The sequence below is a fragment of the Pseudorca crassidens genome, chromosome 11 (assembly GCF_039906515.1).
Source record: "Pseudorca crassidens isolate mPseCra1 chromosome 11, mPseCra1.hap1, whole genome shotgun sequence".
NCBI classification, from domain to species: domain Eukaryota; kingdom Metazoa; phylum Chordata; class Mammalia; order Artiodactyla; family Delphinidae; genus Pseudorca; species Pseudorca crassidens.
In genome coordinates this window covers 77,808,214-77,860,255 of record NC_090306.1, presented here as the reverse complement: position 1 = coordinate 77,860,255, position 52,042 = coordinate 77,808,214, and the positions used below count along the sequence as shown (strand labels likewise).

General features: G+C 36.7%; 1 long non-coding RNA gene across 1 annotated transcript; it reads left to right on the top strand.

Moving 5' to 3' along the window:
• The first annotated feature begins 1,049 nt into the window (after nucleotides 1-1,049).
• Nucleotides 1,050-28,484, top strand: LOC137202982 (uncharacterized). Its single transcript, XR_010932826.1, has 6 exons — nucleotides 1,050-1,081; nucleotides 3,771-4,028; nucleotides 6,179-6,285; nucleotides 8,574-8,724; nucleotides 26,939-27,057; nucleotides 28,125-28,484. It is a non-coding gene; the product is annotated as an uncharacterized lncRNA (long non-coding RNA).
• The last annotated feature ends 23,558 nt before the right edge of the window (nucleotides 28,485-52,042 follow it).

The window sequence follows — 52,042 nt, the reverse complement described above, 5'->3', positions numbered from 1 at the left end:
ATGTTTGATTGATAAATAAATTAATAAATGATTTCAGATCACTAAGTAATTAGATGGCTTTTAAGTGCCCAAATGACAGGCATTAAAAATGAACAAATAAATATAATACCAATACTGATTTCCTCTATGAAGAAAACAAAACAGAGTAAAGTATTAGTATTAGAGAGACAAGAAGGTTTTTACTCTCTATGTGGGATGGATAGGGAAGATCTTCTTGAGAGAGGAAGACTTGAATAATGAGAAAAAGTTCATTTAATGGTAGAAGAGTGTACAAGGGAGAGGTGTGCAAAGGCCCTGAGATGGGGATGAATTTGAAGCTCCGGTGGGAACAGAGAATAAGCCCCCATAGAGCAATAATAGGAGAGGTTAGAGAGGTAGGCAAAGGGAAGATTCTACTGACTTTTCTAGACCACAACCAGGAGTATGATGTATATTCTAAGTGGAATGGAAGCCACTGGAGGAGGTTCCCAAGGGAGGAGCCTGATCTAGCCTCCCCATCCAGGTTCTGGGGAAACTGAACCTCTTCAGAGAAGCATTCTAGACATTTAAGCTAACCTAGTCCTTCTTTTTACAGTTGTAAAACAGACATAGTCATTCTCTGATGATTGTCTTTTGTATTAGGGTTCTCCAGAGAAACAGAACCAACAGGATGTGTGTGTGTGAGGAGAGAGAGAGATTTATTTTCAGGAATTGGCTCAGGTTATTATGGAGGCTCACAAGTCTAAAATTTGCAGGGTGGGCTGTTAGTCTGGAGACCCACAGAGTAGCCTAACCTACAGTTCAAGACCAAAGGCCATCTGCTGCAGAAATCCCTCTTACTTGGGGGAGGTCAGTATTTTGTTCTATTCAGGTTTTCAACTGATTGAGTGAAGTCCACCCACATTCTGGAGGGCAGTCTGTTTTATTCAAAATCCTCTAGTTTAAATGTTAATCTCATTCAAGAGATCCTCACAGAAACAGCCAGAATAACATTTGGCTACATATCTGGGCACTATGGCCCAGTCAGATTGGTACATAAAATTAACCATCATGCTTTTCTTATAGGACAAGACAAAGGAAGAAACATTTTCCATTTTAAGAAGTAAGTCTGTATTTCATCACAGGTGGATTTGCATGTATACAATTTTGATGTTGCAGTAAATCAGCAACCATAGAATTAACAATCTCCTTCCAATAATTGTTATATTTATTAAAGTTTTTTCTGAAATAAATGTTAAAAGTATAGTAATCAGACTGGAAGAGTGAAATAAAGAACAACAGAACATAGACCAGGTCAGGATAAGAAGAACAGAAAGGAAAAGATTCATAGGAATTTACTGATGAGATTCCTTAGTAAAAGAGAGTAGAGACAGCTAGTAGGAACCTAAGTTTTGTTGATGCAGAATGGGATGATGAATATTTTTTTTTTCCAAGAGAAGCACTTCATGCAAATGAATAATGGAGGTGAGGCTTATCAGCATGCTGGAAGCTTACAATTATTCAAATTATGCAAAGCCACCAAATATGTGAAAATCAAAACAGAAAGAACCATTAATTCCCATTCTGTCCCCTAGCATTCTAGGGTTTTACCCACATTTGTGAAAGAAAGATACTTCAACCTTGAAATTAAACAGAGAACACAGTGTGGTGATTTAGTTACACATTCACTATTTAATTGTTTTAAAGGTGATCTAGGCAAATGTACAACATTGAAGTATGCATGTTTTTAGTGTGCAGTCCAATTCAATTCATGTCTTGCATGATGGATTTGGAGTTTCAGAGCATTCTAGTTAATAGAAAATGTGTTAATTAAGATCAGTTTAATAATGGTGTTTTTGGAGAATTAAAAACATGTTTGATTCAAGCACCACATTTCCATACTGGAAAGCTACAGTGCTTTGAAAATGAATATATTGGACATGACATATGTCCTTAACAAATCGTCCTTCAAAAATTGGATTTCTGTATTTTCTAAGTTTGAATCCATCTGTCAATCCACAAAGGACCCCTCCCTTTCCTCTCTCCCAGCCGTCCCCTTCCTCTCCATACACCTGTGACATCAATAGCTTAAGACAGTGGCTGCCAACTAGAGTCCTGGAGACCCACTGGGGAGAGAGGCCCCAGAAAATGTTGGCTTTTTGTTGAACTGGAGAAGAAATTCACAGCATAAGCGTCCCTCTGTTAGTTCCCATTGAGCTGAGTCCCAATTATAATGTGGCCACAGGGACCCCTTCCTGTGTGTCCTAACAATGTCTCTTTTAAAGATGTCAGGAAAATGGCCTAATGGTAAGTTCCATCAGAAAAGAAATATCAGACTGAGGGGATCTGATAGTCTGGAAAATCCACTGCCACTAGCAAGCATTTATGTTCTGGGGCGAGGTACCAATCTTGTTGTGCTGATATTCTTTCATCTGTAAAATGGATACAACTATTGTTTATTGAGGTTGTACTATGTGCTATGTACTTTCATGCTTAATCTCTCTTAATCTTCATGATAACATTATGAAGTAGGCATGATTATACACTTACTTATCCCTTTGTAGAAGAGAAAACTGATGATTAGAGATGTCAGGTATTGACCAAGATTGCACAAGCATGGAGAAAAGATTTGAAAGCAAGCCCTCCTCAGTGCTTGATCTTAATTATTGCACTGATTTCCAGTATGCTACTTAGCACCTACCTCATAGCGTTGTTTCTGGGATGAATTTATTTAATGCATGTAAAACACATAGCACAAATACCTGAAAATAAAAGCTAGCTTCAGCATCTGGATACAACAGCAGCAACAACAAAGTCTTCTTAGGTAAACTTTTTACTAATCCCCTTCCACCATTCCCCTCACCTTTCTTCAGTGCTAATGAATTCAGAGACAGTACCATCTAATGGGTATCTGTTCATGTAAGCAAGACCTTTTCATTATTCCCTAATTATTTTATGAAGAATATGTTCCTCTACAGTTCTGTTGTTTTATGTAGGGAGAGTCAAGGAGCAACAGGTTTTTGGTTAGAAGATCAGCATGGATTCTTAGCTCTTCCACTGGACTTTGAGGAAAAAAATCTAAGTTCAGTTTTCTTATTTCTGAAAAGGGAATAATGATACCTGTTCTTTGCTCCTGTCAGCTCTAGAATAAAATTCAAATTAAAGCAAGCATATGAAAGGCTTTATAAACGTCAATGTGCCATAGAAATATAAAGGTGGTGTTAGCAAGGGTTATGACATCTTCTGCTTCCCTTTCATTCATCCATTTTTGTGTGTCTATCAACATAAAAAGCAAGAATTTTTGACTTGCAAATTTTACTGTTAGACTGAACTGTTTTATGATACAATCAAAGGAGGATGCATTCACATTTTATTTTTATGTGAATAAATTAAGGACAATTGTTTTTCCCTTTTACTTTTTTTTCCCCCTTGTGGCAAATGAGCTCATCTGTTGATATTTAGACCAAAGATTCAAATTTCCTTCTGGAAAGTATTTAGGCTATAAAAGCTCATGTGAGCTAATCAACCTGTGTGAGGTTGTTTGGTTTGTTTCAGATGGTGTTAGAGGTTGGCCCCCCTGAAGAAGACTTTGACACAGAGATTTGAATATAAGAAGGCTATTAGGAAACACTCTTGGGTTCAAAACCTGGGGTGAAAGAGAAGTAAATAGGATTGGGCAAAGGGAAAAGGTTACTTTAATCAAACTCAGAAAAGGTCTCAGCTGACCCCGTGGGTAACTCTAACATGGGATGATCCTTCAGAGTTGCCCTGAACTGGGGAGGAGGGACTGAATCTTTGTACTCTCACAACAGCCAATCTTGGATGCAAAGCTTCCCCATGGAAGATGACATGGCTTAAGGTGAGTTGGCTTTCTTCAGACAAAAGCAATTCCCAGAAGAGACTGACAGCCAGGAGCACTTGCAGCTGCTGGGAGATCATGCCCTTTAGTTCTGAATGGGACCCTGTGTAGCATATTACAATATCTACTACAGATAGCAATGTACCTGCTTTACCAGATCTACTTAAGATTCTCATCAACACCTTCCTGGTGAATTATCATGCAGACTCAGGTAAGTCATTACCTTACGAGTATTTCTATCTAAGTTTAGACAGAAAATAATTCTTATTACATTATGCTGAACCTTATATTAAGCGGAAATCTGACACCAGATTCTTTAATCCTTGAAAAGAGAAGATTCTGAGGGAACTGTACTGAAGAGCTCGACTTAGCATTGGAACCAAGTGAGAATAGTACAATATTTGGAGCTCATAAATGTTTGCTGGAGGAAGAAAATGTTGGGTGAAATGGAGAATTTATGTAGCTAATGGCTATAACACCAATCTTTACTCACAGTCACAGTTTTCAGCCCCTGAGTAAGAATAATGCCTAATACTTCTTGAATATTCACTACATACTGGATACTGTTGTAAGTTCATTACATAAGTTAACTATATTAATATCACAATAACCCTATGGGATGGGCATTATAACCACATTTTACAAGTGAGAAAATAGGCTCAGAGAGATTAAAATGTATATCTAAAGTCACATGACTAGTAAGTAAGGAAAACCAGAACACTTACATCACATAAAGGGAATGGTAGTAAAGGAAATTTGCATCTCACATTTTAATCCTTACTCATTTTCCTAACCTTTTCTTCTTCTCTTTGCCATATGCATTAGTTTCCTAGGGCTTCCCTAACAATGTAGCACAACTTGTGTGATTTAAAACAACAGAAATTTATTCTCTCACTCTTCTGGAGGCCAGAAGTCTAAATTCAAGGTATTGGCAAAGTTGTTTTTTTTTCTAGAGAGCTCTGAGGGAAAGTCTGTTCCATGCCCTTAGCTTCTGATGTTACTAACAATCCTTTGCGTGAAGACATACCACTCCAGTCTCTATCTCCATCATCACATGGTATTCTACCTTCGTGTCTGTCTCTAATCGAATTAAGGCCACCTTAATAAAGAATGATCTAATCTTAATTACATCAGAAAAGGCATTGCTTCCAAATAAGATCACATTCACAGGTACCAGGGGTTGGGAATTCAACATATCTTTTTGGGGAATACAATTCAACCCATAATATCACATAATTGTCAAGAAGATTAATTCTCAGAGAACACAATAATTCAACCAATGAATATTTCTTATGTGCCTAGAATGTGTCTGGTATCATGTTAGCCACTGAAGGGAGAGTGATTAACAAGCAAACTCTCTACCATTCAGTCAAAATATTTATTAAGCATCTATTATTTATCAGGCACAGGTCCAAGAAGAGAGAATACAGTAATTAACAGGATAAAGTCTCTATTCATAAGGAGTTTATCTTCAAGTGAGACGAGATAGACAATAAACATATTAACAAATATGATAATTTATACCAACATGTGTTATGAAAAAATTAAAGTAGGAAAATATGAGGAAGAGTGACTGGGGAAGGGTGGGTAACTGTATCTAAAGAGTCAAGGAAGATCTCCCTGGGAGGGTAATGTTTGAGTTGAGAGCTGAGTGACTAGAAGAAAGTGCCCATGCAAAAATGTTGGAGCAGAGATTCCAAGCAGAGGAGCAGCCAAGGGTAAAGACGCTGGTTGGGAACAATGTAGAATGTTTAAGAAAGAAAAGGAAAGCCATTTCTCTAAAGTGTATGAACTAGGGAAACATGAAAAGAAACATGTTAGAGAAGTAAGTGGTTAAGGGGTTTGGCTTTTATCATCCTTTTCATAGGAAGTTACCTAGGGGCTTATTAAGGACAATATCTTAAATACAAGTTTTAGAAACAAAGCTCTGGCTGCATTCTGTAGGGTAGACTATAGAGGGATAAGAACAGAATCAGGAAGACCACTTAGGTGGCTACTAGATGAATCCAAACAAAAGATGGGAGGACCGTGGAGTAGGGTTGTAGCAGTGAAGTTGGTGAGAAAGAGTTTGAACAGAGATATATTTTACAATTAGAGAGGATGGACCCTTCTCATGAATTAGATGCAGGGTTTGAATAAAAACATAAATCAAGGATGATACCTCTTCATCAAAAAGCTTATGATATAATCGGTGGCATCACAGAAAGGGATAATTTTAATTCGTTGTGATAATTGCAAGAATAAGCCCAGATGGAATTCCCAAAATCATCTGGGAAAACTTGAAGGGAAGCTAGAGTTCCCTCAAGAGTTGTGGGGATGTATCTTTCATAGCTGATGTTTTGTCCTATTCTCATTTCAAAGGCTAGCTTGCCTTTGAGAAACAGGTTACAGATGGTTTTCTGCACAGAGAGAACCCATATCAGAACACAATGTTTTGATGAAGACTCCCATTTCATGTCTCCTGAAATGTAAGTGAGTGTGTTTTACAGTATTGGGGAGCCATTTGATGAGTTGAGGGAGGGCTGGAACCAGAACATGAGATTGACCCTAGCTGTCTCTCTCTGACTCTAGGGGAACAAGACTTGAGGCAATGGGGTGTTGTTCTTGAAAAGAACCTCATGTGAGAACATAATGGGCAGACATAATTTATTTAAGGCCAGTCTCTTAAGATACTGTGGGTCTTTAGCCAGCACAATTCCTCTCAAAATGTATAATGGGCTCCCTCAGAGAGCACAAGAACTCAGGGTGGAATTTGAATGACTTCATAAGCTCCCAAATCCCATTTCCTTAGACAGCATCATCTGTATCAGTATATAATAAAACTATCAGTAGCATAACCTTAATAATTACAATTGCTGTGTATTAATCACATTAAGAGAGAGATATACTATTGCCAAACGGGTACAGAACTTCCTATAATACCTAAGCAGGTTGTAACTTTACACATACACTGCTTTGTGCTTACCTCACTTTATCTTTCCAATATTAAAGTTTAGTTTGACATTGCCCCAGGCTGTTAGCTTATCTTGCTGCTCTTCTAGGCTTCTGACCACTAATTTATGGGTTGTTTCTCTTGAGGATCTATCCCTTTACTGTATCTTCCCCACCATTGACCATCCTGTTGATTTGCTTCTGGGGTTCTATTTATTTCACCCCATCTGCATGGTAAGCTATTCCAACGTACATTTTGCTAGTCTCTGATTTAGTGGGTGGCTTCTGTGATATATTTGTCTGAGAATATGTTAAGTCTTTCAAACAAGCCATGATCTCTTAGAACTCTGCTTGAAATACCAATCATTACCACCATTTGGAATAGTAAGTTAACCTCACTATTGTGTGCTTTTCTATAAACATAAAACTTCTAAATAAAATACTCAGTGTAAATACTGACTAAAGTAAACTGTAAAGGAAATGTCTAAGAAAAAAAGATAAACTGGAACAAGATTTAAGCAATTACAACTGGGTAAGCACCGATTAAAGTATTTACTTGACTCTCAACCATGTATATGTATTTGCATATATATCCACATATATGCATGTATATAAAATCAAACTTCTGATATTCTCTCAGAATTAATTTCTATATCCTAATTTTTACTCTTTAGGTTCATAAATCTTTCAGTGTTGTGATAGAAGTTACTAGTATTTGAAAGCTTAATGCATATCTACTTTGGGCAGTCTTTTGTATAGATACTCAATCCTTAATTGAGTAAAAAGTAGTTAGCATTTTCACTATCTTAGTTCTTTCATTAAGCTTCTAAACTGACTACCTAAGGCCATCCTATTTTCATTTGATAAGGGAAACAAAAACAAATCTTTTTGTATCATTTTCTTCTAAGGCATACTGAGAAAAGGAAATTAATATGTATTGATTCTCCTTTCTTTTCTTAGGACTGATTTAAGAAAACTCTGTGAATTCTCACATTTGCCCATTTTGCTAATTTCTGCTTTTACACTCTACTTCTGAAAAATGGTCATTGACTTTTCTATAACATGTTTAAACTGCTGCCACTTAATTTTAAAGATGCTGAACTCTGCTGCCATGAAAGTTTTAACACATCCTGAGCAAATCACACTGCAACTATTTTAAGTGAAACCAGAGAATGGCTTACCCCAAAACAGTAACTAGTTTTCCCGGTGGAGATAATTATTCCTTTCAGTATAGTTCAGAATAAAAATCAAGACCATCAGTTTAGAGTATAAATAGAAATCTACTCTAGGTTCTCTAGGTTGTCCTAAGCCTTGGTGAGTGCAAGAATGAAAAAACAATCAAAATTAAGTGAAAAGAAATTCTAGGCAATATATTTTTTTAAGATGTGATAAGAAAAAACCTGAAAGCCCACTCTCAGACCTTACAATTTCTAAGAGTGAAAGGAATGTCAAAACAGCATGTATAGGAATTTTTTAAAAATCTGAATACTCAGGACTTACCTCTGTGAAACAGCTACTGACTTGTAGAATCTTGGAGGTGATGGTAGCCAATCAGAATAAGCAGATTTTTGTCAAATATCAGATTCCAACATTAAATACACAATCAAAATCAAAGTCAGGCATCAGCCCGCATGCCCCACATCTTTCCTGAAAAGCAACAGATATGAACAGAAAGGATGACAACATGTTACCATGGGGAGGTCATCCAAAGAAATCATAACTAATTAAGCAAACACCATTAAAAATAAATTATTGTACTGTCACTGTGAACTTTCCTGTTATATTAGCTCCTAGGTATTTTATTATTTCTAATCTCTTTCTGCAGGTACTGATGCTTTTTGATAGTAAGTGAGAGCAAACCAAGAAAAAATGCACATTGTTCATTAAGTCATCTCGTAAGTCTTTCAAGAACGCTATTTGAGAAATGTTGATTTCCACATTGCTATACCCTTTGGCACACTGAGATGTATTAACTGGTGAGTAGTACATAAAATAAAACATCAACATACTAAGTTTCATATTCATGACAGCTAATGAGGATTAACATAGTGGTCTTTTTTATAGATACATGTTTTGCAAAATGTCTCTCTATATATCATTAGTGTATAATGGCATCATTTAGAAATTTAGAGAAAAACATAGCAATTTTATCTTACTTAAAATATTCTTCTGAAGGGATTCACTTTCAAGTAATTCAATGTTCCTGAGTGCTGGTGACATTATCTTTTCAATAATGATTAGACAAAAATGAAATCATTGTATCATGGAAAAATTTATTGCAAGTTGTATATAAAATCATTTCCCTCTGTTGCAGATTTTATCTTTCCTTTGGAATTACTCTGAGGTGAACCATTACAAATGATTATTGAGGGATATAATTAAAGTTGTGCTGCCTTCTGATGTTTGGGGGCATTAAATACCCCTGGTTCTTTTGATGTTTTTTGTAACTTATATTTCTTTCAAAGCTTAGGTAGCTTAATTTATATGACTAGGTGACAGTGTACTTCTTCTTATATGTCATAGAAAACTGATGAAAAGATGAGAATATATGGCTCATCATGATGATACTCAGGTATAAAGAAGTATTAGATAAAATGTAGAGTAATTGGGGAAAAGATTTATGTCTTGTGCCAGTCATAGGAATGTTAAAAATAGCTTTACTTTCTAACATTGAAAAAGAGAATGTTTAGTATCTATTTTCTTTCTTATATTTACCTGTACCATACATCAGTACATGCGCGCATTCATTAAACTAAATGTGGGCTTTTATTTTGTAAATCAAGAAAATAGAAGCAGTTTCTATAGAGGAATAGAGAGGAAAATGAATGGAGGGGACCAGCATAGCTTTTGTTCCTTCAAACTCTCTGCTTTTATTATTGTTTTTGATTACTTAGTGTTAGAGAAGCTATTTTGATGAGAGATTTTGGAAATTCATGTATAGCATATTTTGTTTTGGGATCCAGATGACAAAAGCTAGCAAAAAATTTTGGAGAAGGCAATTCTTACCACATATACCAAACATTCTACAATGTTGTGGCTTCGATAACATTGACAGGTAGCCTTCTTTGTGCCAATGTTCTTGTAAGGGGTAGCAGCAATGAAAAGGCTCTTCAAATGACTTGTGTATCACTCTTCAAAAGGAAGATCCAGAGCAGAAGCAGAATGTGATGGGTATCACGTATGCACTGTAGCTGATAGTTTGGGTTGCAAACACACTTATATGTTGGGGGAATGTCCTAGAAAACATGTGGGAATCATAAAGAGCCTGGTGGTTCTGCGTGAATAAGTGAGGGCATTTTATAGGAATATTGGTTTATTGATTTTATTGTAGGTTTATTTGTACTCATCAGATAAAGTGGCTTAATATTTGGCGGTTGTACATTTTATCCTATCTTAGTTTTAATCTCTGGATTAAAGTCAGAATAAAGTGTAGATCCCAAAATATTGTGTTAGGATACTTTGTGTTAGCTGTCTCAGTGATGTGTGATATAAAGGTTTGTTTCTCGCTTAGGGGAAATCTCATGCAGGTCAGATGTCTTCCATTTTGAGTTATGCTCCGTGGGGGCCATGATTACCATGTTCATTGCAACAGAGGGAGGGAGGGAGGGATAGAAGAGGCACCCCACTCCTGGTACCAAAATCTGTATTAGTCAGCCTTCTCTAGAGAAACAGAATCAGTAGGACATAGATAGATTGATGGATTGATACATGTCTATCTATCTATCTATCTATCTATCTATCTATCTATCTATGTGCCTATCTATCTATCATCTATCATCAAGAGATTTATCATAAGGAATGGCTCACATGATTATGGAGGTGAGCAGATCCAAAGATTTGTATGATAAATTAGCAAGCTGGGACCAGGAGAGCCAATAGTTTAGTTCCAGTCCAAAGGCAGGAAAAAAAATGATGTCACAGTTTGAAGGCAGTTAGGCAGGAAGAATTCTCTCTCACTTGGGGGAGGGCAGCCTTTTTGTTCTATTCAAGCTTTCAATTGATTAAATGAGGCCCACTCACATTAGGGAGAGCAATCTGCTTTACTCAGTCTATCTACCAATTTAAATGTTAATATCATCCAAAACATCCTCACAGAAACACCCAGAACAATGTTTGACCAAATATCTGGGCACCTTGTGGCCTAGTCAAGTTGTCACATAAAGTTAACCTCAAGTTTACACCTTGCAATTGGGCACCCATACAAATCTCCTTAAGCCATACTTAACCTTCAAATAAAGATAATACCAAGGTCATCACTCTACCTAAAATGATACAACTATCCTGTGTAATAGAAAACTCACTAACTACTTTCCCAGAAGAGGAAGTGAAGCTCTTGAGTAATGTTTACTCTTTTTGATATCCTGCATTTAAATATGATGTACAGTTAACAGTACTTAAATACTATGATATAAAATCAAACAATCAACATATTATTTTACGTTATAAGGGAATAAGAAAGGGAAGAAAACAGACATTTGCTTAAAATTATACACACACACAAACTATCTGTTATAGTCTTAACAAAATAAGGAGGAAATACTTATGACAATTATAGTCCTTGGTGAGCCCTAAACACGTCCAGTATGATAGCTGAAGTTTGAAAAGTGAAAAGCACATATACAAGTCAAGTTTTGTACCAAAGCTTCAAAGTCAAACAGACGTTTGTACTTTTGGACCATATGAAGCAGTTTTATTTGAGTATCAATTCTATGTTCTTTGCCTAAGTGAAAAAAAAAAAAGATTTTTATGCCTCAGTTCTGGATGACTCGTCTATTGATTTTTTGCTTCCCACACTGATGATATAGCCACATTGGCTACTTCCTTAGGGAATCTCAGACATTTTCACTATAGAGTCTGCATTAATCAAATATGAAGTTATCCAGGTTATTCAGTAAGAAACGAAAGTCTACAGTAGATTCTATCATCCTGTAGTCATTTTTGAGGTGTAGACAAGCCTCTTCACCAACTACTCCTCTTCTCGTAAAAGTACATTTTTGGGATTCAAAAAACAAAAAAATTGTACCACATGGACTTATTCCTCTGTTTACCCACAAAGTATGGTGCTGCTATGTCATCTTCCCATCTAAAGCATCCATCACACAGAAATAAAATTGTAAGAAACAGGTCTACTTCTACCCTTAAAGACTCTTCCTTCCATGAGTCTTGCTCTCTATCCAAGACTAAGCTAAATACCAGGTATGCTTAAAGGTTTCTTGTTTATCCTCCTCTCAAACAAAACACAACTATATAAAAAATTATTATTATAAGTATAGTAATAATAATTCTTATTTTACTGAAAAGCCACAGTTGAGAAAAAAATGGATGAAAACCCAGAAGAAAGGAGAAAGGAAGGAGAACAATCAGAAGCATGCTGCCAAAGGAACACAAATTAACGAGATGATTTTACTACCAATTACTCAAGTGATTTCCTAGATCTTTATTTACTTTTTTATTCTCCAGTAGTTTGATTGCAGCAGTTACCTTCTAGTTCGGCTCTCTTTATATGATACTTAAAAATTTGATAGATTTAGTCAACTAATGAGAATACTAAATTTACGTTTGTCATCATGTGACTAAAACAACAAATATTCTCTGGATTAATATTTTTCTACTAAGTTCTCTTGGAATCAAGGACACATGGCTTGACCCAATTAATATACAAAACAAAGTTCTCTCTATCACAACTTATTCCAATAGATGTGTTCAGTGGGGGGTATTAAGCAAGTCACCTGGTTCTTATTTAAATAATATTCTTCAGTTAAGCAAACCCAGGGTTATACACTTTATTATAAAGATTTCTTCAGCATGTAGAAGGGTGTACAGAGTATGTATACATCTGTGTGTTGGCATATGTATTTGTGTGTATGGATTCTGATGCAAAACAAGATTTAAAATTAATTCGAGATGGGACACAATCAAATCTCCAATTCAGTTTTGTAGTGTTCCTGATCAGCTTTTTTCTTTTTTTTTGACTCAGCGCCTTACCTTTAGACTTTGTTCTGAAAGAATATGGTCACTATCACTACTTTGTGACAATACAGATTTTCAGTCAACATGTTTGCAGTATGAACATTTCTTCTCATACTGTACTTATCTGCTTTGATGTTTCTGACTCTTTCCTTAGATAGGATTTCTTGTGTTATTTTCTTCTCCCAGATCAAAGAAATGTCACAAAGCCCAGGGATTTCATATCTTAGTGTACAGAAAATTCAAGGGTATGAAGTTTAGGAAGATTTAAAAGAAACATCTGAGTAATGCAACTCTGATAGCCAGGTGTTACTTGCAGCTTTATATTATCATATAGGGATGATAGAATTAAGATGAGGTCTGGGAATCACAATACATTTTTTTTTGGTATAAAATACAGTTTACAAAGAACATTCATATATATCATATATATTCATATATATTTATATATATACATATAAAATATATAAATATATTCATATATATTTACAGCAACTCTAAAGAAAGGTGGAGCAGATATTATTTTAATTTCACCAACCATAAAATCAGGAGCCAAAGAATTTTTGAAAACTAATATTTTAACAGTGGGACAATGATTAGAAACTATCTAACCTAGTGTATGTCAAACAATGCTAGTCCAAGTTTATACAGCTCGTAAGGCGTAAAACTAGGACTCTGGTATTCCCAGCCAAAGTTCTTGAGTAAGAATTGAGATTCAAAAGCTGGAGAAACCAGATATATAGATGAGATCCAAAAGACTAGAGTGAGACCATAGGCAGGCAATGGAGCCAGCGGTCAGAGTGATTGAGTAATAAGACTAGAGTAGTTTGAACAGGCAGAAGACTCCTAGGTCATTATTGGAAAGTGATGGGGGGCTATGAATTGGAAGTGTGCTATGTCAATCATCATGTTGGTATAAAAGCACAGAATCAGAAGAGACAATGTCTCCATAGAATTTCTGGACTGTGAAAGAAAGAACTTGGTCATCAGATTCACTAGTCAAATCAATGTTTGATCCAGACTGACTCTGAAACTCAAAGATAAAAATTAGTATATTTAGCATTTGTATAGAAAGAGTCACAGGCACTGCTGAATCATAGACAAGATTTAATACCAACGTGGCAACAGGCATTGACAGAGTGCTGGAACACTGGTCACTCAGGTGTGGCCTTAGGGAGTTGGCTTGCACAGAGTGATTCTCAGATAAAGTGAGAATGTTGGACTAGGGAGGGAGGGCATTAATAAAATATTTTGAGCTGTGAAGCCCTTTCTTCAAAGGATATCATGCACGATTACCTAGTCTGTAAGAGAAGCACACGTTGTTGAAGGTTGGTGGGGGACCCAGACTCCTGCTCTCTCCCACTCACCCCATAGTTAGCCCCTAAGGTACACTTCGGAATCCCTCATGATCTACAGAGCATTGTTTAAAAATCACTAGATTAGATGCTTTATAATAATACTTTCACTGCTAAAAATACTAGATGACTGTGGTTCTAGATGCGGCTTTTACATTTGTTAATGAAGGTAGAAGGGGTGTGTCATTGCTCTAATTTATGATGTTTGTCTATGACTTCTTGGATAAGTCTTGCAGGGAAGAAGATCCTAGCCGCCACCTGACTTTTACAGGACTCTTAAGTTTGGGGATATGATAGAGAATGAGAATTAAAGAAGCAAAAATATATGTCAAGATTATAATTCCCACTTCCCAGGGTCAGGGGATTCATTGCCTTCTTGGGCAGTCGGGGGTGGGGATCAGTCCTTCCAGACAGCCTGAGGGATTGGACATTGACAGCGTAAGTAGCATCTGCTGTCACATCAGGTATGGTTTTCTGAACACGGAGAAGCTGAGTCTGAGTAGATTGGACAGTACTGCTTCATTTTATTCCATTTTGGCTATTTCCTGACTTCAGGATTTTGGATGTATATCACCTGACATAGCAGCAAGCATGGTATTTAGCACGCCGTTTGGAGAGTTAAGAGACTAGAATCTGTAGCCCTGGTTTGCTAATCCTTAGTTTTTTGACCTTGGGCACGTTAGGGTGTTTGGAGGAATAAATGAGCTAAGTGGCAGTACTAACCATATAGCCAAGCAATATAAATAGTATCTATAAATGATAGGTACAACTAGTCCATCAGCAATTATAGTGGTATTATAATTTCTTCTCTGTGACTAGTCTTTTCAGCAGCAAAACTACAATAACAAAATACCTAATAAACCCTTTTCTGGGGGTTTCCCTAGTGGTGCGGTGGTTAAGAATCCATCTGCCAACGCAGGGGACATGGGTTCGATCCCTGGTCTGGGAAGATCCCATATGCCATGGAGCAACTAAGGCCATGCGCCACAACTACTGAGACTGTGAGCCACAACTGCTGAAGCCCGCAGCCTAGAACCCATGCTCTACAGCAAGAGAAGCCACCGCAATGAGAAGCCCGCACTACAATGAAGAGTAGCACCCGCTCGCCGCAACTAGAGAAAGCCTGTGCGCAGCAACGAAGACCCAACGCAGCCAAAAATAAAATGAATAAAATCAATCAACCAATCAATCCTTTCTGGGGGCGGGGAGCGTCTTTTATTTCTATCCAGGCAGCTTTGTGATCTTTCTAGAGGTGGAGTCACATTTTAGGGGGGATTTAGCAGCAGAGTCTCATGTGTCCTCTTAGGCCTGATCTCAAAGGGTTCTGCAGGAGTCACTTTGTCACCTATTTTTGTGTAAGTGGAGTAAAGGGAACAGAGGTATGATTACTTGGTACATGCTTTAGGGGCAGGTATGGGACAGCACCCTAACATTCTTAAAGACAAAATACTCTTACCTGAGGTGACAACATTTATTATCAAGGAAGTGTAGAGATCCTTTGTTGCTGGTATAATAAGCAGGTGACATCAGGCCACAGAGGACATACATTTTCATAGTGCATCAATATTTCCTTGATTTTGCTGTTACTGATAGGAGACATATAATTGGCCTTTGCTCATTCAGGAATCCTTATCATTTGCATGATTTCAGATTTTAATAAGATAGTTGATTGACAGAGGAAAACTAGACTTTGAGGGAACTACATAATAGACTATCCATAGTGTGGAATCTTAGAATATTTTCTAGCAAACTTTGATGGAATCCTTCTGAATAAGTTCAAACCAGGAAGAAACAATATTAAATAATCCTAAACATTGCAGTGGAGTTTGGGACACTAAGGTTGATTAGGCTATTTGTTTTGTGATGTTCCCCAGGGTTATTTTGTTGAGAGTTTGCCATTAAGTGGTCTAATTGTGTCAGTGGATGGGGGCCTTTTCAATGTGCATAATTTCCTCAGGGGACCGTAGCTGCTAATTTGGTGATTAATTATCCATATTACACATTGTTTATTTGACCATGCCTAGATTAATTTCTTTTTCCCAGCAAATCACATTTAGATATAAATTTGCATATCTTGATTACATTTTAATGCCTTGGCTATCATTGTCTCTTCCCTGGACACCTCATCAGATTATAGAAGAGTGCTCAAGCAGAGAATGATGGAATGTCTTAAATGACATTGCACATCAGTGGACAGATAATGCACATGACTTATTTTTAATGAAGAATGTGTTCTTCCATAATCAAGTGAGTTATGACATCTAATGTACAATACATTTTGTGTTTTTACCATTTCCATTTTACCATTATCAATCAATTAAAAAAAGTCTTAATTTACATTTTGAATATTGCTATATATTTGTTTATCTCTTTTTATGTCAAAATATTTTATTTCTATTCACTTGTAATCTTGTATTTTGCTGTCAATTACTTGCAAGCTGTGTTAATATTTAAGTTCTTTAATTAGTTAATCTTCTACCCAATTTTTTCCAACATTTAAAACCACCAGGATTCTGGTGGCACTAAACCATAGGTTTCTTGTAATCAAGGACTATGTCTCAATTTTTCTTTTATTTAATTTATCTCATAGAGTGTCTTTACTGCTATCATTATTGCAAAAATATATAATAATTAATATTTATAGCTACACATTTTTGAGCACTATCTGGGTTCCATATAGTGTTAAGAGCTTTACTTGCATCATCTCCTTTAGTTGTCAAACCATCTTATAAGAAAAGTATTATTTTCCTTGCTTTACAGTGAGACAATGAGTTTTAGAGACAGACAGAAAGGAATTTGTTCAAGGTCAGATAACTAGGAAATCATGTAGCTAAAATTAGAAACTGTTTTCCTTCCTCCCTCCCTCCCTCCTTCCCTTTCTTTCTTTGCACCATCTCTTCACAAGTCATGACCATGTATCACAACCAATCTCTTACTATCAATAGTCTCTTATTTAACATTTGTCTACCATTTTTACTCCACATCTTTAAAAAATGTTGGTTTATTTCTCAATATCTTTTAACCATTCTCAGGCTGCAACCTGTTAGTCTCCCAAATATTCTTACCATTTATATTGGCTTCTACTCACCCTACAGGCATCCTAAGGCTCAGTTTCCCTACATCAACTCTGTGAATCCTTACCTTCCAGCACCCAGAGCTAACCAGCAGAGCTGAGGGTGTCACAGAACTCTGGTATATCCTGTATGATTATCTTAGTTTGTAACTTTACCTAAGCTTCATCGCTACTTAGAAATTTTTGTATACTCCTTGCTGCAAGAGTCACATGGCTGTTTTAATTATCTTACAACTTCTTTATGCCATTTAGTATATTCTGCTTTATGTTGTATATATGTGTTTGTGTGTGTTTGTGTGTGTGTGTGTGTGTGTAGTTCTAGACCGTACTTCTTAGAGGTCAGTCCTCATTTTTAATAAATGTTTGTAGCACCTATTATATCTATTAAATTTTTATTTATTTATTAACAAATATTTATTGAATGAATTCTATGTGTTAGAATGCTCTAAGCATAGGGAATCCTGCAGTATCCCAAATGAGAACATTTCCTGCTCTCATGAAACTTATATTCTATCAAGAGACATACAAAAAATACATAAAGAGATAAATAATCAAAATAATAGTAGATAATAATTAAGTTACTTATCCCCTACAAGATTATTACCATTAATGACAATAGAAGTGGAAGGAATCCTTGGATAGGAGTCATGACACCTCAGGTCTAGTCACAACTTAGAAATGAATTAGGTTGCATCAATTGTTCTCTCTCGGCCTCCATGTCCTTTCCTGTAAAATGAAGGAGGCAGCCTGGATAATTATAAGGCACTCCCTTTCCAGCTTACTACAGTATGTTTCTAAGATCTATGATGCTGCTATTCATATCTAGAAGCCCCAATTGATGCATCAAAGTATGCAGAATATCTTTGAAAAAATACTGTAAATGCCTTCTGGGAACAGTTTCATTTTAATAACGATTATGACAATAGGAACACTGTGTCTTTTATTAAATTTGTCCGTTCTCTGGTGTTGATAGTATCTTCGGAATATAAATTGCACAATATAATATAATAAAACACAGTTTAGAATTGTTTTCATAATAGTGCATGCCATAGTACTCGGCCATAAACTAAGAACTGAAAGTACATCTTGTTCTGTGAACTCATAATTTTCAGCTGTCTAAAAACTTGGTGTAAAAAGGAAATTAATAAGAGAAAAACATTTCACAGCATGCATGCACAGCATAAAAAAAAGATTATGATCTTCGTAGGAAAAAAAAAAGCAGGGATGTCATTTTTCTGGAATTTGATAACCTAGAAAAATGTTTGTATTTTTTAATCTTTTGTTTTTGCTAATAATTATTGCTGTCACGTGTATTTATTCATTGATTCTGTAATTCTCTTAACAAGCATTGGTTTAGCAGTTACCATGTACTCAGCTCTACTTTAAGATCAGCTAATGTGCAGACTCATTAGACATTAAAAGAAAAGGTGGCCCTGGAAGCTTGCAAGTCATGAGATTTACATTAAGGATAAGTGAATATCTTATCCAGCTGATAAACATCAGCTGAAGTCGAATACCTTTAATTTGAGTTTTGCCAACCTGTAGGATTAGCTTAAAAGTGATTTTTTTTTCTAGTAGCATTGCTAAATTAACTTTGGGAGATCATTAGTTAACATGGGCATATGGTAAGTAAAAGTACAGATTGGATGCAAAGCTTGTTCTGGTAATGCAGTTTTGTTAATCAACTTTCTTGCCATTGGGACCAAAATTATGGGTTTGCTTTTTGTGGATCTGGATAATATAATAATGGCATTAATAATATTATTTATTGTACACTTAACATATGTCATGGGCTTTATTCTTTCATTGTATAGGCATCATTTCACCATATTCTTGGGAGAAAATAGAAAAAAAAACAGCAAAGTTACTGTCTTCGAAATGCTAATTCAGGAAGCTCATAGTTACAAGAGCGTGTGATAAATGCTAAGGAGTGTATGGAAGCATGTACTAATGGTAACCAGACTAGCCTTAGAAGAGTTAAGTGGACAAATTTACACATTGTGTGTGGTTTATTTTTGTGGTATTTTTTAAAATTCCTATTGGAGTATAGTTGATTTACAATGCTGTGCTAATTTCAGGTGTACAGCAAAGTGAATCAGTTATACACATATATATAACCACTCTTTTTTAGATTCTTTTCCCATATAGGCCATTACAGAGTATTGAGTAGAGTTCCCTGTGCTATACAGAGGTCATTATTAGTTATCTATTTTAGATATATTAGTTTGTATATGTCAATCCCAGTCTCCCAATTTATCCCTCTCCACCCTTACAGAGTTTTGATTGTTTAAAATCTTAGGTAGATATGACAATCTACATTATACAGATAAAGAAATTGAGGCTGGAAATGATAAGTGACTAGACCAAGATCATGCAGGTAGAAATTTTGACAGCTGAAGTTTTAACCCTTAGTTCCAAAGCACTTGCTCTATTTGCTACAGCAGAGGTTGCAATCCCTGTCTCCTTCCCAAATGCTTGCTTGCTGATGGCTGTGGGGAAAATGATTAAAGGAATGTGAGCAGAGCAATAGAAAAGCAGATAAACAATGACAACAACTACACATGAATATATACACATATACACACTATGTACATAAATACATATACAAACTAATAAATGCCCGTATTCACACATACACATACGTATTCTACTTTTTTGAGTCAATGGACTCATCCTTCTGCAAAAAAATGGTATAAGAGGAAAAAATTGGCTTGCGGAGCCAAATGACAGTATTTAAATTCCATTTTCAACACATGCAAAGTGAAACTGCCTCCTTTAGAGGCTCATGTTCCACATCTGTAAAATGACATTAATAATAATATTTACCATTCCCACATGTTGAATGTTACACATTCAATAATGCACTTGTAAGCCACTGTAAACATTAAATGTTCTACATATATCAGTAGTTTATTTTAAAGGTGGTGATTTGTATGAAATTCTCAGATGCCAATGTTAATCTACCAGCCTCTCTGCTCAGGGTCCAGTCTAGGTGAATTTGAGGCAGCAGTAGATGAAATAAAGAATTACATGAATAATTACATTGCTCTTATCAGGGTATTTTTGAAGATTCATTTTTATACTAACATGTGGAGTCATCTGGATAAATAACATTTTTTATGTAGAAGACAAATTGTGTTGCTAGATTCAATGGTCTCAGTTCACCTATCCAGAACTATGACACACTGATAACTCTGCCAGAAAACACATTTGCTCCAGTTTCTACCTTTATAGACATTATTCTTCATCATCTCCCTGCCCTCTTTTTTTTTTTTTTTTTTTTTGTGGTATGCGGGCCTCTCACTGTTGTGGCCTCTCCTGTTGCAGAGCACAGGCTCCGGACGCGCAGGCTCAGCGGCCATGGCTTATGAGCCCAGCCGCTCCGCGGCACGTGGGATCCTCCCGGACCGGGGCACGAACCCGTGTCCCCTGCATCGGCAGGCGGACTCAACCACTGCGCCACCAGGGAAGCCCTCCCTGCTCTCTTAAAGCTGTAGTGTCCTTGGGATTAGGACACAGACTTCTTTCCTTCCCAATCTACATTCACTGCCTTGGTGATCTCATCCACTCTGATGACTTTTAATGCCATTTAGATCTTGAACATTTATTTTTTCAATACAAACTTTACCCCTGAGCTCCAAACTCATATACTCAACAGCCTACTTGACATCTCCACTTGGATGTCAAAAACACATCTCAAATTTAACACGATCTACCCTGAACCAATGATATTAATACCATTCACTCTTACTTGTCCTTCAACTTTCTCTCATTTAACTTAACAAAATGTTATCTATTTTGTTGCTCAGATCAACAACTTTCATATATTCCTTGACCCCTTTCTTACCCTCAAATATACATGTGGTCTATCACCACATTTGACTCTACTTGCATAATTTGACCCGTTGTAGACTCCAGGGTTGCCATCAAAACTATCCTCACCTTGCGTCTGGATTAGACAAGAACCTACCTGCTGTCCTTGCTTCTACCCTTGCCCTATTCTGTGGTCTATTCGACACAGCTGCCAAAGCAATTCTCTTAAAATGTAAGCCAGAGTGCATCACTTCTTTGCTAGAAACTTTCCAATGATTTCCCATTCCACTTAAAACAAAAATCAAAGTCCTGGGCTTCCCTGGTGGCGCAGTGGTTAAGAGTCTGCCTGCCGATGCAGGGGACACGGGTTCGTGCCCCGGTCCGGGAAGATCCCACATGCCGCGGAGCGGCTAGGCCCGTGAGCCATGGCCGCTGAGCCTGTGCGCCCGGAGCCTGTGCTCCGCAACGGGAGAGGCCACAACAGTGAGAGGCCCAGTTACCGCAAAAAAAAAAAAAAAAAAAAAAAAAATCAAAGTCCTAACAGCAACCTAGATGACCTTCATTTGCAGCACCCTCCCCCAAGCTCTCCGACCTCCTCTTCTTTTGTCTCAATCTGCTCCAGTCTCACTAACTCCATGCTGCCCCTTGAAGCCCCAGGCACCCACTTTTGGTCCTTGGCAATAACTATTTCCTCTGCCTAGAGTACTTTCCCCCAGATATCTGAACAGAGCCCTCACCTCACTCTTGTTTTACCAAAATACACCTCTGTGAAACATGCTCTGGTCATTCTCCCTAAAATTACACTATGCCTATGTTTTATATTACTTTTTCCTGCTCCACATTTCCTCCTTGACAGTTATCACCATCTAATTACTTTATATTTTACTTATTTGTCTGTGTCTTATCTACATCCCCGCTTCATGGAAAATAAGTTCCAAAAGTATTTTTGTCTGTTTTCTTTGTCACACTACCCTTAGGACTATAACAATGCCTGTAATATAGGTGCTCATAAGTAGTTATTGAATTGACGAATTAATAAATTTTGTTACACACATACACACATATCAATAACATATATGTGAGATATGTAACGTATATGTTACATAAAAACAAATCATACAAATGTGCCCTAAACTTGAACAATCTATATAAATATCTCAAACATCTATTCTATTTAATTGTATAGGCAGAGTCTGAAGACAATTTGCATCAGAAAAAAGCCTGTATTCATTCCTTAAATAAAGGACTGTTGGGAATGTTAGAGAGAAATTAGGACAATCTGAAGGCAAAATTAGTTGTGTAAGTTTTCAGATATCATAGAAATATGCAGGCCTAATTAGCTTAAAAATTCTCCCCAAGACTACCCTACTCATCTGGTGGGCAACACAAAACATCATGAAATGTTACCATTGCCACGATGCGAACCAGAATTTCAGCATAGATTATTTAGTTGTAGCTTCAAGTGCAGTTTGCTTAGTAGTCAAGCAATGCAGCAGCTCTGGTGAAAATATGGCACATTCTTTGTGTAGCAATTAAAGTCTGCATTTTTAAGTTGAAGTTAATAAAATGGATAGAGTTGCATTTTCACCCAGAAGTCGGTACCATCAGAAGCTGGTACTATCCTCATAAAAGGAAAACAGGAAATATTAAGTTGACCTAGAAATATATTAAAGACAATTGAATAATAGGAAGTAAGTGAGAAAGCACTTAAGAAATTTTAAAATATATATTGAAAGGTCTTATTAATTGTTATCTAATTCTATAGTACCATGTTGTATCTAATGAATGTGTGCCTTGCCTTCTTCTTTATTATAAGGTTATAGAGGGTAAAAATCATAAAGGCAGGTAATTGGTTACTTAGTGTCCACACTTAGTCACGTAGCATATTAGAGTAGCAAGTAGGGAGCAAATAACAAGCCAGAGCTGGAATAAAATTCCAGAAGCATGGTTTTCTCAAAATTATGTGGTGGCCTGAGGATTTCCCCAGGAATCTCCATTTAGTTGGTATAAAAGCCATCTGGTAATCCTGAGATAACCAGATTTAGGGTGCATTTCTGGAGTAATGTATTTATTCAACAAATATTTTCTGAATTTCTAGTATGTTCCCGATATTACTGCAGGTGCTGGGGATACTGAGGTGAACAAAAAATTCCTTTCCTTATGAAACATATACTACAGAGTGATGGATAGTCAATAATATATAGCATTGCATAGTATCAGCATTGTGTACTATTATAAAGTTAGATAGAAAACAATAAAGCAGAGATAGAGCAAAAGGGACGGGTGATTTTTCTTTTCATTTTTTATGACTTGGAAAGAAATTGTGTCTCTGAAGAGGAGACTAGGGAAATTACGTGGTGGAACTGTCCATGGGACTATACGGAAAAAAACTCTCCAGGTAGAGGGAACAACACAATTCTGGGAGTGGTGAGGGAGGGAGGGCATGTTTGGTGTGTTTGAAGAATATCAGGAAGCTGATGTGGTTGGCACCCAGAGAGTTACATCGTGTAGAGTTTTGTAGGTCAGGGTCAGATCTTTGTACTGAGTTTTGAATGAAACAGAAAGTTATGGGGGCTATGGTGAATAACAGAGTGTCTTTACACGATTCATGTTTTAAAGGATAATTATGGCTATCATGTGGCAATTGCATGATAAATGATGTGAAGTAGAATTGGGAAACCATTAGGAGGCTATTCCAGTGTGCAGAGGAGACATGATGGTGGCTTGCACCATGTATAGTGAAGAACGGGGAGTATTTTTTAATACAACATGAAGATAGAGCTTATATGATTTGGTAGCACACTGAATATGGAGAGAGAAAGCACAGATCAAGAATGTCACTTAGGTTTGTGTCATTTACTAAGGTAGAAAACACCTGAGGAGGGTAAAGTTTGGGGGATGTTGAAACTCAGAGTTCATTTTACAGATGTTAATTTTGATGTTTCCAGGGAGTAACGTTGAATGGCCAGTTGTACAGATGAGAGTGACGTTCAGAGGAGTGGACTATAGATTAAAAAAAAATTTGAAGATATAAGTATATGGAGAAAAGAGAACAGCGAGATGCACCTAGCAGACAACAGATCCATTAGGAAAGTATAGCAAAAGCAAGAGCAGAAGATCTGTCAGGCATGCTGGATTTTAGGTTGGACACAACTTAATCCTCTTGAAGATTTATTGCATGATGTCCTTATCAGCACAAACACTCAGACACAAAGCAGCAAGCTGTTTTCAGATCTTTTTCTTAGTCTTTACAACACCTGTGGTCCTTGGCTCAGGACTATAGATTTTTGCTAATCACAAGACAGGGTTGGAGCAATCAGGTCTTTACAGAGCACCATGCACATGGAGAGTGTACAGTCTGAATCAATTAATTAATGATAAGAACTTTTCCCCCTCAGAACTGAGATTCAATATTCCCAATGTCCTCTAAGTGTTTGAAAACATTAAGTCAAATAAGAAGGCCTGGGACTTACAATATAAATGGTTCCTGGACAGTGGGTGCAAGTCCAACTTCGATCAGTGAAGGCATCACTTCTTTTGGTGCTTGCAGCTTATGCTGAAATTTTATCTTATGCCAATCCATTTCTTTTCTTAAGAAAACAAAATACCTTTGTCCTGAAAATAGTTTCCTAGGATGCCCCACTGTGTTATTGAACCAAACTTGGGCCTACTTGCTTGATGCACAGCAAAGAAGCTAATCTACTGACACCAGGTTGTGGTGAAGGAAAGTACAGCATTTATTTCAGGGTCAAGCAAGGAGAATAGGCAGCTCATGCTCAAAAGACTCAAAGCTCCCTGATGGCTTTCAGGGAAGGATTTTTAAAGAAAGTGGGAAGGAAAGGATCACAGGGAGTATGATCAACTCATGCATAATTCTCTGATTAGTTGATGGGGAGGTAACAGGGTGATGTTTCAGGAATCTCAATTATCAACCTTCTGGTTCCAACCAGTCTGGGGTCTACATGCTGGTGGTGAGCATGCAGTTAACTTCTTCCACCTGGTGGGGGTTTTAGTATCTGCAAAACAACTCAAAGATATGGCTCAGGATATTATCTATAGCCCTTGAGGAGGAATCAAAGGTCCTTGACTTTGTTTTATGGCTAAACTATTATTATTTTGTCTTGTTTGACTGCTTTTCTTTGTTTCTGTATTTTCTCACCTCTCTGATTAAATGTGCTCTTTGAAACTCGGAGAAGGCCTAGGAAGCTAAAGTTTTCTATAAACAAAGGTGGGGGACAAGGAAGGGGGGGAGGTGGTCTTCCCCTGGGAAGGCCCCACAGTGTCCTGATCTGTTTCAACTGGTCCTTTTCTTCAATATGTAAAATGTTTTAATGGGCTTATATCCATATGAATTCAATAGGTCTTATCCTGTATTTATGCAATCAAAAGTTTCTCCAGTGTATGAAACATCCTTCCTCATTTTCTCATCACCTCTGGTTAATTTGACCCAGTGACTACTGGTTTAGTGTGATGTCAAGGTCAATTGGACTTCACTGTCATGGTGAGATTATACAACTATGAGTTTTGGTCACTATTGTAAGGGGAGCTTGTTTATGATAAGAAATGTTGGAAAAATGAGATGTCGCAAGTGGAGATATGATAAATTGACATGTCAGAGGTTGCCTTAACATTATATATAAATACTAATTATTTAATGTTATTCACTCCACATTATAAGCTTATGTTTAACCTATAATGTATTCATTCAACAACTAGCAAGCAGGCTTTAGTTAGACTCTGGATGTAAAATGGTGTAAAAACAGACACTAGGTTTACCAGTAAGCTTCCATGCAGACAATAAACAAGTAAGCACCCTGTAAAAATATAGCAAATTACAACTTATGAGGGAAACAAACAGTGTGCAAAGAAAGATGGGACTTGCTTAGGTAGAGAGACCAGAAATAGCATTTCAGAGGAAGTGACAATTATATTGAAACTTGAAGGATTTTAAAAAAAAGAGTCAACTGTGTAAGTACTGAGGGAGATGGGAACAGTGTATCAAATTCCTGAGACAGGTGTGTTAGGAAAAGATTAAGACATTTGTGTTGAAGAGGGGAGAGACAAGTAAGTGAAGGAAAAAATAGAACAGGTGAGGTTGGGAGGCAAATGAGGTCTTTAAACTTTGGTAAGCTTGTTAGTATTTCATTTTGGAAGTAGACCAAATAGCAGCAAACACTAGCTTTACATGAATCAGTGCTTGCCTCTTCAGATCAGAGTCCTTTTACCCTTTAAAATTCCATACCAATTGATATGTTATGTAATAGCATATCCCCTATGAGCTTTATGATTCACTTTATCCTGGAGATTATTCATTTATTCCTCATTTCTACCATATTATTTTAAAAAATCTTGAACCATAATAAGTACCTAATGTAGGTGTTAGAATCAAAGAGGCCTGGTAAGTATGTATGGGTAAGTAGTTAGCTGTGTGGCTTTTGGCAATTAATCTGAGTGTTAGTTTTCCTTAGCAACAAAATGGTAATAAAAATATTTACATAGTCAAGTTGTTGTAAGAATTAACTGAGATGATACATATAATGTGCAAGGTCTCAATAAACAGAAGATTATTATTGTTATTGTTATTATTATTATTATATTATTATTATTACGGCAACTATTGCCCTTACGGCTGTTAGATAAAATCATTTTCTTTTTGCTTCAGAATAAAATATAAGCTTGAATATTTATCTTAAACAATGGCAAGTTCTGAGCAAAGTTTATTTTATATGCTATCTGAGGGGAATAACAGAATATAAATAGAGTAGCCTCCCCAGAGGGATGGCCCAAGTGTATAAAGAGTTCTGAAGGTAATTGTGGTTTCTTCCTAGATTGGAAATAGTTATTCAAAGATTTACAGAAATCCAGCTTACCACACACCTATGTACATGGTTTTTTTCTTCTTTGCGTCTTTGTGCTGTATATTAGAGGAAATAAAACAGCAGAGAAATTACAAGATACTATGAAACATTTCTTTCGATTAAGTTTCAGAAGCAGATTGTGAAACTCATTCTAGAGAAAGAGTGAAGAAATACATAAGTTGTCTCTAAAGGCTTGTCCTTACACTGTAGTGAAGCTTTGGAAATGAAGCTGACAGTATGAAGGTATGAAGGGCTTCTTTGGGATGTGAATGGAGGAATGACTGTATAATGTTACTTTGAAGAAGTTCTGTTTTGACTAGCGGTATTTTTCAATGGTGTATAACTCTTAAATTAAAAATAGATATTTTTATAGATATGGTAAAGAGTTAATCCTAACATCTTAGTTAGGGAAAAACAAATTAGTGAGTTGAGTATGTCAAAATGTCTTAAGAATTATCTAGACAGGACTCAGTCATTGTAACTGGAGGGGGCAGACTGGTCACTTTATATGTGAGTAATGCAGAAAATACACAAGGAAAGTAACCCTAAGGAAGTTGTATACACAAGAGGTTTGGTTTGAGAGTCAAATCCCAATGGCAAAGGTCTCAAAAAATGTAACCAGAATGGAGACTATAGGATTTGCTATTTTAAAACATTTCTAAATTCGATTTCAATATTATAAAATTTAGTGAAATTTATTATGTATGCACTACTTGTTAAACCAGAGGTGTACACAGATGAAAAAAACTGTACCTGTCCAGGAGAGATGACACATAAATAAATGAGTGCAATACAATGAGAAGTAGGGTGTATAGATGACGGTCTAGAAAATGTCAATGGTTTAGCATTCTAAAACTTGGCACATAGCTGGATCTAATTCTTTGTTACATTATAGTACATATGCACACACATGTGTGCAGTAAACATACATGTGTGTGCATTTATATGCATTACATTATGGGGTTATGATGCTTAGTGATAATTAAGAAAGTTCCTCTAGAAATAGGACATCTGTGACCCTATAACCTGGTTCTAACACTTACCGGGAAAATTATTTAAACCCTCTAAGCTTCCATTTCTTCACATGTGAAACAGGAATATTTGTATCTATTCCATAGCCTTGTTAAGATTACATAAGATAGTGCTAGTTAAGCACTGGCTCAGTGACCGACACAGGGGATTTCAAGAAATATTAGCTATTACTTTCATGTTGCTTTTGTCACTTTTAGTAGTAGTAGCAGCAGTTTTATAAAATCAAGGTGACTAAAAGAATAGTTTCTCAGTGGCTATTATTCTCTTATCTATCTTAGAGGACACATATCAAGAAGATCTTTCCCAAACTTTCATTGTATCAAGAATAGAGGAACTTCCCTGGTGGCGCAGTGGTTAAGAATCTGCCTGCCAATGCAGGGGACACGCGTTCGAGCCCTGGTCCGGGAAGATCCCACATGCTGCAGAGCAACTAAGCCTGTGCGCCACAACTACTGAGCCTGCGCTCTAGAACCCGCGAGCCACAACTACTGAGCCCGCATGCCACACTGTTGAAGCCCGTGTGCCTACAGCCCATGCTCTGCAACAAGAGAAGCCACCGCAGTGAGAAGCTTGCGCACCACAATGAAGAGTAGCCCCCGCTCACCACAACTAGAGAAAGCCTGAGCACAGCAACGAAGCCAAAAATAAATAAATAAATTTGAAAAAATAAAAAGCGTTTAAAAAAAACACAAAACATTTCTGTGACATTTGCTAAGTGCCCAGCAGTGATCTAACCGCTATACAAGTATTAATTCATTTAATCAGCATAATAATGAGATAGCAATGATGATCATTATACTGTGTCACATTGTACTAACGGGGACGCTTCTCTACTAACCACTGAATGGGAGGAAAGAAAATTTCCAGAAAATTAGTGCTGACAGGATAATCCCTTAAATACACTTTCTCCCTCTCTCTCTCATATTGGAAAATAGATCCAGATTATACTACAACTCTCCAACTTTCCTTCTAATAATATGTCACGTACATCTTTCTACGGTATTACCCATAGATCCACCTCACCATTTTTTAAGTTTATTGAGTTTCAGTTTTGCAAGATGAAGAGTCCTTGGCACAGATGGCGGTGGTGGTTGCACAGCAACACGCACATTCTTAATCCCACTGAACTGTACACTTTAAAATAGTTAAGTAGTAAATTCTGTGTTATGTGTATTTTACCTCAATAAAACACCGGAGAAAAAGTCTATAGAATGTCAAGGCTGTACTAGATTTTGAATGATATATAGATTACTTCAAAATCTTCACTTTTATAAGCAGTGCTGCAATAAATATCACAATAATTTTCTTCAAACACTGATTTTCTGTAGAGTATGATAAAAAAATAACAACTATCATTTATTGAGTGTTCACTGTGTGCAAGGCACTACACTTTATACAGATAATCTCATTTGAACCTCCCAATAACCCTATAAAGTAGATAATCCTTGCCTACTCTTTTCAGATGATGCAGGATGTTCCTTACACAGGAACACCTGTTTGAAGTAGCAAGTTGGGGCTGACATCCAGTTTGAACATCTTTTACCAGCAGTGGCTCTGAAGTTCCCTACCCTGAGGTTTCCCCTAACTTGTATGATACAGAACCAGGGTTGAATTCAGGAAGTCTCACATGAGAATACACTGAATCACTACACAAATGCCTCCTGTAGAACTAACTTCCCAGGAGCACAACTGCTATGTCAGAGGGTAGACACGTTGAAGATGTTTCTTTCAAAAAGAGTTTCACTTTTTACTCTCCACCAATGGTTTTTGAGAGTGTCTGTTTCCTCATGCCCTAAGTAACCAGGATATCACAATTCCTTTTTTTATTTGTTAGGTGTTTATTATCATAGTGCAAAAAGTTGCCAGACAATGCTATATTTTTTTCCTGGAAAAAGTCATTGTGGTTCTTTTATCCAATCTATGGTAATTGACACTTTTCTGTTATTTGACTTTTTGTCAAAAGTAGATGTTTTAAAATCTTGGAAAATTGATGTTGTGATGGCATTGATTTTGCTGCCTGAGCAACCTGGCCTGACATACATTGACACACTTGATAAAGGGATTTGGTTACACAAAGTTGTAGACTTCTTTTGGATGACATTTTGAAATTTTTCGGAGCAGACAAAGATACTTAAATGCCTTATTGTATTTTTAAAGGCCGTTTCATCCATTGCAAGGCCATTTCCCTTGGTATGAACAAAATCAATTTTATTAGAATATTTGCCAACCATAAGCTGTATTTATAGACAGCATATGTGCTTTATATCAAGCTACTTCAAAGCCTGTGTTAATAGAATCATCAAGGCCCTCCAGTCCAGGCGTACTTGTAAATTGCTAGTGTGTCCTTTTATCTTTTAAGATCTTCTGATGTGGAGAGTGGATAAAGGTTTGGAACAATTTTTAAAGACTCATGTAAAATTTCATCCATGCAAAAGCATTTTACGCAAATGCTTTTTCTATTAGATTAGTGCAAACTTTACCTCTCATTTTAATCTAGTCCATGCATTCACATTTTTAATTCTGTTTACCATCTTTTCATGCCCAATAAATGTGTTGCCTCAAATAAAGAATTAGATCTCATTCTCAGTTCAACAGAATGACTCGGAAGAGTCTCTGATAACACACATATTCAGTTTTCCATTTCTTTAAAATAGATATCATGGCAACCAAAATTTTAAAATTCAATAGTACAAGCAGAATGTATGAAATCTCTCCATGTCTAAGACTTTTATTCTTATGAGCCTTCCTTAGAGTACCCGTAATACATTTGTGTTTCTCTTGAGCCTCAAGCATGAGAGCAGTTGCTTCTTTTCATTTGGATACTGAGTTAAGGTGAGTATTAGGGCTAGATATGTCTAATAATCATAAATAAGTTTTGCTCACAGTTATGTCAACTCATATGTTCTTTGTGGTTTTTTAATATAAGGTCAAGCAAATGAAACAGTAGGACATATGAATAGTTCCAGCTCAATTCTTATTTGGAACAATATCATTCCTGGCTACAAACAACAATGTGGTTCAGGTTACATCCTGATTCAGACACAGAGATAATAAGTGATCAGTTAGACCCCAATGACTGCAAGCAGTAGAAACTAATTCTAGCTAATTCATACAGAGAAAAATGGACATCAGTTAGCTGGATGATGAGAAGAGCAATAGGAAGGTGATGAGAAGAGTAAAGAGTCAAGCTACTTCTACACTCAGAAGATCTGTGGGTTTAGATTACAATAACTACTCCAAATGAACATGCTTCACCTGATATTTTTTTCCTGCACCAGCATCATGCTTTTCAAGATTTAAAGTCTTCAAAGAGAGAATCTGATTAAACTTGCTTAGGTTAGGGGGTAAGCAGTAACACACTGAATAAGAGTTCTACCATGACTGTGCATAATAGAGGCAAGATAATTCCTTAAAGTACTAAAAGAAGAAGACTGAGTGGATACTAAGCAAACACAAATCAGAAAAAAAGTATATTATGGCAGAAAATGAATCATTCCTGGAAATGACTCCATTATTTGGAAACATTTTTATTTAAAAAATTATACACATTTTATAACAAGTTTTTTCTAAGTACTATCTAGATTTAATGTAGAAAGATATATAATAAAACTTACTGAATAAGCATTGTTTTTTAGCCATTTTTGGACATGGCAGAATAAACATTTATTTCATAATTCTGGCCTTGCCACTAACCAGCTGTGTGACTTTGGGTCAGTAATATTATTTTTCTGGATAGCCAATGTTTTGCCTACTTAAAATGAATAAATTGGGCAAAGATCTCTCTAAGATATCAACTATAGCATAAGCATGATCCCTGGATCCCACTTACTTTTTCAACCCTAACCCGAACTGGAAAGGTGAGTAGTTTATGGCCATGCTTTCAAGCTTTGGCCATAATGAGCTGGATTAGCTTTTCTTGATTAACTTGTCTTGTTCCAATAAAATAAGAAAGAAGTTCCATAATTATTCTTGGCAAGCATCCAAAAATATGCCTCACTATCCAGTTCCAATTAATAATGTGTGACTTGTTAAAAACAGATTTTGTTCATTTGAAGGTTTTAATAGCACCCAGTTTCAACTTAGTTCTCTTGGGAAAATATTTAGCATGCATTTAGCTAGCTTGACACACACAACTAATTAATTTGTCTAAAGTGAACTATTATATGAATCATAAACAAAGAACTGAGAATTGAAATAGTGCCAGAATTAAAGCTTGAGGTAGTTTATGCTTAATTAGCCTCAGGTTGTTTTTTTGGTTCCTATTTCTATTAAATAAGGTACATAGATTAATATTATATCATTCTTCAGGCAGAAAACTGAAAACTCACAGAGTCATGGGTGCTTTTATGTATTTTGAGAAATTGAAAGAGCTTTCAGAAACGTGATTTTTAAGAAATATGTCTAAATGACACAGATCAACTGATGATGGACAGGGTGACAAAGTAATATGAGCTGCTATGCCTCACTCCCTAGCTCAATCCTAGAGATGCGCAGAAACGGGAGGGAGGTTGATGGATCTAAGTAGAATATTTACGTTACACACTTATTAAATGTTTAGTACTTTCCATTTCTTGGTAGGAGTATTCATTTACTGTAAAAAATCTTGGGAAACAGAGCTGGTTATATTCTAGTGTAAGGGGGAAACAGTCCTCCAAAGTAGAAGAGAACCAGGTGCAATGAGAGGGAGAGGTATGAGGACAAATCTTTAGTTGTGATGTCTCCCTGCTCCCTGTCTTCCACTGGTATTGCTTTGGAAAACCATTGTCCAGCCAGTAAGTAATGCAAGATAGAAGACCAGCATGCTGTTTTAGCTTGGGCATGGGATCGTATTATATCATCGGGCTGAGATGGGGTGTAGATAACAAGAAATATAAGTAGATTGGTTGGCCATTGCCATTTATTACTTCTTATCCTCACCTCTTTTTATGAAACTGAAGGTGAGAAAATTATATCCCAGTAAGATAATATTGGTGGAGGTAAATTTGCCTGGTAAATAAATTTGCCTGGTGTGGAACAGTTTGTAAAGACTGTACCTTGAGACACTTCTATTCCCAAGTACTAAATTTATGGGTGGCTGCTAAGTAGGGCCTGGGCTACTTTAGCTACTTCTCCCCACACTCATCATCAGCCTCGTGGTTGATATGTCCAGGGGAAAGGTGACCGGAGGGAAGCACAGCAATTTATATGAGGAAGACAATTGCTTCAGAAGACAGATATTTAACATCTTGTATGAGAAGAAGCAGAATTTCTTGACCAGATGAAAAAAGGATTTTAAAAAAAGAAAAGAAATTATCTTCAAAAGATAAAAAAAAAAATATTGGTATAACAGAGTACGTGTTTATAAAAAAGAATTAATTCAAAATACTGCGTATGAAATGTATAATAATTTGAACAGACAACTTAATGGATGAACAGCAGAAAGAAAACAACCAAAGCATGAATTAGTAAACTGAAAGATGAGATTTAGAAACCCTTTTCATATATCTTAGGAAAAGATCAGTAAGGGATAGAAAGAAGGAAAATTAAGAGTTAAGACATGTGAAGGCTAGAGGAATTCTCAGTAGATGTATAATGGATTTTCCATAGACAGAGAAAAATAAACAATGAATAAATAGAAGGAAATAGTTGAAGAAATAAATTACCCTAATTTCTCAGATTAAAAAAAGAAAAGAAACTGTCATTTTAAAGGAACACACAGAATGCCAAACAAAAAATAATGAATAGAGCAAAGTAAAACTAACCAAAAAAAAAAAAAAAAAAACCCTTAGAAACATTAAACTGAATCTTAAGAATATCAATAAAAGCCAGGGGAAAGGGATGCTCTAAAAACTTACAGAGAAAGAAATACATTACTTCCATAAGTATAAAATTTGGATTGGTGTCAGACTTCTCAAAAACTTTAAAAACAAGGATGAAATAATATTTTCAAAGAAAAGAAGCTCTAACATAGAATTTTATATCTGTCTAACTCTTTACACAAATGTGAGAGTAATACACAATCATTCCCAGGCATATATGACCTCAGAAGTTTTATCAATTTAGTTTACTAATTTTAAAAGGAATCTCAGATGACGTATTTCATTAAAAACAAGAGCAAGAATTCTGGTAGGATGCGGCAAGATATAAGGACTAAGGATGAGTAAATAATTTAGTTGAATTTAATATCTTCTTTAAAAAATCTGCCCCAAAAATGTGTATAAATCACAATCCAGAAGTAAAGTCCTATGGCACAAACATGAAGTAAGAGTAGGACAAGTTACTAAGCACTTATCTTTTCCATGAAGAAGATATAAATAATAATACATTTAGAAAATTGAAATGAAATATTAAACATAAATGAGTCAAATAAATTAAGCCCAATTTTAAATGGTATAAAAATATAATGCAGGGCTTCCCTGGTGGCGCAGTGGTTGAGAGTCCGCCTGCCGATGCAGGGGACGTGGGTTCGTGCCCCAGTCTGGGAGGATTCCACATGCCACGGAGTGGCTGGGCCCGTGAGCCATGGCCGCTGAGCCTGCACATCCAGAGCCTGTGCTCCACATCGGGAGAGGCCGCAAAAGTGAGAGGCCTGTGTACCGTAAAAAAAAAAAAGAAAAAAAAAATATATGTATATATATATAAAATGCAAAACTTTCAAATAAACAAAAAGCATGAACAGAGAAAAAAGAAATAGAGAATGTAGTAAATATGTAACATGAAATAAGATGGCTAAAACAGCCATAATACAGCTGTAATTGCAATAAATGTAAATAAGTTAAATTTATTGATCAAAAGAGCATCTCAGATTGGATGAAAATGATCTGTCACTCTCATAATTTTAGTTTACCAAGAAACAGACTTTTAGACAGTGATTTGTGTGCAAGAGGTTTATTGAGGTGAGCTCTTAAGAACAATAGTTGTAGGGAGTGAGGGAAGGAGGACTGAGCAAAGTTGAACTGTGATAGTTTTAACAAAACACACAACTGATTCCACAGGGACGTCTAAAGCTGGAATGGTCTTTCAGATATGTCCCATACTTGGGAAAGGAGGTTGGAACTTTAGGCCAACTCATTAACCAGGTAAATATTTGGTGTGGGCTAACACTAGGAGGTGACATAACCTTGAATGAAGCAGTTCCCTTTGGCCAAGGGTAATCCCTGGACAAGGACTCATCTGTAAGTCATAAAGGGGTAATAGTGCCAGTGACTGAGAGAATGAGTTTCTCAGTCCTGAAACGGAGAGGGTTGGTGGGGACAGTTACAGTCCACACCTTGAGTCACTCAATTTCACTTGCTTCATGAAATATATTCACCCGTCTGTGAACTACTTCTATAAAACTCTAGCTGGTCTCTTCCTGGGAAAACTTCAAGAAAGATTAGTGGGGCAAACTAAAGTCCCTGCCCCTGTAGTTAGTGTTGGGACCACAAATGATACTCATCATCTTCCTGTACTACTACTCATGCTAATCACATCTCAATTTCACCTAGTATCTCTGCTAGTCTTGGTGACACTAACATCTATATGAGGTCTGAGCCCCTAGTTCAGGATATGGCCGCTACACTTTTCATTTACTACTGAGATTGATTAAGGCAGCATCAAGCAGCCACCATGGATAACTAAGTGTCACATACATTCTTTCTGCCTCCAGGTATAACAGCAGCCCTACCTCCTCTTGATAATCAGGGTCAAATAGCTCCATCAGGATGGTGTCTCCTTCCCTGGTCTGCTGAGTTTTCAACATGAAGAGCCTGAAGTGACTAGGGGTTAGCCATGGCTTAAAGTTTCATGGAAGTGAAAGTGTTTCCATCTGGGATCCAGAACCTCTATATCCATAGTGCTTGGAGTTGCAGGAATGGAAATCAAATATTTCCCAAGTGGATCAGTGAACACAACAATAACTATTCTAGTTCTATCCCTGGGTTCTTGCACTCTATTTTTTGGGGTCACAGCACCCCAACATATATTGTTGATTTAGAGTATATACTATGACTGGAAGATGAGACCCTGTTCTTTCTGGGTATCAGAAACTGATGCCTCAGTTTGAGTGGTGCAGTATGTGGTAGGACCAGTGGATTCCATGGTAATGTATCACTGCTGGACCTCCTTTGCTGTGAAAGGAATCCCTTGCACTGAAGTGATACTTAGTGGGATTCCTTGTTGATGGAACAAACTTTATAAACCTTCAGACAGTGATGTCAGCCACCAGTACTTGCCACCAAGTGCTGGTTGGTTTCACTGAGGCATGGTACCAAATCAGAAGCTCAGTTGCTGGAAAAGTAGACATTCTGCAGTGTCAGTACCTAGATCAGACTTAGTGATATATAATCAGAACCATCACTTCTGCATAATTTAGTTTTTTAAGGGAGGCACCAATCTCCACCAATACCCAGATAAAATATTGGTTTGCATTAACTATTTTAGCTAGGTTGATGAGGGGAGTTTTCAGAGTCTTCCTCTTGGCTTTCCCCACTCTGATAGTTCTTATCCCACAGACCAAGGAACTAATGTGTCAGTTCTGCTAACTAGCAAGTATATGTATTCTAATTATTTATTTGGTGGCTGGAAAAAGTGACCACTGGGTGAACCCTTGAGCTCAGTGAATCTACTGGTGAGCTGGACCTAGACCAGAGTTCTTTAGTTGATCTCCATACATCCTCATTCTAACAGGGGCACCATAATCATGTTTCAAGTTCCCAAATATCAGTATCAACTCAGATTTTGTATCCAACATTTTCAAATATCTGTGCAGTTTGAGTATTCCCCTTTTCCCAGTGTAGTTACCTGCATCAATGATCATAGTTACATTTGAGGAAAGACTGAGGGAATCATTACAATAAATACTTGTAATTACTACAGAGTTCTCCTCCTAAGGACCTGGTATTTCTTTCAGTCATTGGGTTCTTGGTCTAAGGTGTGGCTCAGAGCTAGAAAGTGGCAAGGAGTCATGATTTTACTGGATTGGATATCCTCAGCTTCCTGATCATCCATCCTTGAATTATTTTGATTGTATAGACTGAGTAATAACCTTCTGTGTTGCTGATCCATCTTGCTTCCAGGGTACTGTGTTCTATCAGTATATAACCACCTTCATAGCTTTCTGTAGGTCAGCACCACCCCTGTTTTCTGGCTGCCATTGAGGTCTTTTTGCTTATTTCTATAGTTGCCACCACATGCCTTCTCATAAATACCACCAGTTGGTCTCTGTTATTTTGAGATCTTACCATGTCCCATTGTTATCAGTCTGTAACAGCATCTTCTACCACCAGATGGCAAGCTTCTCAGTGATGCGGGTGCCCCACTCAATAGTGCATTCCTTAGAACTTTGGAAAACCAAGTGTCTCTGGGCTTTCTCATGGAACATTGTTAGATGGTGGTTTTCCTAGTTGTTCTGGTTATCACTGAGGGGAGCTATAAGCCAAAGGGGACTAGTCGTGGATACAGGTTGAGAAGGAGCCAGGGGTTTTTAGTGGATGAAAACAGCAGAGGTGAAAACAATGAACTAGGTACAGTCCTTTGGAAACAGTAGACTTTATTCTGCTCAATAAATTAGTTCTTTGTCTTCTTTCCTTTATTTAATATATGCACAGCTGACTGTAGCCCAATGATACTAACAAAAAATTGAAAAATTAGAAAACACAATACTCAACCTTGGTTCAGAGTTCTTATTAATTCTAAACCCAAATATATCCAATGATTTATTTCTGTGAATTATTAAAATCCATAAATTTATTCTCTTAGGAAAGAACTTATTGGCCCCATTTTAAACTTCACTAAAAAGTAAGAACCATGGATGCTGAGATGTTTTCCCTATTGCTTACTTAACCTAAAGTCACAAAGACATTTTCCTATATTTTCTTCTAGAGGTTTTATAGTTTTCAGTTTCATTTCTAGGTCTATGATATATTTTGAGTTAACTTTTGTATATGGTGTGAGGTATAGATCAAATGTCTTTCTTTTTTTCCCCTATGCATATGGAAATCTAATCGTTCCAGTATCATCTACTGAAAAGACAATGCTTTTTTTCTACTGAATATTCTTCTCTCCTTTGTTAAATGACTATATATATATGTGGGTCTATTTCTGGACTCTATTTTTTTCACATTGACTTATTTGCCTATCTTCACATTAACACCATACTCTTTCGAAGTTTTTCATTTTGGGGTGCTTTTACTTTTTTTCTCGCCTTATTGCCTGGTTAGAACCTCCAGTATGATTTTGAATAGAAGTGGTTGTGAGTGGATATCCTTGCCTTGTTCTTGATCTTAGGAAGTAAGTTCAGTCTTTCACAATGAAGAATAATGTTAGATGTAAATTTATTATAGATCGCCTTTATTAAATTTTTTAAAAAGTGTCTGTTGCTAGTGCGCTGACAGTTTTTTAAGTAAGTAATGGGTGGTGGATTTTGTCAAATGATTTTTCTGTGTCTAGTGAGATGATGATATATTTTCTTCAGTCTGATAATACAGTGAATTGCATTGGTTTGTTTTCAAGTGTTAAACTAACTTCACACTCAAGATAAATCCCAATTTGTCATGATGTATTATTCTTTTAATATATTGTTGGATTCAATTTGCTAACATTTTATTAGGAATTTCTGTATCCTTCTTCATGAGAGATATTAGTCTGTAGTTTCCTTTTCCTATAATAACTTTGCCTGATTTTGATATTAGAATAATACTTGCCCCATAAATGAGTTGGAAAGATTTTCCTCTGCAATTTTCTGGCAGAATATGCATAGATTTGTATTTTTTCTTTCTTACATGTTTGGTGGACTTAGTGAAGTTAACATATTTTTGGAAAATTTTAACTTGATATTCAATTTCCTCAATAAATATAGGACTATTCAGATTATCTGAGAAGACCCAAATTACTCTTTGATACTGTTTAACTGATAGTCTTGCTTCTGAAGAAAATTGGACAAAAAGAATTCTCTAGCATTAGAGACTTGTAAAAATTAGAGGAAAAAGAAGGTAAGAAAAATAGAATAAAACCAATTGCAAAAGAAGTTTTTAAAATTCATGTGAATTTTGACAGTGGGAAAAAAAGTATGTCAAGGGGTTTTCTTAATCTAAATACATCTAAGTTTGTAAGGTTTGTTCTTATCAGATATCATTAATTTATATATGCCATATAAAGTTTCTGGAGATGGATAGGTCATGATTAGTAATACATAATATTTCATATTAGTACTGATATAATCAAGATAATGTAAATGTCAAGAAATAAAACTCCTTTATTCATGCATTTATTCACAAACTCACTTATATATTCATTGATTCAGTATCTTAACACATTCATGAACTTATTTATTCCCAAATGTCAATTACTGAAGATCTTTTATGTGCCAGACACTATTTGAGGCCCTGGAAATTTAGCTGTGAACAATAAAGACCAGCATAAGAAAACAAATAGGAAAACTTCTGATGACCATAAATACTGTAATAAAAATAAAGCCAAATGATGCAAAAGAGAATGATCCAGGGGCTGCTCTAGATTGGGGGATCAGAAGGGTATTAATAAGGAGATGGAATTCAAGATGACCTCTCAACGACAAAAAGGAACTTGTCACGAACGTATTTAGACGACAAATAATTCATGCAAAGGAAACAACTCATGAATAAAAGAACATGACGGAATGAGCTGGGCCAATCTGAGGATCTCTGAGTCCAGTAGAGCTGGAGGAGACTGAGGGAAATGCAGACAGTGGGAGCTAAAGAGAAGTGGAGAAGATCTACATAAAAGGCACTTTAGGCCAAAGTGTAGTGTAATTTAGTTAGGAGAAATGGGAATTTCATGGACAGCAACAAGCAGAAAAGTGACATATGACTTACACTTTTAAAAGGTCGTCCAGACGCTATGTGGAGAATAGACTGGGGCAAGAGTAGAAATGAGGAGATCAGATGAAAAATGATGGTGGCTTGAACCAGGGTAATGGTAACAGATATGGAAATAAGTGAATAGATATGTGTTACACTTTGGACATAGACACAACATGCTGCTGGACTGGATTAAGGAGTTGGAGAATATTTCCCTCCAGCTGACTTGCACATTTTTGGCCTTAGTGGCACATGTGGTGTTATCATTTCCTCAGATAGAAGGTACTGAATAAGAAGATTTGAAGGAATACAAATTAATAGATTTTTGGGGATATCTTAAGTGTGACGTATCTAATGGATATTCCAGTGGAAATGTCAAATAGGCATTTGAATTACATAAATTCAGAGTTTAGGGTGATGTCACTCACTCATTCACTCATTACACAAAAACTTACTAAGAGACTGTTATATGTGAGGTAACTGTGACAGCAATGGGGATGTTAATATAAGGAAGAAGTAAGGTCATCTCTTCAAAAAAATTCACCTTCTAGAAAGGGAGACAGGCATATAAATGCATAATTACTATACAGTGGGGTAAGTGATATAATAAAGGAAGGAACAGATCACTTTAAATATCAGCTGATGGCAAATCATTTCTGCTTGAGAGAATTGATAAAGGAGCTGCTAAAATTTTGAAGTTGATAGTGTTTTACCTTTAGTGCAGAAATGATGCCAAATTACTAGAGTAAAATTTCTGAAAATACTCTTGTAAATGTGTATGAGATCTTTGAAAGTTAAGCTGAATATCTTCAGAAAGAAACCATAGCTCTCATACACATTTACAAGAGTATTTTCAGAAATTTTACAGACAAATAGAAGAATCACCACACCGCATGCACTGAATGTAGAGCATTTCTCATGTATTGCATGTGGTCCAGTTAGTTTTATCACCTTTTTTGGATAACGTATTATCCAATGAGTAATTCAATGGGCATCAATTTCCTTTCCATCTTCTTTAATATTGTCTAGGCAAGTGAGAATTTGTCAAGGTATATTTAAAAAATAGCAATAAGTGCCCACATCCTCCAGGCAGTTTCCTGGCAACACTTATATAGCAAATCTTATTTTCAAATGCTTGCTGCTGCTATCACGTACTCTACTTAATTAAGGACTTTGTGGACTTCTTGTCCTACTTCTGTCTGTTTCTGCTTCACATATAGCCTTGAAAGCAGCAAGCAAATTGCTTGAAACCAAAAGTTCAATTCCTTCTTGCACCCTCCTGGAAACTGTGAGTGTGGGGGAAGAGATGGGTGATTAGGTAGATAATTTGCCTTAGTCAGACAAGTTATGTATTCCCAGCAGAGTTAAGAAATAAGAATGCTCTAAATGGAGGAAGCAGTTTTCCTGTCAGTTTTCAGGTCCCTCTTCAGGTGTGTAGTGCAAGGCCTAAAATTAAGTCCCAATATTATGTGCTGTCTTGACATCTGGTGAAACCAGGAGGATCTCAGATAGCCTAACCACAAGCTCCCCTTCCAATTCTGCTTCTGTGAATAAGGTCTCCTAGCCAAGCAACCCTTCTTATCAAGAGGACCAACTGAAGTTTCTGGTTATGCCTGAGAAGTCAGTTTCAGTTCCCTCCCAGTCTATGGGATTATGCAAACAAGCCAATTATATCTTCCCACAGAGCCAGGGGTCATCCCACGCTCTTGGTACTACAAAGCCCACCTCCCCCAGCTGTTCACTCTGTTTCTGAGTGCAGCCCCCATGTAGCCCTGAATTGAATGCAGTGTTTTACTCCTCTGGGCTGTGAGTATACGTGACTAATAAACTGCTGTCAAGCTCATCCGTTTGATGTCAGGTGTTGTGCCTTTGGCCATCCCCATAATATTAGGGCAGGGATCTCTTCTTCATGAATGGGGTGACTAGGGGGTGGTTGAAACAAGTTGGTACTAGAATACACACAGCTTTTTGCCCTGGACAGGAACAGAACACTTTAAGAACAGGAGGGGTACACCTTCACCCCAAGAAGTGTGGGTTGATATCAGCTAATTTCCAATGTAACCAAAATAAATAACTTGCCTTCTTTGCCAACATACATTGTCCTGTTTTCTGAAACTTGATGTTATATATACACAGCTCTGCTTTCTTCCTGCCTCTTTGCCTTTTGATATGATCCTCTACCTGCACCAGTATCTTAATTCTCAGTTTTGCATAGATTAGTCCCTTTTCTAATTAAACTTTCTTTTCTGGGGGCCTTTCCAAGATACACAGCCTTCTCACACTGTGCTACAATGGGTGTTCAGAAGCAGGCGTTCTGTGAAAACAAATCCTTTCCATCCTCTCTTGGCCCTTGACTTCTACAATTATGATCCTTCAGGTTTTGATTGGAGTCTATTCTTTGCTCGTCAACTCCTGCCAAGTTCAGTAGTTAGGATGCTTGCATGTGGTCTCATTATTTTGTTTGGAGTATTATCCATTTTTAGATCACCAGGCAATGTTCCTTCCAAAAATGTAAAAACTCCACCACAAACGAGAGCTATTAGAGTTTCTTTCCTGCTCCTTGGATTAGCACTGTGAATTGAAGTTGACTAACATCTATTACCCACATGGGTATGTCTGTGAACATTTGACACAGTAAGTTGTGACCCACTTGCAGTTGCCTTCAGTCTCCAAGCACATACAGTTTTCAGAAATAACTGTTGATGCTATCAGCTTTGTAGCTATTTTCATATACATAGGTAGCCACTCTGTAGTCACACATGTACACATACATACACACTCATGCATACTCCATTTTCATACATACAATAGATTACTTGTTTGTTCCCCATTCTCTCTCCTCTGCTGCAAAAATATTCCATTTCCATTTGATTCTAATGGAAAATGTTCTCCAGAGTGAAAGGGGGCACTTGGTTATCTAATAAACTGGAGCTGCAGTGATAACACATTCAGAGTTGTCAAGGAGGAGGAGATTGATTTCTGCAAATGGAATCAGATGGCAACCAAAAGTGATAGCTTCAAAACTATCTCCCCCTTCTGTTTGACATCGATCTTTTCTACATGTGCCAGCTCATTATCTGGTGGGCAAAGGGGAATTGCGACTTGACGTCATCCATGGCAGTTTTACAACGGAGAGTGGAAGGGCAGACTGTCTGGTACTGATTGACAGAGGTTTTTAGCCCACAAATGATGGCATGATATACTTATCTGGGAAGAAAAGTATTTATTTGTGGATCAAAGTTGCATTTAAATAGCTGGAGATCAAGTTGTAAATGGTGAGAAAACCTACAATATTCAATTTCAGTCTACGCTAGTATTTAAAAAAATAGGCTTGTATTAATATGACATTTCTCAGCTCATACTTTAATCTGCTCTGCAAACTGAAGACAATTTTATTTTAGTTTGAGTCTTTGGAGCACTTTGGTGTATTTCCAAGGGCAGATTAAAGACAATTCATGGGCTGTGGAATGCATCACAGTTACCCAAGTTAGGACCTGGTAATTGATACAAATGAATGAATGCATTTACTATAGAAGGGTTCTGATATCAAGCAGGGCTAATGAAATTGTTTTAAATGGATCCTTTACCTCATTTAAAAAAGAGTGTCTGTAACCCCATCAATTTACATTAAAAGGTCCTTTTGGCCTTCCAGGGAGATCCGTATATGCACTTATTTTTGATAATCAGTATATACATTTATTTTTGAGTTGTTGCTGCCCTCTGTTACACTTGTGTCTGTCACAGTGTGCTCTCAGTGTCTGGGAATTGTGCATCACATACTTTTTGCATTAACACTGGAGATAATACAGCTTTAATAGAACTGGAATCCGGTGGCACATGGAACAAACAACTCCCTGCTTCTAGGCAGAGTGCACTAATAGTACATCAAAATACACTGCAGCATAGGCATTGAGTCCACATATTCAGTTTTTTTTTTCCCCTGGTCCCACACATTTTATTTTATTTATTTATTTTTTAACATTTATTTGAGTATAATTGCTTTACATTGTTGTGTTAGTTTCTGCTGTATAACAAAGTGAATCAGCTATATGTATACATATATCCCCATATCCCCTCCCTCTTGGGTCTCCCTCCCTATCCCACCCCTCCAGGCGGTCACAAAGCACCGAGCTGATCACCCTGTGCTATGCAGCTGCTTCACACTAGCTATCTATTTTGCATTTGGTAGTGTATATATGTCCATGCCACTCTCTCACTTCATCCCAGCTTACCCTTCCCCTTCCCCATGTCCTCAAGTGCATTCTCTACACCTGTGCCTTTATTCCTGTCCTGCCTCTAGGTTCTTCAGAACCATTTTTTTAAATATTCTATATAAATGTGTTAGCATACAGTATTTGTTTTTCTCTTTCTGACTTACTTCACTCTGTATGACAGACTCTAGGTCCACCCACCTTACTACAAATAACTCAGTTTCATTTCTTTTCATGGCTGAGTAATATTCCATTGTATATATGTGCCACATCTTCTTTATCCATTCATCTGTTGATGGACACTTAGGTTGCTTCCATGTCCTGGCTATTGTAAATAGTGTTGCAATGAACATTGTGGTACATGTCTCTTTTTGAATTATGGTTTTCTCAGGGTATATGTCCAGTAGTGGGATTGCTCGGTTGTATGCTAGTTCTATTTTTAGTTTTTTAAGGAACCTTCATACTGTTCTCCATAGTGGCTGTATCAATTTATATTCCCACCAACAGTGCAAGAGGGTTCCCTTTTTTCCACACCCTCTCCAGCATTTATCATTTACAGATTTTTTGATGATGGCCATTCTGACTGCTGTGAGGTGATACCTCATTGGAAATAAACACAGAGTAATTCTCTTGTCATCTTGATGTAAATTTTACTTACCTTTCAAATCATAGCTCACATCCTCCCTTCAGTTCTCAACCATTCTTCGACTTCTATGCCCCACTTCCATGATCCTTACTCTCAACAGATAACTTTGCCCCTATGGTATGAAAAAGATAAAGGCCATCCATAATTAGTAGAAATCCTCACAAATTATCTCTTCTCTCTCTCTCAACAAAAACTTCTTGAAGAGGGGTTCATATCAATTCCACTTCCTCATCCTCTGCTTGTTCTTCACCTATTGCAATTCAGCTTTTAGCCACACTGTTCTATTAAAATAGGCTCCCAATACAATCAAGGAGGACTTTATAACTGGTAAATGAAATCACTGTATTCCTGCCTCTCTCCACACGATCTCTGTGACATTTGGCGTTACAGTTCTATCTTCCTTTCCCTTCCTCTTCTTCCTTCTCATCCACAATTCAATTTTCCCTTGCTTTAACTTCTTAAAATGCAGACTGTTCCATTTCTGATTGCCCCAGGGGCTCCTTTGCCTATGCTTGCTTGGAGTAGAGGTGAGGGAGGCTTATGCTTGGTTTTAGGTATTCTCAGAGTCACATGGCACCTGGGGCTGAAGGGCTCACCCCTACCCCCTTAACACTCATTGGCTCCTCTGCTTTGCTTTCTGTCATGCCTGGTATGCCCTCTGTGACCATTTCAACTCCAATTTGGTAGCCAGGCTTGGGGATAGAAAGTGCTTATGTCATTACTTGGTATACAGTAAGTGCTTAATTAAAGCCAGATAATTATGGATGGATTTAAGTGATTTAATATAAATATTTTAATATTTTTTATAATTTGCATTTGCCATTAATTCTCAATAATGCTTCCTCCTCTTTAAAATAATTTAATTTATAAACAAATTAAAATTTTCCATGAATTATCCTATGTCACTACTTTCTTCATTCCTCTACATTAATCATTTATTTTATTAAACTTGGATCAATAGTTCTTTATATATATCATCAGAGTTCCAGTAAAGCCTTTTGATAATTTCCTGTATAATTAAAAAAAATACGTTTCACAGAGCAGGAATCGTAGAAGAATTTTAAGGTAAAGTTAAAGGTATTTCTGAAATAAAATGGAAGTTATACATTTGCTTTGGATGAGCATTTAGTTGGACTAAAATTAGCAATTAACAACAGAAATCACCACGCAAAGCATTTTGGGCTTTAGTTTTTATCTTCAAGTTAGGATCTACCACCAAAGCCTTTGAAAAGACTGCTAATAGGCCAAATGATGTGTCATAACCTCTGGCTGGTGTAAAGAGGTGATGAACATGAAAAAAAAATAGAGAAATGGGGCAGTGAGGTTTAGTAGAAAAATACAGAGGGCCTAGATTCAAGTTATGTCTCCAGCACTCATAGCTCTGTGATAACTCAAACTCTCTAAATGGGACCCTCCACGTTGGGAAGAATTCCACCTACCTATCTGTCTTCTAGTGCTGGAAATTTCTTCATGCATGGTAACTGCTATATACAATGTAAAGGATTATTTAGACTATCTTGCACCCAATAAATGTGTATTATCAGTTGGCTAAATTGAATTGTCTTTTTCCTAAAATACAGTACTTTCATGGACCAGGCAGATCAATCCCATGCTGCCTGAGGCAAATCATTTTTATCATAGTAACTGTTACTTTTACATCCCCAAATTTTACTTTGTTCATCTATAAAAAGGAATCATTAATAACACTTGTTTCATGGGAGAGTTGTAAGGATTCATTGAGATGATACACGTAACTGGTTGGCAAATAGTGAGCAGTCGCCATCTCTGCCTACCTTTCTAGTCTTATTTTTAATAATCGTTTCTCATGTACCTTAAGAACTCTTCATATTGCCCTGTGTTCATGTTCTGAAATGCCATCTTCTCTCACCTCTGCTAGGAACACTGTTCTTCCATCCTCCTTTCTACCCACATTCTTCCCATAAAAAAAATGTACCTCTGTAAAGACAATTCACTTCTCCTTCTGGTGCTTGTCACTTCTGACCACCAGGCACGTTTTGAATCAATCTCTAGAATAATAGCCTCCATTCCAAAATTACACCTCACTGTGTGAACAGTATTTTCACTATGGCTTTAAAAATGATAGGCAAGGTAGAACATCAAGGAACATCTGCCGCTGCTTCCTCCCCCAGCCCCTACCATTCTAGGACATTTTTTTATAATGCTAATCTTTGAAAAATACATAGAAGAGTGCTGTTAGAAAAGAGTGATATTTTAAAATCATGGCTAGACGTACACGACTACAAAAATCCTAGGAAAGCAAAACTACAGAAAAATGGAAGTCTATTACCATGCGAAACATTCAACTTTAAATTACTTTTTTATTTTTACCATATTAATCATTTTTGAAGTGTACAGTTCAATAGTGTTGAGTACATCCGTATTGCTGTGCAACCAACCTTCAAAACTCTTTTCACCTTGCAAAACTAAATCTCTGTACCCATTAAACAACAATTTCCCATTTCACTCTCCCCCCATCCCCTGGCCAACCACCATTCTAGTTTCTGTCCTTATAAATTTGACTATTCCAGGTACCCTGGATAAGTGGAATTATCAATATTTCTCTTTTTGTGACTGACATTCCATTTAGCATAGTGTCCTCAAGTTTCATTCATGTTGTAGCATGTATCTGAATTTCCTTCCTTTCTAAGGCTGAATAACATTCCATTTTGTTTATCTATTTATCTGTTATTCAACTTAGGTTTTTTACATCTTTTGTCCATTGCGAATAATGTTGATAAAAACATGGGTATACAAATGTCTCTTTGAGACCCTACTTTCAATTCCTTTGGGTGTATAACCAGAAGTGGAATTGCTATATCACATAGTAACTTTTTTTTTTCTTTTTTCTTTTTTTTGCGGTGCGCGGGCCTCTCACTGTTGTGGCCTCTCCCGTTGTGGAGCACAGGCTCCGGATGCGCAGGCTCAGCAGCCATGGCTCACGGGCCCAGCCGCTCCGCGGCACGTGGGATCTTCCTGGACCGGGGCACGAACCCGTGTCCCCTGCATCGGCAGGCGGACTCCTAACCACTGCGCCACCAGGGAAGCCGAGTAACTTATTTTTAATCTTTTGAAGAAACACCATATTGTTTTCACAGCATCTACACCATGTTACATTTCCACCAACGCTGAATGAGGGTTCCAATTTCTCCACATCCTCACCAGCACTTGATGTTTGTTTTGTTTGTTTTTATAGTATCCAGCCTAATGGAAGTGCTTCACTACCCTTTTTGGGGTCTGCCATTGATCCTTTTTGTAGAATCTTTCTTCTAACACTGGCTCCCTAGCCACAAAGAGCAGATCCAAAAACACAAAGAGCCACAAAGAGCAGATCCTTGTGCTGGTGCAAGTTTCTAGGCCTCAAAAAATCAGAGATTAGCAGATGTCTTTGACTTTTTGGCTATCAAACTCAAATTTCCAGATACATACGTTGCCTCCTCAGGATTTTTGTTCTGTCTTAATTTGGGTTTACACTAAGTTAATCCCTTAGACTCAAGACTGTTCAATTTTCCTGCCATTTGTAAAACACTGATTACCTCTTCAGGCAGAATTAATGTACCCTTTAACTTTTTTCCCAAGACTTTCTATACATTGCTTAAGTTGATACATTACAGTAAAATTATTTGCTTATGTATTTCTCTGGAGCAGACCCAACAGACCCCACTTTGTTTTGACTAAAAGAACTTTTTCTTTTGAATAGCCTATAACCAGCTAAAAACCTATATTCCACAGACTCTTACAGCCAAGGCTACCCACATGACACAGTTCTGATTAAGAGAATAACTGGAACATTGTTGGTTATTTCTGAATAAGTTTTGTTTTCCTAATGTAGGTATAACTTGTTTTCCTAATGTAGGTATAACTTCCTTCTTTATAACTGGAATACAGATGAGAGGATAGACATGGAGCAGCCATTTTGGAGGTCTGTGGCAACCATGAAAATAAAAGCCATATGTGAAGGATGATGAAACAAAAACATAAAAAGAAGCTATAATGATGTAATGGAACTTCCGGTACCATGCTTAGCTGTGTACTATGGATTTTTAAAAAATATGATAAAATATCAACCTGTTTGGTAAAGCCACTGTTTCCCAGTATTTTTTTCACATAACAAAATATATAGAAAATGATAATATTTGATACTTACAAGGAAAAGGCAACTCATAGACAAAGTTGAATATTCAGAATGCTCTTTTTGCTCTCAAGTAGAAGTACCTTATCTTGTCACACCTATAACACATCGGCAAAACAATAATGTACTGTGTAGCACGCCTGTTGGGAATCTCTGACTAAACCACAACAGTCATATTGTTTTTTCAAGGAGCTGAACATAATTTCTTACTAATAGAGTTTCTCTAGCTAGACAATGAGATTGAGAGTAAAACTATGCATTATTTATCTTGTTTCTCTCTTACCCAGTATGCTGCTAGAAATACAGTAATTACTCAACAAATATTTATTGAATAAATGAAAAGAAAAAATAATTCATTATTTCAGACTGACTGGTTTTCTCATAGTTCTGGATTGTGCTCCTTTCTGACTAAAAGGCGTTATTCATTTTCTCCCTGCCTGGAAAAACTTCCTAATTCCTCTCCATGTACCCAAATCCTATTCATTCTTCAAAGTTCTTCTTAACTCTCATCTCTTCCATAAAACTCTTCTTAACATTTTGGGTCAGATCATACCATTTTATTCCTTTCTCTGTACTTCTATAATTCATGCTGAAAGAAAGGTTCACTGTGGCCTTAAAAATACAGGTGTTCTCCAACTAATGACCCAGCTTTTCCAGGTCATATGCTAGCCATATTTCCTAATGACAGAAGGCTGTACTTTGGATATTCCTTTTCTAAAAACATATTTCATTCCATGAAAATACAAACAATTGATGACAAAATAAAAAATTAATCAAGCAAACAATAAAAAAAATAAGAATTACATTTTAAATGTTCTCCTTGGGGCAATGCTTTGTCTGAGATAAATCAGCTGCAGTTTCCTAAAGTATGAATCCAGTAAAGTTGGGATAAGCACACTAAATTAGTCAGAATCTCCCTAGGTTAAACACTGAGATTTTTCAGCTCTTAGAACTGCATTTAGAGATATTATCATCTGTCCCAAAATTTCTACTGAAAATTTGATACAAGGTAGGCTTATAAAGGTCTTTGGATGGTAAACTAGAGCTGGGCCTTTTATTTCCTGCAACAATTCTCTCCTGTCTAATTCATCACATTCAATACTGTGGAGAAAACTCACCTTTCTGGACATAATTAGATGCTTTTGGATCAATGCTTAGAGCTTCCCCTTGAGCGCTAGGAATTCACTAGTATTCCTCTTGCTACAATCAAATTATTCTTTCCTCACTCTAAAATATCTTTTACTTTTCACTTTTCCTGTTTTTCAGTATTTTGGAGAGATAATATTTTACCAGAATTTTTGCTCAGGTGTGTTTGATTGTACATTCATATCATCAAAAGTTATTGCATTTATATCCATGTATTTAGTGAACTGGATACTGTTTAAACAGTCTGGTGTATCACCCTCCTACTGCTTTCTTTTAGCTGGCTTTGAAGAATTACTCAGGCCTCAGTTTGAGTCTACCATGAGGAACACTGCCATCTAACATAGTACCTTTTTAGTATATCCAAAAGGGTACTATAATATTTTTGAATTTGATATCTTTAATGTTTCTAGAATTTGCAGCCTATTAAGACCTTTATTCTTTGTTGGAGTATCATTTGTAGGTAACCCCTTTAAAATCTCTACTGATAAATACAGCAGGACTGGTTGAGATGTTGAAGAAGGGGCAAAGACTGAGAAATGTACACTAGCCTTAGACCAAAATTTTCTACTGTAGCTCTTAAAATTTTTGTGACTTTGGACAATAACTAAGTCACTATAAGTCTTTGCTTTCTCATCTGGAAAATGAAGCTGGTTCTAAACTTACCTACCACACAGAGTTATAAAAATTCATTAACATATACAACATGCTTTGTAAATTGAAAACTTTATTGTGAAAATCCAACTACATATGTTAGTATCCAGTATTCACACATTGACCCACATTCTCCCTATGAAAGGGAATAGTGTTTTTCATATTGTAGGGCTATTTCACTATTTTGAATTGTATTAATGTTCTTAATCATTTGGTTAATGTATCTCTTGGATATTTCTGGGTTGGTTTACTCCCAGTTTGCTACCAAACTGAAATATTACTGTACTGTACTCTGTTCTCATGGAGGGAAGAAATGCTTACCTTCTTGCTTAAAGTGATTTAAATCTGAAATAATGGGCTTTATACCTTCAAATTTTTTATATTCCTTGATAACTGGATGGGTAATAAATGTTCTAAATTTGTCGAGCATTAAACACTCACGGCTTATAAACAGACTTTATTTGGGGTTGTACTCTTTGCTTATCTTTTGGGTTTTCATATCAGATACCTTTCAGTCTTGAAGAAGCAGTTACAATAAAATATCTTAGAGGGAATTCCCTGGCAGTCCACTGGTTAGGGGTCCATGCTTCCACTGCAGGGGGCATGGGTTTGATCCCTGGTCGGGGACTAAGATCCCACACACCACGTGGTACAGCCAGAAATAAAATAAAATAAAATATCTTAGAACTGAGCAGTCACTTATCACTGGTTAGAGATAATCCGTGGCCCTGTACAATGTGCCCATGGCCGGTTCTGGTAGTTTATTTTGAAAGGTTAGTTCACAGTACCAAAGAAGCCCTTTTAACAGGAAGCTCATAGGGCCTGTTTACCAGGTAATTCTGCCACATGCATTCAACTTGCAACTGTTTTTAAATTCAGAGCATAAGGCCTTCTGCAGGTATGGCTTTCAGTAGGTTGTAAAGTGTTTAAACAGATGGGACATTGTTATTAGCGTGGATAATATATTTTCATCATATTAGCGTTGAAAGTGATTTTCCAGATAATGGCTTAGACAAATGTTTGTAGAATCTGTCTAGTTAATTCACCAAAAATGCAGCCTGGCTTTCAGGAGCAATTCTACTTTTATTGAATGTTTTTGATTAAACATTTAACTCCAGTGAGTTTCTTACCACATTGTTAAAGAAACTCTACTGCTTTGTTTTCTTCTTGGAGTCATTGTTATTGTATTATTTAACCTAATAGTGACTTCTGACTAATCCAGAAACCCATTTTAAGCTAAATAGCTACACATTTTACTATATATTAAGTGATTTATTTAAAAAATAATCTCAACAAAGGTCTTTTTATATTTCCATAGGTATCATGGAGTACGGGGCAAAGTGTTGTTTGAACTTACTAGATGAGATACTGTAGCGGGGGTCCAAACCTGATGAATTGTGCACTCTTCAACCTAAGAGTTAGCCACAGAATAGCTATGTCATCTATTTATTCCATCAGCAAATTAAGTGTATCATACGTAGCAGTCACTGGGCTAGGTGCTGGGGACACAAAAGATAAAAAAGAGTATCTTTTCTTTGTGAAGACAAGGAAATGACTGACATTTAAAAATTACATTTGCAACTTGTAATTAGGGCTC